Genomic DNA, 72,089 nt, shown 5'->3' with positions numbered 1-72,089 from the left:
CCTCCACTGGTTTGGGAGGCGGCCCGGAGGCCTTCTTTTTGGGTGACATTGTGAAATATAGCTTCCAACTATTATTACTATTATTATATTATATTAGTATATATTGCTCTTATTATATTATATTAGTATATATTATTAGCATATTGTTATTGGAGCCTGGTCCTGCCCCGTCCGTGGTTGTCCTTGCCACGGTCGATAGAAATGTTTGCGGGTGAGGGCCGACATCAGATGTCTCTTTCTCAAAATTACACTTCTGGAGATGTGTCGGCACTATGAAAAAAAACCAATTGAATTGGAAGTGTATATATCTTGTGGCATTACGTCACGCAGAGCATGACAGCCCATATATGGACTTAATGAGGAGACTGCATGGTGGAGGCGTGGTGAGCACTGCCTGACACCATCCATTCAAATATTTAAAGTTGTAGGGATAACGGAAATGGTGGACATTTTATTTTGAAGTTTCAGCCTGAAACGCCGGTTCTGAAGTTTCTGAACCAATCGGTGTCGCATCCCTCCAGGCTATGGGGTCTCATGAAGTCTGTGACTTCCTGCCTAAGCTTCCGGCACGTGAATTTCATTTGTAAACAAAGTGACAGGGAGACATAGGGGAAAAGCCAGCGGATTATTTCTAACCTATACACAACCTATATACATATTTTAGCGTAATGATTAAGTTTAAAACAAGTAATACACTGAATTCTTCATTTTCATTGGCTTTTATCGATGTGTATCTCTACACGTCATCACGCAGCACATTTTCGTTTTCAGGAAGTAATTTAACCCATTCTGAACGGGCACCCATTTTGGTGTCAGCATCATGTTATGCTTTAGCTATTTAAAAATAGCAGATCTACAAGCTCATATCGAGTGGCGCGATACGAGCTTGTAGGTCTGCTATTTTTGAAAAATCGAAGAGCGACTGACATTTCTAGAATCTGATCTCAGGTCAGAATGGGTTCATCAGACCAGTGTGTGTCAGCATCTCTCAGCATTGTCACATCGATGCGTGTCATTCCTACCCGTGTCCAGGGAAAGGCGCTGCTGAGCAGGTGGTGTTGAGCGGTATCCTGCCCGTCCTGGCTCTCCCTCTGCGGCGGAGAGGACCTCTCACCCTGCTGTCCGCCAGGCTGCTGGCGGAACTGGCCAGGGAGCGTGAGTCAATTCACACATGTTATCTATTCTAGACAGACAGGCTGGTGGCTGAACTGGCCAGGGAGCGTGAGTCAATTCACACATGTTATCTATTCTAGACAGACAGGATGGTGGCTGAACTGGCCAGGGAGCGTGAGTCAATTCACACATGTTATCTATTCTAGACAGACAGGATGGTGGCTGAACTGGCCAGGGAGCGTGAGTCAATTCACACATGTTATCTATTCTAGACAGACAGGATGGTGGCTGAACTGGCCAGGGAGCGTGAGTCAATTCACACATGTTATCTAGACCAGTGGTTCCCAAAGTGGGGTCCCCCAGGGGTACCTGAGGGAGTTCCAGGGGGTCCCCAGCTAAATGATAGTTTGGAACCAAATGGACCATTGTGGGTCTGTAACTCTGAGAGTGTACAAATGGAACGAACACTCTCAGAGTTAAATTAACATTGATTTTACAATATAAATTGTGGGTCCCAGACCCAGAGTTAGAAATACCATTAAATGGGGGGTCCGTAGACTAATGCATGTCAAACTGGGGGGTCCTTGAAATTAAACGGGTTGATAATCTCTGCTAGAGCCGTAAAAAATATTCTCTTATGGGGGTTCCCTGGCATACCTTTTCTAATGGGGGGTCCGCGGGCTGATTAGTGTCAATTTGGGGGTCCTTGGCATGAAAAAGTGTCTGAACTGGCCAGGGAGCACGAGTAAAGTGACACACAGTTAATGACCGGCGGTGGTTCTCCGCCCTTTTCAGGTTTGCGACGCCCCAACGTTCTGTACACTGCATGTCACTGCATATCTTCACCTTGTGTGTGTGTGTGTGTGTGTGTGTGTGTGTGTGTGTGTGTGTGTGTGTGTGTGTGTGTGTGTGTGTGTGTGTGTGTGTGCGTGTGCAGCGGTGGTGTGTAAGGGTTTCGGGGACGCGGGGCTGGTTCCAGCTCTCATCTCCGTGCTGAGCAGCACAGACCAGGAGCTGTTGCTCTACGCAGCCACGGCCGTCTCACGCATGTCCTACGAGAGCTGTGAGTATAAATACAGCCTTACAAATACAGGATGTACCACTGTCGCTTTTGGCAGCATAGTTTTCATTTAGTTTTAGTCACATTTTTAGTCACCTGGAATGTCTTGATGTTAGTCTAGTTTTAGTCAAGTAAATATCATAGGATTTTAGTCGACTAAATCTACAGTTGATTTAGTCGACTGAAATGTGTTTTGGCGGGCCTTGATGCCGTCGCAGCGCGTCGCGTTGTGAGCTTGTATAGACCGATTCACAGAGGGGTGCCCTGGGCGCGGCCATTACTGAGGGGTAATCCATGGAGCAGGTGCTCCGTAGGCCAGGTGTAGCTAATCAGTGCTGCAGTACTCAATGGTACACCCTCAGTAATGGCCGCACCCAGGAAACCCTCTGTGAATCGGTCTATAGATCGGTTATTTTCAGCATGTGAAATGACGTATACTGGATCTCTTGTCCACTAGTCCCTTCCTAACATTTTAGTCTATAGTTTTTTATTTGTCGACGAAATTGTCAGTATACTTAGTTTTAGTCATCGTGGCTTAGTTTCCATTTAGTTTTCGTCAGTGGAAAAAGGTCGACGGACATCTTTCGTCTCAGTTTTAGTCGACGGAAACAACACTGGCATATTTATGTTCTGCTCCTTTACGAGAGCTGTGAGTGTTGATACAACCTTACAAAGTAATTATGTATTTCTCCTACGAGAGCTGTGAGTACAGATACTACCTTACAAAGTAATTATGTATTTCTCCTACGAGAGCTGTGAGTACAGATACTACCTTACAAAGTAATTATGTATTTCTCCTACGAGAGCTGTGAGTGTTGATACAACCTTACAAAGTAATTATGTATTTCTCCTACGAGAGCTGTGAGTGTTGATACAACCTTACAAAGTAATTATGTATTTCTCCTACGAGAGCTGTGAGTACAGATACTACCTTACAAAGTAATTATGTATTTCTCCTACGAGAGCTGTGAGTATTGATACAACCTTACAAAGTAAAAGTAATTATGTATTTCTCCTACGAGAGCTGTGAGTGTTGATACAACCTTACAAAGTAATTATGTATTTCTCCTACGAGAGCTGTGAGTACAGATACTACCTTACAAAGTAATTATGTATTTCTCCTACGAGAGCTGTGAGTATTGATACAACCTTACAAAGTAAAAGTAATTATGTATTTCTCCTACGAGAGCTGTGAGTGTAGATACAACCTTACAAAGTAATTATGTATTTCTCCTACGAGAGCTGTGAGTGTAGATACAACCTTACAAAGTAATTATGTATTTCTCCTACGAGAGCTGTGAGTACAGATACTACCTTACAAAGTAATTATGTATTTCTCCTACGAGAGCTGTGAGTACAGATACTACCTTACAAAGTAATTATGTATTTCTCCTACGAGAGCTGTGAGTACAGATACTACCTTACAAAGTAATTATGTATTTCTCCCACGAGAGCTGTGAGTATTGATACAACCTTACAAAGTAAAAGTAATTATGTATTTCTCCTACGAGAGCTGTGAGTGTAGATACAACCTTACAAACGTCTCTTTAGCCATATATATACTGCTGATATGTACCCATTAGGGAAATGAACAATTAATCGAAAATCGATTATCTCCGTATTCTAACTTTTCTTTTTTTTGGGGAAATGAATTACCTACTTAATCATACTACATGCGTCACACAAAAGAGACACTGTAGTATTTCCAACGTAACAAATTACAGTACTATTATGACGATATAAATTAATAGTACAGTTTTTCCTCTGTTCCTCTATCTGTCTATTTTCACCACACTTCTGTTTCTCTCTCTGTCTCTCGACCCCCTCACTCCATCTCTATCCGTCTCTCTTTCTCTCTCTCTCTCCCCCCCTCTCTCCCCCCCCTCTCTCCCCTCCCCCCCTCTCTCTCAGCCATCCAACAGGAGCAGCTCCTACGTCGGGGGGCGGTGCCTCGCCTCATCGGCGTGCTGCTCCGTTTCCCCGACAACGGCGCGCTGGAGGGGGAGTGTCTGACGGCGCTGTGCAACCTGGGCGACATGGGCGAGGACGAGGGGGCGGGGCTGCTGTGGCAGAGAGGCGTGTCCCCGCGGCCCCAGGAGCTGGTGTTCCGCGGGGTGTCGCCTCCGGGGCGCGCGTCGCACGGCTTCGGATCGTCTGTGAGTGAAATCATTTACATAGACTGTATATCCATGTTTTGAGGGGCACCTCCTATATACAGGTTTAATGTTTGTTTTTAGTTCAATGGTTGTTTTAACCCATTTAGGCCTGCCCCTCCTATATACAGGTTTAATGTTTGTTTTTAGTTCAATGGTTGTTTTAACCCATTTAGGCTTGACCTAAAAAAAAACAAAAAAAAAATCAAAATCCTCCAGTTTTCTGAAATAAATATTTTCACGGTTTTTCAAAAATAGCAGACCTACAAGCTTGTAGATCTGCTGTTTTTCAATAGCTAAATTATAACATAATGTTTAAAACAACAAAAGGGATTCCCGCCCAGAATGGGTTAAAAACGCCATTGACAATGAAGGGAAAATTTACGTCATCTTGTCCCCAACACAAACATTAAATGCCACCATTAAACGATAAAGATAATTTAATTTGAATTTAGAATTTAGTTTGTTTTGTCACCATTTGTTTTACATCACCATTACATCACCTAATCAACATGAGTTAGACTTTAATATATTAGCGCCCCTCATTTCCTATACACAGGTTTAATGTTTGTCTTTAGTTCAAAGTTTGTTTAGTTTAGTTTGTTTAGTTTTCTTTCTAAAGTAAAAGTACTAATAGCCTACTGCAATGTAGGCTATTCGTCCCTGCGACATACTAGCGTCATGTCCAGGGGGTGTACTTTTACATCAAGCTGCCTCACGCTACAGAAACAGGAGATAGGCTCCTGCCCCTATGGACCTCATGGCTACAGAAACAGGAGATAGGCTCCTGCCCTTATGGGCCTCATGGCTACAGAAACAGCCTCAGGAGATAGGCTCCTGCCCCTATGGGCCTCATGGCTACAGAAACAGGAGATAGGCTCCTGCCCCTATGGGCCTCATGGCTACAGAAACAGGAGATAGGCTCCTGCCCCTATGGGCCTCATGGCTACAGAAACAGGAGATAGGCTCCTGCCCCTATGGGCCTCATGGCTACAGAAACAGGAGATAGGCTCCTGCTTCTATGGGCCTCATGGCTACAGAAACAGGAGATGGGCTCCTGCCCCTATGGGCCTCATGGCTACAGAAACAGGAGATAGGCTCCTGCCCCTATGGGCCTCATGGCTACAGAAACAGGAGATAGGCTCCTGCCCATATGGGCCTCATGGCTACAGAAACAGGAGATAGGCTCCTGCCCCTATGGGCCTCATGGCTACAGAAACAGGAGATAGGCTCCTGCTTCTATGGGCCTCACCATGGTGCGTCTCCCCCCAGAGGGCAGTACGCCTAACCCTCTGTCCCCTGTGGCAGGTCACCATGGTGCGTCTTCCCCCAGTGGGCAGTACGCCTAACCCTCTGTCCCCTGTGGCAGGTCACCATGGTGCGTCTTCCCCCAGTGGGCACCGGGGCAGTACGCCTAACCCTCTGTCCCCTGTGGCAGGTCACCATGGTGCGTCTCCCCCCAGTGGGCACCGGGGCAGTACGCCTAACCCTCTGTCCCCTGTGGCAGGTCACCATGGTACGTCTTCCCCCAGTGGGCACCGGGGGCAGTACGCCTAACCCTCTGTCCCCTGTGGCAGGTCACCATGGTGCGTCTCCCCCCAGAGGGCACCAGGGCAGTACGCCTAACCCTCTGTCCCCTGTGGCAGGTCACCATGGTGCGTCTCCCCCCAGAGGGCAGTACGCCTAACCCTCTGTCCCCTGTGGCAGGTCACCATGGTGCGTCTCTCCCAGTGGGCACCGGGGCAGTACGCGGCCAGCATGGAGGCGTTCCAGCGGTGCCCCTCCTCCCTGTGGAAGCTGCACGCCAACAGGCGGCCGCCCTTCGTCCCCTTCCTGACCCCCGGGGGTCCGGGGGGGTCCGGGGGGTGGGGCAGCCTGGTCAAGGTCATGGGCTTCTCCACCTGCCGCAGCAAGGCGCCCCGTCACTCCCAGAGCTTCAGGACGCGCGTGTTCCACACGCTGATCTGAACTACAGATCCACTGATCTAACTGTGTGTGTGTGTGTGTGTGTGTGTGTGTGTGTGTGTGTGTGTGTGTGTGTGTGTGTGTGTGTGTGTGTGTGTGTGTGTGTGTGTGTGTGTGTGTGTGTGTGTGTGTGTGTGTGTGTGTGTGTGTGTGTGTGTGCGCGAACGAACAAACATTATTGCGTAAACACAAACATTGAAGACGAAGGTGTGGACGCCAATCCTGATTGGCCCGGAATGAGATTTTGTATACGATGATAAGAGTGGCCCTCACCTCACACGGGTGTGAAGGGGTTCCCGCCCAAAAGGGTTAAATAATGATGTTGATAGACAGGTGGGTATCCATTCCTGTCCATTTGGTGCTTCTACTCAAGTAATGGACATGGAACAGCCAAACCTTATCAAATTGTCTCTCTTTGTTTTGTTTTTTAAAGAAAGCTGGCTAAAGCTTATTCTCTCAAGAATACTTTGTGTGTTTTTTTTCTTTTCTGTAATCAGACCATACGAAAGAAGTGGTCTGTGTGATGGCGAGGGCCACTATGTCCACACTGAAAAGTAACCCTTTCACATCATCTCAAATGCATTTAGTCATAGTTAAAAACAAAATAGGCCTACTGAAGGAATAAACTAATAAAGCTTTGTGTGTCTTTAATTACTCACCAGACATGCCACATCTGAAAAACTAAATAAAGGTTAATCTGAGGTCAATATGAAGACAAAATATATGCGTGGATTCTTCAGCCCGTCTATTTGATCATTTCACTGTGGTTTATGAATGTGAAGACAAAATCTACCTTCAACTTCTCAGTATAGAAATAACCAGGGTTTTTTAATTGACCACACATATCATGTTTCTCTGTTTTGTAATTATTCTCTATTGTTTGTAATTTGTATTGTTTGTATTTGTAATACTTCTCTATTTCACTCAAGTACATTTTTAATACCGGACTTTTACTTGTAACAGATTATTTCTATATTGCACTATTGATGACTTTTACTTCCCACCACGGCTTAGAGGGAATAAAAGCATTTTATTTCTTTTTTGGTTCTGGCAATAGAACAAGCTACTAATGTTTGCTTTATTTATTTAACTACCGGTATATGAAAACGTTAGAGTACCACTAGTTACTTTGACTAACACATACATTAGCGAAGCGTTACTTGAGATTGTAGATCGGCTGTTTTCAAAATATATGTTTTATACATATTGAACTTATTGGACATTCTGCATATTGAGTACTTTAACTTTTTGTTAGAGTTATTTTGCTTCCACAGATAAATAATTATGAAAATGGCAGATCTACAAATGCAAGGCGTTGTGAGCTTCACAATTTAGGTAACATTTGCGGGGTTTGCAAGCCCTATTAGGCAAACATAAATAAATAAATGCATTTTAAATATTTGAATGAATTCCACTTATGGCTCTGGTTCCCATTTGATTTGGTTTCAAGCTCCCCCTGGTGGACCAAAGGTGTACAGGCAGGGTAAGGACTGGACTTTATATTCGTCTACCAGACTGACTTCAATCAATCAATCTGCAAGCTCAATAAAACGCCCTGTGATTGGTCAGTGGGTTAAATCATTATTGTTGTCGGTACTCGGCAGTTTCCCCGTTTCAGCTGGATCCTCTCGAGCGCTTGTTTGTTTGTTTGTTTGAAACTACTAACGATTCACGAACCAAACAGAAATTGAACCCTGGCCTGAATATTACATCCTATAATTAAGTTTTCATCGGAATACTGCAGGTTCTACCTAACAAGGTAACGTGTTTTAATTCACTCCACACTTAACACAGCGTGGCTATACTGTCACGCAAGACTACCACTAATGCACTTAATTATTAGAGTCTAACTTTCGTATCATGCAAATGTGAAAATTAATCAATGGATAAAATACACCTTTGATAGTCTTTATTAATCAAATTAATCAATGGATAAAATACACCTGTGATAGTCTGGAAAAGGTGTACAGTATGTACCGCACATTATTTATTTTTTACTTTAACTAAAAGTATCAATACTGCAATGTAGAAATATACTCTTGTTACAATAAGTCCGGTTTTCAAAATGTACTTGAGTAAAGGTACAAAAGTGCCCTAGCCTAGTAGGGTTGTAATTATTTTAGTATTAGGGTTATTATTGTTGACTGAGGAGGAGAGCACTTAGCAGCAGGTCCGTCAGCAAGATGGCACACTCTAGCTCACCTCCCTGGCCGCCACAAAGGAGCATTAAGGACATTGGGTCCATTTACAGTATACACTCAGAGTTTAGGGTCCATTTGAAGTTTTGAACCAAGTCCCCCTCGCCCCTTCCCCAAAGGAACCCTGAGGGTTGAGCATTTTGTATTTGTATTTTTGAGGGGCTATGTCCAGAGGTTGTGTAAACACAAACATTGAAGACGAAGGTGAGGATGCAAATTCTGATTGGCCTGAATGAGATGATGTATGATGATGTACGTGTACGATGATAAGATATTTTTTCATTCCACTGGTATTGGATCAGTACTCTGTATCGACCGATACTCAAGTTGTGGTCGTCATCGGGAAGAAAATGACTGATCTCTGTAACGTCCCTAATTGTAATGTTTCAGACTGCAGCCACCATGACCTTCCTGAAGGACATGAGGTCCATCTCATCCATGGTGGGCAGGGAGCTACAAGAGTTTACCTCCGAGGTGGACAACATGGGCTTGAGGTGGCTGGATGAAATCGAACAGGAGGCATCGCGCATGTTTTCCGGGTAGGTCACAAACCGACTGTCTGTCTTCCCAGTGTTTTCGCGCTCCCCCTTCCTATTCGATGAATCCCCTTTGTGACTTCAAACTCCATTTTTTTACCATGTTGGACTGATTGAAAACACATTATGTCCATGGTTCTTTCTGTCTGATATTGTCCTTCATGTACATGTGTTTTAATGCAGGGAGGTCAGCACAGAGCCGGAACTCATGCCCAAGACGCCGTCACAAAAGAGGCGCGCTCGCCGGAAGAGGGTTTCCATAGCGCAACAGGAGGAGCAGCCCAGGAGGACTCGTCGGTGAGTTGCTTATATGTCAGACGGGTCAACCCAAAGCCTATGTACCAGTGGGGTCTGGGGTCCTTGAGGGAGTTCCAGGGGGTCCCCAGTATGTACCAGTGGGGTCTGGGGTCCTTGAGGGAGTTCCAGGGGGTCCCCAGTATGTATCAGTGGGGTCTGGGGTCCTTGAGGGAGTTCCAGGGGGTCCCCAGTATGTACCAGTGGGGTCTGGGGTCCTTGAGGGAGTTCCAGGGGGTCCCCAGTATGTATCAGTGGGGTCTGGGGTCCTTGAGGGAGTTCCAGGGGGTCCCCAGTATGTACCAGTGGGGTCTGGGGTCCTTGAGGGAGTTCCAGTGGGTCCCCAGCTAAATGATCGTTTGGAAGCAAATGGACCCTTATGGGTCTGTAACTCTGAGAGTGTACAAATGTACCTGTTACATGCATGTCAAACTGGGGGGGGGGGGGGTCCTTGAAATTAAATATGTTGAGAATCACTCCTAGATCTTTAAACCTATTCTCTTATGTGGGTTCCTGGCATCTCTTTAAATGGGGGTCCGCGGGGCAATTGGTGTAAATGTGGTGGTCCTTGACATGAAAAGGTTTGGGAACCACTGCTATATGCCACTTGTGCAAGGACAAGATGTGACAGTTCGGGCAAATGCTCTACTCAAAACATGATTTACGATGGATGTAACTCGAACTGGGCTGAGTCAGCTCAAGCAAATTTCGACACGGCAACACTTTATTTTTATTTTTTATTCTATGTACGGTATTCAGTTTGTTTTATTCCATTTTGCAGAGTAATCAGTCCAAACCGTTCAATGTTTGCATTTGTTTTTTTAAACGCATCTAATTCTCTCTAACTTTAACATGGACAGGCCTTCCTGAATCCACTGGGCCGCAGAAGGAGGTTTTTCTGCCTTCCAGTTCTTTAATATAATATTGGTAAAACACCCACGATTTAAAATCCGGGAAAGATTTGTGTCATTTTAGATCTCTATAGCAACAGACCTTTTTTGGTTATCAGAAATGGCAGATATACAAGCTCACAGCGCATCACACAAAACGATCCAGAAATGCTTGAGAACCACCGCAAAAAGAAATGTACTGTTGTTGAACCTGTAAATGATTGATCTTCTTCCTAGAGGGAAACGGAGCAGTGCGATACTAGAGCTCGACTTCGAGGAGGAAGGCCAGCCTCGGGCGTCGACCTCTTCTTCGGACGCCGCTCTACAGACCGCTCTACTCGACGACAACGCAGCCAACCAGAGCCAGCCTGGGACGGCGACGACGGTGGTGGAAAAAGTACTCGCACTTACTTGAGTACAATTATACTGCAATAATATAGAAATACTGTTCCTAGTAAAAGTCTGGACCTCAAAATGTACTTGATGAAGTGCAACAGTATGTGTAAAAATGTACCAAGTCCAAGAGTAAAGTACTCATTATGTATAAAGCCCTTTTGAAAATGGCAGATCGCCAAGCTCTCAATGTGTCGGGGTGCATTGTGAGCTTGTAGATAGTCTAATTTTCAAATGGCCTGAAATTAAGCGGTTAATGTGTCTTTATAATGATGATCAAAGTTTTCAGATAAATGTAGTGGAGTAAAAGTACAATATTTGTAGATGGCGACGGAGCAGCCCAACCAGACCCGGCCTGAGCCCTTCATCACCACCACCAGGTAGGTTGCTGGCACAATTATCACATGATCGCCTAATCGCAATTAGTCTTGCATAATTGTTTCCATGTTTTTCCACTTTTTTTTTTAAATATATTTTCAAATATCGGAAAAACATATCAGAAATGGCAGATCTACAATCGTGTGTGTGTGAGAAACATGTCGGTAATTTGTTTGTATATTGAAGTTATTTGTCATATCTGCCCCGAAGGCAAACTTTACGTTCCAATCGGGGTCTCCACGGTCAGGGAAAAGGTTTGGAATTCATCAAGGGTCCTGGAAAAAATATTTGTCTATGAATTGTTTTTGGCTATTGATTTGGTTAACAAAGAAAACATGTATAACATTACACAATATGTAACGACTAGTTGCAAAGCCAAAAACGCAATCAAATCATTAATCGAACGACAATTAATAGTCAACTTAAATGTTTTGTAATGGTGACACAGCCCCACCAGTAGGAGGCCTCCTGAAGTGTATGTGAGGCTCTCTGCCAGCGACCGCCGCTCTGCAGAGGTCGCTATGATGCGCCACAGGTAATAATATTTATTTGTATAGCACCTTTCATGACATGAAATGCTGTTCTGTACTGCTGCACAGGTATTGCTCAGGTATTGCTAACATGAATTTTGTTTTCCTCAATTGAGACAATTCTCTTTTTTTTCCCTTTTTTTTCATGAACATTTTTGTTTTTAGTCTGTACTGTAGTTGCTGAACATTACATTCAAAATGTGGCACCTGGAGCCAACTACAGTACTGTGGCTTTAAACCAACATCATCAATGTGCTTGACTTGAAACTCTCTCTCGTAGCAAATTATATAGACTAAAATTAATTGGACAGCCAACTAGTGCTGCATGATTCTTGCGTGTGTGCGTGCGTGTGTGTGTGTGTGTGTGTGTGTGTACATATAAATCGTGCAGCACTACAGTTCAGTGCTTTACACAGAGCAAGAAAGAAAGGAAAGCATTAAAATAATAGCAAAACAGGCAGTGAACCAGGACAAATATGTACTAAAGGCAGGAGTGAAGAAATGGTTCTTGAGCTGTACTTTAAAGCGGTCTACAGAGGCTGCCTGTCTAAGGTGTAATGGGAGTTTATTCCAAGCTGCCGTAGAAGCAGAATGCTGCTTCACCCTGTTATTTCTATTACCGGTATACTGTATGTGCTATTGTAGGCACTTGGAACAGGTCAGCACTAGAAGACCTTTGGGACTTAATGTTGATGGCACACTGACTAAAGAAAATAAAAATGTTGCACTTCCTGTCAAAAAGGTTGCTGAGCACCGTTCCAGAGCCTGCTGCCGTCGCACCACCAAAGCCTGCAGCCGTCAATCCAGTAAGCCTGTCACAATTATTACATAATCGTCTAATTGCAATTATTTGAGATAATCGCAAATTATTTTGTCATCGTTTCCATGTAAAACAAAATCATGCATTCATGCAAAAAGCTGAAATGGCAGATCTATATGCTTACAACAATGTATGTAATTTCTTTGTATATTTCAGTTGTCATATCTGCGCTGTGCAATTGTTACAAAACCTTAAAGGTGCGCAATCTGAAATGGATTCGTATCAAATGTTCAATCGAAAAATGCAATAAATTAATTAATCGCAATTATCTGGGTGAAAATTAATCTGAACTTAAAATGTGTAATCGTGACAGCCCTTCACACCACCAGCGCCTGCGGCTGTGGGATTGCCCAAAGCGGTGGTGGAAATCTCCACTACAGACCGCCGCTCGGCTGAGATGGCCAGGCGAGCGCCGTCCCATGGCCACGCGGCCACGGAGACTGAGGTCACTGCTGAAACGGGTCTGAGGCGTGGCGTCTTCCTGAAGCTCCGTGACTCGCTGACTGGCCTGAAGGGCTGCAGAGCCTCCAGGCTAAGCCTGCTGAAGCAGAACAACAAGAGGAGCGTCACTCGGGCGACTCTCCAAAGGTCCATCTGCAGTGGTACGTGTTCAGATGGAATATGATGTCTGGTAGAAGATTCTAACTTTATCACAGTGGTTTTCAACCTTTTTTCATATTTTTATTTTCGGCATTTGAGTCATGGACCACCATTTGATGAGATTTAGCTTCTCAGATCCAAAACATAGAATATTTATTATTAGTATTATCGTTTGATAAGATTTTGTCCACAATTCCATGCTGTATCGATGTGGTAGGCATTTGGCAGACACTCTTAATCCAGAGTGATTTACAGTAAGCAGGAACAGGTAAACGTTGCTCAAAATAACAATTCCATTTTCTACATTCTCTTAATTGTGTAGACTTCTTGTAAATTAAGTAATGCAGATATTTAACAATGTAACTCTTGCCAGCGTAAAATTAAACCAAATCGATCCTTTCATTGTCTCCACCAGGCCGAAGGCATGTGGGGAGAGTATGTTTTGCACTCCGTCCGTCCGTTTGTGTGTCCGTCCGTCCGTCCGTCCGTCCGTGTGTCCGTGACCAGCTAATCTCGGCCACCGTTAACCCGGTCGATGCCAAATTTTGCACACACACTCCCTGGATGCCAACCATGAACCTCTGCCCCAAACTTTCCAGAACGGCCTGTTATAGCGCCACCAGGAGGCCGCTTTGTGCAAAACAAGTTTTTGCACAGTACACCTACAGATTTTGTCCAAACATCACGCAAATTGGTACACAGTCTCTCTAGAGCCATTCAACGAAACGGGTCTTTCAGATTTATCAGACTCCATCCTGATTGGTTAAGATTGGCTTCCAAAGTTCACAGGAGTGCTCAGTTTCAAACAAAATGCTGCAAATCATGAACACATCGCGTGATTTCCGTGAAATTGTGCACCCACATTCCCACTAGGCCGAGGACGAAATGCCACATGAACAATTTCAACTAAGCCTCAAGGTGGCGCTATAAGTGGCCGAAAAGTGTTTTTACCTCTAACTGCACGGATCTGTGGATAACCTGGTGGAGACCTGTGCCCGGAAGGGCACTTTTTCTAGTTTTACACTCATTTCATTTTACAAAAGATCTATAAGGTGTCCATTTGGTTACCAAGTCCATCATTTAGCTGGGGACCACCTGGTAGTCTGGTACCCCCTGAAGGAATAAGGACTACTGATAGTCCCAGGTTAATGTTGTCTTTCTATTGCAGAGGACATCTGTCCAGAGACAGACGATGAAGAAGAGGACAAACAAGACGAGTGAGTCTTTAACACAAAGATGTAATGTTGGGTACATGGTCTAACTCTACTGCTGTGGGCGACTGATCACTTGTTTTGATTCAGTTTGATTTTCATCCAGAATCTTGATCATAAATGATGTCCAGTAGTGTAACTTATCCTGATATTTAAAGCGTAATACTAATAATTAATAACGTTTTCATTTCAAAGACCCCTCCCCCCCCCCCCCCCCCCCCCCCACCTAAAACAAATTTGTTACAGTGACCTCCATAAGCAAAGATTTGCAAAGATTCGCTTTAAAATGTATATACTCAAAGATTTGCACAAGTTTTCAAGATCTTTCTAAATTTTCAGATCTACAACTAATAGAAAAATCTGACGCTTGTAGCTGCACCAAATGCACTGTGCAGCTTTGTGTCTGCCAGTGTGAACGCAGCATAAGATCTCATATTGACCGTGTAAATCAGTGGATCTCTATTCCTGAAGCTAGTTGTCTTTCCAGGATGGAATCGGAGCCCTCTGCAGAGGCGACCGGGCCGACGGAAGAGCCACAGGTCTGTCTTTCCACATTACATTTGATTTGACTGGAAGAGAGAGGGTCGTGATTTTTATAATACGAATGGTTTACTAGCTTGTTTTTTTCTTCTTTTTAACCAGGAGGCAGTAGAGGGCAGGAACCTGGTTACTAGAGCCAGTACTAGGTATAGTACACGCTCTGCTGCTGCCACCTCTACACCACAGAAAACCGGTAAGTTTAAATTAAGTACTACCTAAATTCTTTGTCGAACGGCATAAGGTGAAAATAGTCGATCTACTCTATCAGAAGTCGTTGCGCTGTGTATTGATTGTACTTGTGTTGGGCTACATTTCCGAAAAGATCAGTGGATCCCAAACTTTGCCGGTCAAGACCCAAAAGAGATTACCCTAGATGTTTGCCTTGGACCCAAACTAGTGAAAATTCATATCTACAAGTGGACCACGTGTCTCTTTGCTTTGTGAGCTTGTAGATTGACTATTTTCACTTTTTCTTTTTAATTTATTTATGGAATTTCTTAGATTTTCTTTTTCTTTTTTTTTTTTTTATATATATAAATAAAAATAGGTCCTGACTCACAACCCACTGTTGGGGAAACACTGAATTTAGGCAGAATTTGTGCAGGCAGCACAGCAGTTAGTAAGTGTTGATGACCAGAAGGAGATGCCCAGGTGCCTCCGCTTTTGATATAGAAAATGTGGTCTGATTAAACCATGTGTGACGTCGTACAGCCCAAGGTGTGACGAGCACCATGATTCATTTATATTTCTGTTTGTAGATCTGACCGCTGCTCTGTCTCCTGTGAGGTAAGGACTGCTTACTTGGTCTTTGGATGATGTTGTCGTCCGTATAATGGTTCTACTCTAGGCCTTCTACAGAAGAGAGAACTAAATGATAAATATACAACCCCACCATTCTTCTGCTCATTTACTCTAGGAGATCCAAGAGTTCAAAACGCAAGGCGGAGGAACCAGCAGAGAACACGCTCCCCCAAAAGAAGTCTGTGGTGAGATGACCTGAAATACTGCTGCCGGACATCTAAAGACGTGTTCATCTAAGGGGTTTTGTATCGTATTACAGGACATGGATGGATGGTGCTGCAGAAGTGTTTTTTTTTCTTCATTTATTTTTAACCAATAAGACCTGAGGCCGATTCTACAAATAAAGGAAATCAGTAGTTTTCAAACTTACAAGATCTTTCGAAAATGTTCCAAAATAGCAGCTGCATGAGCTTTCTTGTCACTTCGTGCAAATCTGCGGAACATGACCAAAGCATTTTGTAGTAATAAAAGTAACTAAAGTTTTCACCTAATTGTAGTGGTGTAAAAGTGATATAGCGGACTAGAGGTAAATGTAAAAAATTGGAACTACTCCAGTAAAGCAAAAAAAAACCTATTGTATTTCAGTACAGTACTTAAGTAGTTTCTTTCCACTAAGTGTATACAAATGGTAACCTTTGTTTCCTAGATGAAGCCAAGGGTGAACGCTGCCAAGAAGAACCGGACGGTGATGACGCCACTGGGTCGCACGCCGGGCTCTGTGGGTCGCACAGCTGTGATGAAGAGCTTCATTAAGCACGGCACTCCGCTGAAGATCGACTTCATGGTCAGTGTTGGTTTAAGCCAGCGGTCCCCAAACCTTTTCGGCCGTGCACCCCCCGTTACCTCCTGACTTAGTTGACGCACCCCCAATGCTTGGTCTCGTTGTATTTGGCCCGAAAATTATATATATTGTTTTATATGATAATGACAAGTAATCGCAGAATGTCACTGCACTGAGAGACATACAGCTACTGTATACTCTACAAGCTAACAACGTGTACATGTGCTAATTTGGTGTAGACGGTTTGTGTAGATGGAAAAGAAGCTCGGGTACAGAGCAACTCTGGTCCGTTTTTACTATTTATTAAACTGATAATATTTGGAATTAATAAATATCACTTCAGAGTATTCTGAGCCACTTGGAGGAGCCCTGGTCTAGATGAGACTGTTTTAAGTACGCAGTTCTGGATCTTTGGTAAAATCAGAGGTGAGACTGCTTGGTAAAGTGTGTGTGTGTGTGTGTGTGTGTGTGTGTGTGTGTGTGTGTGTGTGTGTGTCCAACAGACTGAGGGTGCTGTGGTAAGTGTGAGGTCAATCTCATTCCTATGACCTTGGAGTTGGGTCTGGGTGATCAAACGTCACAATATGTTTGACAATGGGCTCTCTAGTCTGCACACGGAATAACTCTTCCTCCTCCCGGGCCCCTTCCCTATACTTCCTGCACAGGTGTCTCTGTTCCATTTGTTAATCTCAAGGACACTCGTAACACAACCAAATGGACCATTACGGTAGCCTGGCTTTTTGGCCAGATTCGCGTCTGGCCACTGCGAGGCTACCATTAGGGGCCCATTTGGTTATTCTCTGTTAATGGAGCCCATACACGCAGAACAATTCCAAATGACTTGTCACACAGTGTCTTCAGTCACACGGTCTTCAGTCACACAGTGTCTTCAGTCACACTGTCTTCAGTCACACAGTGTCTTCAGTCACACGGTCTTCAGTCACACGGTGTCTTCAGTCACACAGTGTCTTCAGTCACACGGTCTTCAGTCACACGGTGTCTTCAGTCACACGGTGTCTTCAGTCACACGGTGTCTTCAGTCACACGGTGTCTTCAGTCACAGTGTCTTCAGTCACACGGGGTCTTCAGTCACACGGTGTCTTCAGTCACACGGTGTCTTCAGTCACACGGTGTCTTCAGTCAGTGTCTTCAGTCAGTGTCTTCAGTCACACAGTGTCTTCAGTCACACTGTGTCTTCAGTCACACGGTGTCTTCACTCACACGGTGTCTTCAGTCACACGGTGTCTTCAGTCACACGGTGTCTTCAGTCACACGGTGTCTTCAGTCACACGGTGTCTTCAGTCACACGTTGTCTTCAGTCACACGGTGTCTTCAGTCACACGGTGTCTTCAGTCACACGGTGTCTTCACTCACACGGTGTCTTCAGTCACACAGTGTCTTCAGTCACACAGTGTCTTCAGTCACACGGTGTCTTCAGTCACACGGTGTCTTCAGTCACACGGTGTCTTCTGTCACACGGTGTCTTCTGTCACACGGTGTCTTCTGTCACACGGTGTCTTCTGTCACACGGTGTCTTCTGTCACACGGTGTCTTCTGTCACACGGTGTCTTCAGTCACACGGTGTCTTCAGTCACACGGTGTCTTCAGTCACACGGTGTCTTCAGTCACACGGTGTCTTCAGTCACACGGTGTCTTCAGTCACACGGTGTCTTCAGTCACGGTGTCTTCAGTCACGGTGTCTTCAGTCACGGTGTCTTCAGTCACGGTGTCTTCAGTCACGGTGTCTTCTGTCACACGGTGTCTTCTGTCACACGGTGTCTTCAGTCACAGTGTCTTCAGTCACACGGTGTCTTCAGTCACACGGTGTCTTCAGTCACACGGTGTCTTCAGTCACGTCGGGGTGAAAGTAATGGTTCTTTTCCACCCGGGGTAGCTGGGACCTTAGAGTATATATGAATAGAGAAGACACCCGAGTTCTCCTCCCATCCACTTGCATTAAGTTGCTCAAAAGCGCATGAGGCGATTTCACTCCTCCTTCCGTGTAGGAACAGAGTGCATTCTGGGATGGATTGGCCCCAAACACATGAACGCGCTGCCGTTGACTATCTTTGAGGGCGTTCACGTATGAAACATTCGTTCACGTGTCATGGCCCCAAACACATGACCGTGCGCAATGATAGTCAACGGACCAGCGGCTGGCTCGAGCTGCAATACCAAATTCGGCCACTATGTCCATTTCGCCTCAGGGTTTCCTCCGGGTCCCGTCTCTATTCATATATACTCTAAGGCTGGGACTTACTAGAGCGTGTGATCTCAATGCACTGGTGGGGGTCTACTGATGTATGTATTAAACATTCTTTCAGGCCAAAGAACTCCAGAAACACGAAGCGCTGCAGAGGAAACTACAGCAAGAGGAGGAACATGCAAAGAAACTGGACGAAGAGAAGAAGCAGTTGCAGGAGGAACGTAAAAGGTAGAGCGTCTTCAAGTGGTTTCATATGGTTGGTTTAGCTTTAACCCATTCGACTGAGGTCGATTAAAAAAAGGCTTCTAAATCCTAACATTTTTCTGAAAAAAACATGTTTCTATGTCAGTGGTGCTCCACATTTTTCATGTCAAGGACCCCCAGAATTATATCTATTTGGCCACAGACCCCCCATCTCAAAATATGTAGTTCCAGGCAGGGACCCCCCAGAAGCAAATATTTTAGTTAAAAATGTTCGCTCTGAAATATATATTCAAAGATTTGCACCACATTTTCACGTCTGCTTTGATGTGATCCCCAGACAGTTTAAATTGCTTCATTTATTCATTCTAATTATTTAAGAAACGCGGTATTAATGCGGATGACTCCTTTCACTATTCCATTCATTGAATCAGCCTTTAAGTCATGAGATAATCTGTTTAGCTTTTAATCTGTCAACTTGATTCTTTGTGTATTCAGGAAGCTGCAGGAGAGGCAGAGGAGAGCGGCTGAAGTGAGGGCAGAGAAAGAGGAAGAGAGAAGGAGGAAGATTGAGCAGAAAAAGGCTCAGATTGATGAGAAGGTGAGAAACCTCAACCTGCTGATGTCCTTTGCTATCGTAAAAAAGAGGGCGACGTCACTCTGACCTAAACATTGTTCCGCATTTAATTAATCAACTTGGCAACTTTCGTGTGTTTGCAGCTGCGGGCGCAGCACCTGGCAGAGGAGAATCTGAAACGCGTGCGCCTGGCAGAGGAGAATCTGAAACGGGAGGAGGAGATGAGACTGAAGATTATTCAACAGGATGTAAGTTGGACTGTTAACGTTACAAAGTTCCACCTCTTATTTAGAGTTAACTGCGTTGTGAGCTTTTAGATCTGCTAATTGGATGTAAAGGCTCACACTGCGTTCAGTGCGTTGTAGGTGTTTCAATCTGCTAAATCTAAAGTTGGATCTGCCATGTTGTGAGCTTCTAGATCTGCTAATGTTTGCCAAAGGTGGCCAAAGGTTGCCATGGAATACACTCTTAACTATACATGGGGGGGGGGGGGGGGGGGGGGGGCCATGAGGAATACAGTCGACTATGTACAGGGTTTAAGTGGTTTTGAATGTCCTCCTGGTGCTCCAGGAGGAGGAGGAGAGACGTCTGCAGGCGCTGGAGGCCGAGAGGAGGGCTGAGGAGCAGGAGAGGAGGGCTGAGGAGGAGGAAGACGAGAGAGCTCGCCAGCTGGAGGCCGAGAGGAGGGCTGAGGAGAGAGCTCGCCAGCTGGAGGCCGAGAGGAGGGCTGAGGAGAGAGCTCACAAGCTGGAGGAGATGCACAGAGCTATGGAGCTGCGGGCTGCTGCCCTACGGTACACACTGACTACACAGAAAAGGCCCTATCTTCCTCATTGCGCCACCCGTTGATGCTGTCTCCCCCAGCGGTATCTTATGGGCGGGCTATACGTTATGCCATGTCACCTCGGTTATTTACGCCTGGAGGTGTGGCCATGGGTGGGTTGCACCATCCCTGAAATTACCATCTTGCCCACATGTGTACGGGAAAGCATATAGCGCATTCTAAAACCACCTGCTATGGCAAAATCTGTTTGGTAGAGTGCGCCTGCAATGGGAATGTCATGAGTCGGGCCGGGCGCACAACATTCAGAGGTTTCCCTCGCTCCTAATTCTCAACGAATCTCTGTGATTCTAATTGTCCTTTAATAGGCGGAAGTGAGAGTCAAATCCTTGTGTTTTAAGATGGTCTATTCAAAGACTATCTGTGCTGTGCAAAGCCATTCGCTTCAAAATGCACAGTGTTGTTGTATTAATCTCTTTCACAGAAAGTAACGGGTAGCAAAGGTGTTTTGGGGATAAGGCTGGTGTAACAACTTGGCCGCAAATAGTGGGTATAGCGACTTGGTTCGTATGCAGTATGACTATGTAGCAGTAATCTTAAGATGTGTACAATTATTATAGTGGCATAAAAAAGCAGCAGGAATGTACTGTACATGCAAGGAGCTCACAATGCAACACGTTGCCAGCTTTTAGATGTGCTGCTTTTTGTGGATGACACCGTGGTTCAGTGCCCAACCAAGTCTCTATTTGTCTTTACTCTGGAGTTTAGTAATGAATGTTTTGTTGTTCTCAGGGAGGAAGTGGAGGCAGAAAAGGCTCTGGCTCTTCAACAGGAGAGAGAGAATAGACTCTGGAGTTTAGTAATGAATGTTTTGTTGTTCTCAGGGAGGAAGTGGAGGCAGAAAAGGCTCTGGCTCTTCAACAGGAGAGAGAGAAGAGACTGGAGTTTAGTAATGAATGTTTTGTTGTTCTCAGGGAGGAAGTGGAGGCAGAAAAGGCTCTGGCTCTTCAACAGGAGAGAGAGAAGAGACTCTGGAGTTTAGTAATGAATGTTTTGTTGTTCTCAGGGAGGAAGTGGAGGCAGAAAAGGCTCTGGCTCTTCAACAGGAGAGAGAGAAGAGAAAGGTGCTTGAGGAGCAGAGAAGGAAGGTAAACTCTTCACATTTATTTATTTACTCATGTAAATTAATACAAAAGTCAATGTCATAGAGGTTTTAATAACCAATAGCCGCCCGGCCTTCTTGAATGTTTACAGCAACAGCGGTGTGTCTTTTTTTTTTTTTTTACGTCGTACTAGAATTATTTCCACCCACAGCATGCACGTGCATGGTCACCGAATAAAATGACCACACATCACATGATGTGTGAGCATGCAGTAAGACTGGGTACAATTCCAATATGCTTTCTACTGTTTCGATTTCTAATTTCGATCACCCTGTAACTCAACCACTTTACTGCTGACTCTTGCATTGAAAATGAGACCATGACTCCAGCTCCAGCCTCCAGTCTAGACGAACGTTACCTTGAATTTTATAGCCTAGTTGTAGATGTACAGTTTGAATAGCCTGCTAATTAAATAGTGTGCCTGGCGCACATTGGCACGTCTATTGTTAAATTACTGTGTGAATTGCCTCGAAACTATGGCTCGCAGCTCCATCCCTTATCACCTGAAGAAAGACGATAGCCACGCATTCCTTCACATCAGACGCCACGCAACATTACCACAAATTACGAACAAAGTCCACTTTCTTGCTGTTAGCCCCTGTTCCTGCGTATCGGATACGCCCCTTTGAAGGTTTCTCGACGGCATAGGCTAATTCTCCTTTTGTTTAACGCCGTATGATGAGTTCACGGTAGAACACACCACTGACGACTCGAGAAACATCTTGTCATGAGGTTGATTCTCGGGCAAAGTATATTGTGATTTGCGTTTTACTCAAAACAGAGGCACTGGCTTTTGGGGATGCACAATATATCGATCACATCGGTACAATATATCGATCATATCTGTAACAGTTGTTTTACAGACAAAGACGGGTGACTATGATTGTAAGGTTAGACAGACATGTGAATGTCATTAATGCTTCTCTACGTCTGTAGGAAGAGCAGCAGAGACTGGCTGAAGCGGCATCTAAGATGCAGGTTGGTAACTATGTGCACAGTATATAGAGGTTTAACACTGTTACTGAACACTATAGTAGCACTTATGTGACACTTTTTAAATATTTGGTCTTGCTGATCATAAGACCCTGAACTCGCAGTAACTGCTGATCTATAAGAGCTAACGTTATTCCCTGCTGTCTCTTGTAGAGTTCTGTGATGGAGACTGAAGGGACTGCTCTCAATGTGACTATGGATGTTGAGGTAAACCCCCTGCATGATGAATACATAAATAAATGCTATAGAGCCATCCACACTTAGTTTGGGGTGGGAACCCCTTTTGGTGTTTTGAGCATTGTTATAGGTGCCGCGCTACGAGCTTGTAGGTCTGCTATTTTTGAAAAGTCGGGAAAATGTAGTGCAAATATTTGAATATATATATATATATATATATATATATATATATACACATACTTTCAGATTGAACTTTTTTAACTAAAATCTTTGCTTCTGGGGGGGTCCCTGGAACTTCATATTCTCAGATGGGGGTCGTCGGCCAATTACATATAATCTTGGGGGTCCTTGACGTGAAAAGGTTTATGAACGACTGACATAGAAACATGGGTTTTTTGCGGAAAACTGTCAGAATTTAGAAGACATTTGTAGCATCGATATTCTTTGTGATCATGATCGTTGTTTTCTTTCTGTTAAGACTGACCTCTCATTAACTATGCTGATCTGTAAGAGCTAACGTTAATCAATTTTTTGGTGTTAGCATTATGTTATGCTTTAGCTATTGAAAAATAGCAGATCTACAAGCTCATAGCGCGCCACCGAGTGGCGCACTACGAGCTTGTAGGTCTGCTATTTTTTTTTTTAATCGAAGAACGACTGACATAGAAACATAGCTTTTTCAGAATCTGATCTCAGGTCAAAATGGGTTAATCCCTGCTGTCTACTTGTAGAATTCTGTGAAGACTCCAGCAGGGAAGGGGATGTTGTTGGCTGCTGCTGCTGGTCTCAATGTGACTGTGGGTGTTGCGGTGAACCCCTTTCGGGAGCAGTCCCCCTCTCCAGAGTCCTACTCCATCACTCCTAAGGGTGGAAACCCCTCTCCAGAGTCCTACTCCATCACTCAGAGTCCTCAGGGTGGAAACTCCTCTCAAGAGTCCTACTCCATCACTCCTCAGAGTCCTCAGGGTGGAAACCCCTCTCCACAGTCCTACTCCATCACTCCTAAGGGTGGAAACAAGCCGGTGAGGTTGAGCTCAAACCAGGACGACTACGGGATGGACCAGAACAGCGGCGACTCCACGGACGACGAGTCGGCACCACGGAAACCCATCCCGTCCTGGGCCGAAGGTATAAGTATAAGCCTTTGAAGTAAATATTCCTACTTCAAGTACACTATCTAACTTGACTAAAATAGACAAATAAGGACGAAGAGTCTGCATCAAAGTCTCAGACGATCGGAGGGAAAATCACGCATGCAGAGAGATCAGCTGAAGTGTAGATGGATTGTATTTATTGCAATTAGTCAGACAAACAGCAGAGCTTCCCCGTGGCCATGCATGCTCTGTGCCACGGGAGCACAACAGCCTAACCACCTCTCGATGGCTAGGCCGCTGTAAGACCCCTTTAACATCGCAAACACAGACATTATATGTGGTCTACAACAGAGGTGTTCCTGGGAGGACAGACGGTATTTTTTACATACGAATGTCATTGAGATGCAGATAGAAATGCTGTCTTGAGACTTAATCAAGTGACCTGTTGGTTTAAACAATAGAGCATGCTAATTCCTGTCACACCCAGTCGAGCCAGGCTATTTCATATGCACAATGGGCTAGACTTTACAGATTGCCACATTGCCTCTACAGATTGAATTCCCACAATAACTTTAGCCCAGAAATGTAGTTGATAATAGCATGCTATAGTACAGAATTATCGAGTCCAGATACGACATTCCCCCCTTGACCATCACCATGATGATGGTCACATAAAAATATGGAACAATAATTCTATTACACCCCCCTTGACCCAATCACATGTCATACTAAACATAAGAAAAAAACAACAGAAAGTTACACTTTAAAAGTTCCCAAAACTAATTCCAGGCATCATATATGAAAATTGACAATTGCACTTTACATTTTAGGATATACAGCTTGTCATAAATGATTTCTCTTTAGCCTCATTTAGCCCTGATAGTTGAATATTACCTCCAATTTAAACCACTTTTCTGACAACTAGGTAATCCTCAAACAATGCAAAAATGGAACATGATTTAGCACAATTAACTGACATTTAAACACACCACAACTTTGTCTTACCCTGTGTTTCAGTTTGAAACACACAAGTTTTTGCAGACACGCTTAATAATCCCGTATATATTTTGAAATTGGTCCCGTTGACGAAAGCCTCGATTTTGATAACAGCACGCTGCGATCTCATTATTCCAGTCTGTTTTAGCAGCCGGAGTAAATGTAGCATCTACGCTACTACTGTTAACTTATCTCACCTTTACAGGCTAAATTATCTCGATATTAACAGCAAAACCTCGCACGTCGCGGCACCTAACTGCCTTTTCAGTTGACTATTATTCGCACACTAAATTTCATACGAGAAAACAATAATTAGCTCTATTAATACCAAGACGAATTACGTACTGACGCGTATTGATAGGGCCACTATCGTCCGACTGACTACAGCCACATACAATTGTTTCAATCGAGCTAAACATTATTTAATCATTTCCAAGACCCCATAGGCTCTTTAATCAACTTTTTTAACTAATTTAAACTTCGACAAAACACATATCAACACATGCCTACATATATGTTGAATAAACTTACATTACACAAACGTTTTGAATACAGATAGATTGTTGAATCTCTTCCATCTGTTATAAATGAACTCTTTCAATGTCCTCTTCCATTGTCTCTTAACTTGTTTAATATCTATTATTCATTTGAGAAAAAATCAATCTACATTAAAAAAACCGTCACTGCTCCAAAAATGAAGCGATAACCCAATATCATGCTACTTTTTCACCAAAGTTACTTTTAGTCCCACACGTATTACTACAGTGAAGTAATAGACTAACCTATTTTGACCACTATTTTCACTGGTTAATTTAGCCCACAATTCGACACAGAACTTATTCATACTGTATTTTAAATCCTTCTCAAATATAATTTCTCCCCTCTAAACATGTGACTTGTGACGTACCTTTTGTGGTCAAACTGAGGACTGCATCAATGAAGAAAACCTTGTTGCAATGTTTTTTCCGCGCACTGCCACTCACGTGTGTGTCCATTGTCCTTCGTCCCATCCAACACACAGTCACACTCCCCCCTTCCAGACACTATGTGAAAATGAAATATCACACAATGACTGGAAAGAAAAATATGAACTCTGTGTAGCTACAGGTCGATCAAAACGCAACACGTGAGCTTGCAGACCTGCTCTGTTTGAAGAATGAAGAATGAATTGAAAACGTGGTCGCCGCTCTCGACCGCTGATGAGATGAATCGCGCCGTGCCGTCCTGTCGCCGCACGCCGTGATGAAAGCTCTCGGTCGCCGCATTGTCGGACTCGGAGACCCCCCTTGGTGAAGACTCACTCGTTGAAGGCCTTGTAGAACGCCTCCCTCCTGGCCGCTGCTTGCTTGCCGTGAAGAGATGCATCCGCTTGCCGTGAAGAGATGCATCCGCTCGCCGCTTGTAGTGTCGCCTTCCCCGCATGGGAACTCCGCCGCTCCCCGCCGAGATGTGGAGATCCGCAGGTCGCCCGTCGTTGCGCTGTAGAGGCGCTTCCTCCCGCTGCTGCATGGCGTGTCTGGAGGGCCGCTCCCTTCGCTTCGTCGCCGATCCCTTGTCGGAGAGCACCGCACGTGCTGTTGGTCCAACTCCCGTCGCCGAATCCCTTTGTTCCGCCGACCGCCGTTCGCCGAAAAAATAAAATTCAACTCAACGCCAATTTGTCAAAAATTGTCCACTGGTCCATTGTTCGTTTTACCTGGAATGGAAAACCATCCCAAAAGCAGTCCCTGTTCAGGCTCCAACTGAAGTAAATATTCCTACTTCAAGTACACTATCTAACTTGACTAAAATAGACAAATAAGGACGAAGAGTCTGCATCAAAGTCTCAGACGATCGGAGGGAAAATCACGCATGCAGAGAGATCAGCTGAAGTGTAGATGGATTGTATTTATTGCAATTAGTCAGACAAACAGCAGAGCTTCCCCGTGGCCATGCATGCTCTGTGCCACGGGAGCACAACAGCCTAACCACCTCTCGATGGCTAGGCCGCTGTAAGACCCCTTTAACATCGCAAACACAGACATTATATGTGGTCTACAACAGAGGTGTTCCTGGGAGGACAGACGGTATTTTTTACATACGAATGTCATTGAGATGCAGATAGAAATGCTGTCTTGAGACTTAATCAAGTGACCTGTTGGTTTAAACAATAGAGCATGCTAATTCCTGTCACACCCAGTCGAGCCAGGCTATTTCATATGCACAATGGGCTAGACTTTACAGATTGCCACATTGCCTCTACAGATTGAATTCCCACAATAACTTTAGCCCAGAAATGTAGTTGATAATAGCATGCTATAGTACAGAATTATCGAGTCCAGATACGACACCTTCCCCCAGTAGGCTACCTTCACATTCAGTAGATCCTGTGATCTTCTGTGGCCAGATGTAATTTCCTGGGGTTTATTAGGACTATAATAAATCGCCATCAAATTTGTAAAAAAGAATACATATTTAGCCCCATGCTCGAATGCCCCCGCCCCCCTGTCAAAAAGAGCTAAAATCCCTAAAACGAAAGAAAGCAGCAAATGAAAGAAAATGAACACTCACCTTTTAGTTTCTCTAATAACAACCTAAAACATGAACCGTGGTTGAAAAAAACAAAAGTTGTCCCTTAATGCTGTTGTAATGACTGATTTTTCAAAAAGAACGCAGGTGGAGACCTGTGCCCTGAGGGGAACATTTTCTAGTTTCCTATATTCTCAGCTTATCAGACTTATTTACATTCCAAAATAATTTCTGCTCAAGTCATTGTGGAATGTAATAAGCATTCTGATAGGTTAAGGACATGGACAGTAAGGTGCAGTGTTAGGAGAGTAGAGTTATGCAGAAATGTCAATTTGACCAAAAAGGACTTCGGCAATTATGCTGTGAGGCCAACGCCTTGTAGACTCTGCAGGTCTTAATCCATTGACTGCCAAGGATGACTTTTGATGACCTTTTCCAAAGGCCCACACTGCCAAGAATGACTATTACATATTTGTTTTTTGTTTTTTTTGTTCAATCACTGAATGCAAAATGTTTTTCCCTTCCAGGTCCAGAGCTCCAGAAACGACTCGTCAAAGAATACTTCAACCCACCTGACCTGCATGCACTGTTTGGACCCATAGAGCCGCCCAACCTAGAAGAGATATTTCGCACCAAAAAACCTCGCTACGTCAATAGGACCAGCTCTGCTGTCTGGCACTCTCCGCCAATGAGAAAATAAGCAAGACCCCTTTAAACAGTCTGGTACACTCCTCCTCATTTTACAGTTGGCTCTTTGTTACAACACCACACTTTCACTCCCAAACCAGACTGTTTTGTTTAGTTTCTTGGGACAAAATGTGACCAAACGTTCTGCTCATGCAAGCACTCTTAGAGATAAGATCTTTATTTGTCACTGTGTTGTACTCTCTTCTCCTTGGGTATTTCTCATATTCTTATTGTTCTTTTAATATTTTACTTCATCTTAATATTTTACTTTAATAAAGATTTATTCAGATAACATTTATCTTTGTGGTGTAAAGTGTTGCTTCAGTGAATACACGAAGAGTGAATCCATAAAGAGTGTCTAACATTATGTATAGTATTTATTTTAGGACAATAAAATACAATAAAATATGACCACCGCGCTCTGACTATAGGTGCGCCACCCGTTCAAAACATGTCAAAATAAAGGTTGTGGGTCGCAACATTAACTAAATCACAAGCTGTTTAATACTGACATAAGTTTGGGAACCACGATTGATTGAAATGTGTATTAACAGTTTGCAGAATTACAGTATATTTCAAGCACAAACTCGATACAAATACTGTTAACTGTGAGTGGACGACCCAATTAAGCATTACACTTGTTTACAACAGGGTCCACCTTGTTCAATTCATCAAAACATTCAGAGACGTACAAATAGACACTTCTATATAGTTAAAGAACAGAACAGGAATTCATCGCTCTACACCGCTCTACAATACAGCACTATTGTTTTAATAATTATGTTTACCACAATTAAATTCCAGTGTGTGTAATATAGATATATTTTAGTATTTCTACTGCATTATTTGAAATGTACGATGATTCTACAATACTGTGAAATACAAATCTCAATGATCAAAGAATTTATTCTTCAGTAGTTCAAAGAAGCGCCACTAGGTGTCAGTGTCAGCTTTGTGATATGTGACGGTAGGTTCTAATGCGACCACATTTTGGCGGAAGTAGACTGTTCTTCCGGGGGGCGCGGCTATCGCGCCAGTTCAGTCCTTAGAGTATATATTATTATTATTAGTTATATAGATATATAACTCTATGGTTCGCCCACAGGACTGTTGACACCATAGAGTTGTTGACACTAATACTAAAACTAAAAGGGGGACGTTTGTTTGTCAGCAGCTCAACCACTGAAAGAAACACAGCTACAGGTAAAAAGTTGAACCGATTCACCAATCTCACGTTGTTGTTTTTCATCTATGCAGCAGGCCATCTTTTATATTATTGACTCGTCTTTTAAGATTGAACTAGAGTCGTAGGCTATTTCTCTCACACTCTGCTTGTTTGTCATCAATGTATCCTAAACAAAACAAGCGGTAGTTGGTTACTAGCAGTAGGCCTAAGCCTAATAATATAGCTCTCTTCGTGTGGCGTGTTGCCTGCTCTAGGCCTACTGAGGTGGGGGGGATCGATTCCAGCTCAGAGTGTACGTTACGCCTTGATCTCGCGCTATAGTTCCAAACATTGCTCCTATGGCTGGAAGTTGGAACTATCCCATTGAGATAGAATGAGCACTTCCGCATTCCATTGTTACAACGGGAGTCAACGCTAGTTGTCCTCTATCTTACTAGATCACTCTGGTTGCATCATTCATCACTATTATAAACCATAACGTTACATATCCGTGTGTGGTACTATTTACAAGAGAGAGAGAGTTTTGATTGAATGGTCGAATGAGTACATTTCAAACAATGGGGCATAGGGAGGGGTTTTACTAAGAACGAGTTATTCTGGTTGCCATTTTTCTGCCTACCATGTAGGCTAGTAGGCTATAGAGTAGTCTGCTAGGCTTTCCAGCCTCACTGTGGAGACCTATAGGCCTACCATTGTATACAATTAAATAAACACTGTATGGTTTAGGTGTCAGATGACAAAATAACATAACGTTGATCCAACAACAGTAATGGGTCTGCCCTGTCCGTTTTTATACTCTAACTTGTCCATTCCACCGCAGGCCGTCAGAATTATGCTTCCATTTTAGTCTTGCAGTGCGTTGACAGTCTGTCGGAAATATCAAATAATTAAATACACGGCACGCTGTATGGTTTCTTTGATTTGGGTGTCAGCTGACAAAATAACATGACCTTCAGCAACATTCCCAAACACATGTATGCTCTGCTCCCTACCTGTCCTCAAACGAGCATGATATAATGGTCAAAATAATAATGGTCAGATCGCAATCGCATACAGACAGATTATTTATTACTCCAGAGAGAACACATGTTTGACTGACCTCTCCCTGGTTCAGTAAGGACATGTCTCATATGCTCCTCTCTATTTTGTATAGGGGGGAGCATAGTTAAGTAACCTCACCTCAGCCATGAGTTAAACCACATGTAACAGTAATGTAGTTTGTTCTCTCTCCACCACCTCACCTCAGCCATGAGTTAAACCACATGTAACAGTAATGTAGTTTGTTCTCTCTCCACCTCACCTCAGCCATGAGTTAAACCACATGTAACAGTAATGTAGTGTGTTCTCTCTCCACCTCACCTCAGCCATGAGTTAAACCACATGTAACAGTAATGTAGTTTGTTCTCTCTCCTCCTCACCTCACCTCAGCCATGAGTTAAACCACATGTAACAGTAATGTAGTTTGTTCTCTCTCCTCCTCACCTCACCTCAGCCATGAGTTAAACCACATGTAACAGTAATGTAGTTTGTTCTCTCTCCACCACCTCACCTCAGCCATGAGTTAAACCACATGTAACAGTAATGTAGTTTGTTCTCTCTCCACCACCTCACCTCAGCCATGAGTTAAACCACATGTAACAGTAATGTAGTGTGTTCTCTCTCCACCTCACCTCAGCCATGGCTGACAACATCCTGGATGCTGCCAGCCAGAGAGAATCACCACAGGCTGCCAAGAGGATGCGACTGGACACTGACCATGTGAGTGACCGTTTCCAAGCATCATTTCACAGTAAGACCCATTTAGATCTGACGTCGAGAAAATACATTCTTCTGAATCATGAAACATTTCTGAAAAACCTCATGTTTCTCTATATCAGTGGTTCTCAATATTTCATGTCAAGGACCCCAAAAATGTTATCGTTAGCCTCATAGGATAAATGCCTAAGTCATTTTTTATGATTTTCGGATAATAAGAAAAAACACATTTTCTCGCAAGTATGTAAGAGTTTTTAATGCAGATTTTTACAATGGCTTCCTGAGGGGTTAACAAAATGTTTTTTACAAAAAGATAAACATGAGTCATTCCATAACAAAAAAAAAGTGACTTAGGCCATTTTCAAGAAAATAATCTGTGACTTAGGCATATTTTAATACATGTCTACTAAACACCTGGGGGTCTATTAGAGTGATGTTAACTCCATACTAAACACCTGGGGGGTCTATTAGAGTGATGTTAACTCCATACTAAACACCTGGGGGTCTATTAGAGTGATGTTAACTCCATACTAAACACCTGGGGGTCTGTTAGAGTAATGTTAGCCTGACCTAAGCAGAGACATTTCTGGTCTAGAGGGGCGGGTCGCGCCTCAGAAATGCGCGCACCCTGATTGGATCTCATCGATCTGTCCGTCACCCCCGGCCCCTCCTCTCCCCCCTAGTGCAGCGCTACGTCACATCATTTAGAGCGACGCCCACCCGGAAGGGTTGACTCCCACTTTTAGACTGGTTCAGCCCACGGCTTTTTCCAGGCTTTCATCTTTCGCGCAGACGAAATGAAAGCCTGGGTATCGAGGCTAGAGTAATGGTAACTCCATACTAAACACCTGGGGGTCTATTAGAGTAATGTTAACTCCATACTAAACACCTGGGGGTCTATTAGAGTAATGTTAACTCCATACTAAACACCTGGGGGTCTATTAGAGTGATGTTAACTCCATACTAAACACCTGGGGGTCTATTAGAGTGATGTTAACTCCATACTAAACACCTGGGGGTCTATTAGAGTAATGTTAACTCCATACTAAACACATGGGGGTCTATTAGAGTGATGTTAACTCTATACTAAACACCTGGGGGTCTATTAGAGTAATGTTAACTCCATACTAAACACCTGGGGGTCTATTAGAGTAATGTTAACTCCATACTAAACACCTGGGGGGCCTATTAGAGTGATGTTAACTCCATACTAAACACCTGGGGGTATATTAGAGTAATGTTAACTCTATACTAAACACCTGGGGGTCTATTAGAGTAATGTTAACTCCATACTAAACACCTGGGGGTATATTAGAGTAATGTTAACTCCATACTAAACACCTGGGGGTCTATTAGAGTAATGTTAACTCCATACTAAACACCTGGGGGTATATTAGAGTAATGTTAACTCCATACTAAACACCTGGGGGTCTATTAGAGTAATGTTAACTCCATACTAAACACCTGGGGGTCTATTAGAGTAATGTTAACTCCATACTAAACACCTGGGGGTATATTAGAGTAATGTTAACTCCATACTAAACACCTGGGGGTCTATTAGAGTAATGTTAACTCCATACTAAACACCTGGGAGTCTATTAGAGTAATGTTAACTCCATACTAAACACCTGGGGGTCTATTAGAGTGATGTTAACTCCATACTAAACACCTGGGGGTCTATTAGAGTGATGTTAACTCCATACTAAACACCTGGAGGTCTATTAGAGTGATGTTAACTCCATACTAAACACCTGGGGGTCTATTAGAGTAATGTTAACTCCATACTAAACACCTGGGGGTCTATTAGAGTAATGTTAACTCCATACAGAACACCTGGGGGTCTATTAGAGTGATGTTAACTCCATACTAAACACCTGGGGGTCTATTAGAGTAATGTTAACTCCATACTAAACACCTGGGGGTCTGTTAGAGTAATGTTAACTCCATACAGAACACCTGGGGGTCTATTAGAGTGATGTTAACTCCATACTAAACACCTGGGGGTCTATTAGAGTAATGCTAACTCCATACTAAACACCTGGGGGTCTATTAGAGTAATGCTAACTCCATACTAAACACCTGGGGGTCTATTAGAGTGATGTTAACTCCATACTAAACACCTGGGGGTCTATTAGAGTAATGTTAACTCCATACTAAACACCTGGGGGTCTATTAGAGTGATGCTAACTCCATACTAAACACCTGGGGGTCTATTAGAGTGATGCTAACTCCATACTAAACACCTGGGGGTCTATTAGAGTGATGTTAACTCCATACTAAACACCTGGGGGTCTATTAGAGTAATGTTAACTCCATACTAAACACCTGGGGGTCCGTTAGAGTAATGCTAACTCCATACAGAACACCTGGGGGTCTATTAGAGTGATGTTAACTCCATACTAAACACCTGGGGGTCTATTAGAGTAATGCTAACTCCATACTAAACACCTGGGGGTCTATTAGAGTAATGCTAACTCCATACTAAACACCTGGGGGTCTATTAGAGTGATGTTAACTCCATACTAAACACCTGGGGGTCTATTAGAGTAATGTTAACTCCATACTAAACACCTGGGGGTCTATTAGAGTGATGCTAACTCCATACTAAACACCTGGGGGTCTATTAGAGTAATGTTAACTCCATACTAAACACCTGGGGGTCTGTTAGAGTAATGTTAACTCCATACAGAACACCTGGGGGTCTATTAGAGTGATGTTAACTCCATACTAAACACCTGGGGGTCTATTAGAGTAATGCTAACTCCATACTAAACACCTGGGGGTCTATTAGAGTAATGTTAACTCCATACTAAACACCTGGGGGTCTATTAGAGTAATGTTAACTCCATACTAAACACCTGGGGGTCTATTAGAGTAATGTTAACTCCATACTAAACACCTGGGGGTCTATTAGAGTAATGCTAACTCCATACTAAACACCTGGGGGTCTATTAGAGTAATGTTAACTCCATACTAAACACCTGGGGGTCTATTAGAGTAATGTTAACTCCATACTAAACACCTGGGGGTCTATTAGAGTAATGCTAACTCCATACTAAACACCTGGGGGTATATTAGAGTGATGTTAACTCCATACTAAACACCTGGGGGTCTATTAGAGTAATGTTAACTCCATACTAAACACCTGGGGGTCTATTAGAGTAATGTTAACTCCATACTAAACACCTAGGGGTCTATTAGAGTAATGTTAACTCCATACTAAACACCTAGGGGTCTATTAGAGTAACTGTTGTTTGCTGTGTATGCAATGTAAAAATGCCCAAGTCACACAAAGTGAGTTAGGCGGCAACGTAAAAATGCTCAAATCACACAAGTGACTTAGGCAGATCATCATTTTTGAAGCTTTGTGATTGGCTGAGGACATAGGCGCTGATCCAGGACGATGCAGCAGCCCCAGGAGAGCACCTGTAGGCAGAAATCTCAATTTCGCCAAAAAATGACTTAGGCATTTATCCTATGAGGCTAACGTTATGTAATTTGCCGCCGACCCCCTTCTGAAAATATGTTGTTCCAGGGACCTCCCAGAAGCAAAGATTTGAGTTAAAAACTCTCTGAAAGAATATATATTCAAACATTTGCGCCACATTTTCACGACTTTTCAATAGCTAAAGTAGAACATAATCCTTAAAACACCCCCACTCCCGCCCCAAAATGGGGTAATATAGGCGACCGAAGGGCTAACACACTACGGAATAATGTCACTTCATTATGTCAGCGAGCTGTCATAGAGGTTTCATTTTAAATTGTCTCATATAAGCAAGGGTGCACATTAAAATGTATTTGTGGTCGTTGCCAGATCAGCAACATGACTCACAGATGAATAGTAGTTTATTTGTCTGATTTATAAATGTCCCTCTGGATGTTGTTGTTGTTCTTTGCACTTCAGGAGGACGGCACCAGTGTACCTCCAACCTCCCTGAAGGCTGAGGTGTTTGTGGACTTCCAAAATCCCAACAAGCTGTTAAAGGGCCTCAACTGGCTGCGTCTCAACAGTGTCTTGTGTGATGTGATTCTGTGCTGTGAGGGTCAGGAGGTCCCCTGCCATCGTGCTGTACTGGCCTCCTTCAGCCCTTACTTTGAGGTAAATACACACACCTATTGACCTGCTGGTGTTAATGATAAATAATAAACCTTTATTTGTATAGCACCATTCATGACATGAAATGCAGCTCAAAGTGCTTAACAGAGCAATGGAGGAGAAAAAAAGAAAAGAAATGCAAGGCACCAAACATTAAAATAATACAGTGAGGACATGAATAACAAGGAGTGTAGAAGTGGGTCTTGAGCTGCACTTTAACAATGTCTACAGAGGCTGCCTGTCGAAGGTACAGTGGAAGTTTGTTCCACGCCGTCCGCCCCTAGAAGCAGAGAGCTGCTTCACCGTGTGTGTGTGTTTATTTTGTTGCAATTTAAGGCAATGACATTTCAAGTCTGCCTTCGCTTTCACATGACTCAATGTATCATCTGCACCAAATTAATTAATCAATTAACAATGTAAATGAGAGAGAAACTACGGATACAACCATTCATCTTTTCAATGTGAACAGGCCACGTTTATATCTGGTATGAGGGAGTCCACACAGGACAGAGTGACCATCAGTGGAGTGGAACCTCAGATGATTGGTTTGCTGGTGAACTACGCCTACACGTCTAAGGTGTCCATCTCTGCTGATAATGTACAGGTAATGTATAAATCATAAACCTCATTCGTTGTTCCCTATTTCGGTTCCAAAATGCTCAATGTCAATTTAACTGACTGGGCCTCTAGACCATAGAGCTATAGGTGACCCTACGCCGTGAACACACACACACACACACACACACACACACACGCGCGCGCGCAAGGTGGGTTGATGTTGATTCAATGCTGTGCAGCGCACAAAATGCATGATCATGCAGTGAGGCAACTCAGGCAGCAGGGGGCGCAAGACTCCTGTCCCCTCTCTTAAAAGTTTCCTCCCATAAACTTCACTTGAAAATTATGTTTAAGAAACTTTAATAATTATGTTTCTTCAATGCGTCTCTCTGTCTCTACACTCCTCGACAACTCCATGCAGAGATAGCTCCGCCTCTGCAAGCCACAAGCCCACAACGCGTCGCTGATGCAACGCGGTGTAGGCTTGTAGATCAGCTCTGTTCCCTGCGCTTAGATCAGATTAAAAAAAAATCTTCTACATTCTGACAGTTTTCTGAAAAAGCTATGTTTCTATGTCAGTCGTTCTTCGATTTTTCAAAAATAGCAGACCTACAAGCTCATAGCGCGCCACTTGGTGGCGCGCTATGAGCTTGTAGATCTGCTATTTTTCAATAGCTATAACATGATGATGACACCAAAAGGGGTTCCCGCCCCAAAATGGGTTAAAAGGGTAGAAAATAAATAGAGTGTGACAGCGTATCTGTGGGAACCGATGGAGAGAACCGAAATGTAATCATTGTAACGGGTACCCGGTACCCAAGCACGTTTGGTTCGGTACATACCTCGGGACCAACCCCTATGTAATATAATATCGGTGCTTAAAGGACAACTTTAGTTTTTTTCAACTAAGGTTCATGTTTTAGGTTGTTATTAGAGAAACTAAAAGGTGAGTGTTGATTTTCATTCATTTGCTGCTTTCTTTTGTTTTTGGGATTTTAGCAGTTTTTGACAGGGGGGCGGGGGCATTCGAGCATGGGGCTAAATATAAATATTTTTTTACAAAATATTATGGTGATTTTTTTATTTATTAATTACTATAGTCCTAATAAACCCCAAGAAATTACATCTGGCCACCAAAGATCACAGGATCTATTGAATGTGATAAACTGACATATTGAGCCTACACACACATATATGCCTTCCCCCAGTAGATCCTGTGATCTTCTGTGGCCAGATGTAATTTCATGGGGTTTATTAGGACTATAGTAAATAATACAAAGATAAATCACCATAAGATTTTGTAAAAAAAATACATATTTAGCCCCATGCTCGAATGCCCCCGCCCCCCCTGTCAAAAAGATCTAAAATCCCTAAAACGAAAGAAAGCAGCAAATGAAAAGAAATTAACACTCACCTTGTAGTTTCTCTAATAACAACCTAAAACATGAACCTTGGTTGAAAAAAAAAACTAAAGTTGTCCTTTAATGAATAGAGACATTCTGTTAATTTGTTCCAGGCCCTGCTGGCAGCATCAGACCTGCTGGAAGTCACGTCTGTTCGAGAGGCCTGCTGTGAATACATGAAGCGTCACTTGGACACCTCCAACTGTGTGGAGTTTTACTGCAGTGCCGACGACCACTCCTGTGGAAGGTTGAAGAAACACAGCTTGGATCACATTCTGGAACACTTCGCTGTCCTCTACCAGCAGGTCAGTGGTTGAGGATCATACACTTATCACAGTGGTTGTTTAATGTTTATTACTATTACTCACCATCACAACTGACCCACACACCACCTGCATAGGAACATTCAATCTGTCACAGTGATTACACATACGCATATTAACACCCTGAGCGGCAAGGACGGAGGTCTCCGTTCAATCAATTAGTAATGCCCGACGCTCGGGACGGAGATTGATAGTGTGATGTCACTATATTACTGTTCATTTCTTTGGCCTGTTTGACTGTCAAGGGTTCACTCTTCAGGAAGAAACCCTAAATACAAAGTTAATACACCATTGCACATAAAAACGACTCCAGGGTGTCTAATGAAGTACTGTCACCTCATAGACACATGCAAAACTGAAAATAAAAAAGATTGTGGCACTCCATCTTTAATACGCTACAGTCACACTTCACTAAAGAAACCATCTGTCACCAGTGTGATAGTATGGGAACTTTGGAACAGTGTCTTCATGTATCAGTTAATCACATTTTCTTTTCTTTCCTTCTACCAATAGGAAGCGTTCCTCTCTCTCTCTGTGGAAAGACTGACAGAGGTTCTCTCCAGTGACCGTCTGAATGTTCCTGAGGAGGACATGGTGTTTGAGGCTGCCATGCTGTGGTTAGACAAGAGTCCTACCCACAAGCAGAGCTTTGGACAGGTCAGTCATTTAAACAAGAGTCCTACCCACAAGCAGAGCTTTGGACAGGTCAGTCATTTAAACAAGAGTCCTACCCACAAGCAGAGCTTTGGACAGGTCCGTCATTTCTTATTCTCTCGCCTTGTAAGACAATCGGAGGTCTCTATCATGTTGATCACCCAATATCCAGTTGGACTAGTACTAATACTTGGTGTTCTGTGTGTTCTTGAAGGTGTTGGAGCACATCCGTCTGCCTCTCATCAGTCCCTCCTACCTCCACACTGTGGTTGAGAGTCTGGAGGTGGTGAAAGAACAGCAGGGCTGTCAGAGGTTCATCTCTGAGGCCAAGGGGGAGCAGCCATACTCTGACACAGCACGCCCACGCAGGATCACAGGTACCCTGCTGGACACATGCATGCCATGCATGATTGCGGTAAATTACCGTAATCAATAAATATTCAAATAGGCGTCAAAAGGTAATCACGGCAGGGAGGGTGTTTTAGACTAGGAGGCGTCGAAAGGCCATCTCTGCAGTAAATGAGTTAACCATGACGTTTTAACCAGCGATCGATACCGATACGGTATTTGTATGGTCGATATGGCTGATTCCAATACGCTACCGTTTATATTGTGCATCTCTAAACTACCCATTTTACATACTGAATAACATTGAATAATTAATGACATTTTCAATCAATCAATCATGACATTGAAAATGATTCTCCTGTCTTGTGAAAAGAAATCCCTTTCTGGCCAAAAAGTACCGTTTACACGTGTGGTGGGGGGCTCAGAGTGCGTCCACTAAGGAAAGTAGTCTCAATTGACACAACCCATCTTTGTATTGGTGAGTAGGTCAAACGTTCGTGAGAGTTCCACAAAAGAGGAGAGGCTGGTCTGATTTCGGTTTGAGATTTAAAACTGATAGTCCCATAGCCTTACTGCAGGGCAGAATCGAAGCAGTAGAAGGCTATGGACCAGAGCTACCCCTACTGTATCTCCTATTCCTTGTCCCAGACAGGGGGGCAGTCAGCCAGATATTTCGTGAAGCCTCATTTGAAATCGGTAGTTCATATAATGGCCTGTTGTGGCGCTGGACTGGACCCAAAAAGCCCCATAGCTCCATAGAGGCCCATGTATTTTGGCCCAACTTCACCTAGACTGTATTACCTTAATAAACATGGTCATGAATACTTTCTTCTTCCAGTCACTAGTTTAAAGTCTCATTTCTAATGTCATAATATTCTTTTTGGAAAATTATGGTCCCATTAATTAAAAAAATGACCATAAAGTCGCGTATGTTCTGAGGGGCGTGGCTACCGTTACAGTCTATGATCGGGATTCCCCTCCCACTCAAGAGTCTTCTCCTCCCACTCGAGTCAAAATAAAAACCAACGGAGAAGAAGGGGGGAAGTCCCGCCTCGTTGTCTGGGCAGCCAATGACCAGCTGGTACAAAACGGAGCCAGCCAATGGCCAGCTGGTACCAAAAGATGGCGACTTACATCAGGAATTAGCATATCATTACAGGCTTCATTTTACGTTCATGTTAGACCCGGGGAACGCTTTGTCCATATTTTTTACAGTCTATGGTCCCAGATGGCATTTTTGGTCAAAACAAGGTTTATTCCACGGCCTAGAGCCGACGATGCGATCTTTCTGCAACCGCGGCAATCATGGAACGATGCAGCATCGTCACACACCCCAACATAAGTTCACAACATCCGGTCTAGATCTTTGGCTCTTCAAAATAAGAGCCGAACAGGGGCGGGGGGGAATGCTGGCATGAATTATATCATAATTTGTCAATAAATGCTAGCGCTAAAAGTGTTAAGGAGAAGTCCGTAACGTTATGGACCAGAGCTATAAGTACCATCGCGTTAAGGAGAAGTCCAGTCCTTGCATCCCTTGAGTAGATGACCGAGGCCAGATGGTCGATGAGAACGTAACAGGGCCATCGTTGTCAGAGCACAGAGTTTCAACCTGGCATGATATTCAGGATGACATGTCAAAACTTGTGGGATAGTTGGGCTAACACTGCTAGGTCTCCAGTTATTAAAGTCCTTCCTTATTCACTTGCTTTCAGACCAGTGTGTGGAATCCAGACAGCAGGTGAAGATGATCTCTCCAGACTCAGCCAGGGACGCTTCTATTAAAAAGGAGGAACCTGAAGACATTTCTATTAAAAAGGAGGAACCTGAAGACATTTCTATTAAACAGGAAGCTGAAGACCACCCACACCTCAGTAAGTTCCATGTGCTCTTCCTTACTGCAATATTTTCTCTTCTGTAGGGCTGCCACAATGTCTTCACTGCACAAAAACACAAAATACCACGACACTCATAATATAGTCCAGTTGCTAGTGTAATTTCAAACCTTATTTGATTCTGTGCAAATGGAATCATGGATTTTCTGATTTGTCATACTCTAAAGTTTCAAACAAGTATTTGAAAGCTTAGCGTCTGCACTTTCTTACTCTTTACAAAACTGAAACGGTACCATTATGTGCGACACAATTTCTATCAGGTGTGAAAAATACTTGCTCGGCTGACTGACTGTTTCATGATGTCATGCACTGAGTGGCATGACTAATTTCCTCCCAAATGTCAGAGCTCAGGTGCTCATGTTTTTGAATAGTTTCAGAATTTCATGATTCAAATCAAACAAAAATGCTGTAACACCATTATTCCTTTTGGGGCAAGTGTTACTAGTAAATATATTACTTCAAATTATTGTTTTAGTATTTTGCTAAAATTACAGTAATAACCTGTAGTTAGTAACGGTTTAGTCAATCTTATCTTCTTTTTTTATAATATTTATCCCACGATTTTGTAACCCATTTTTCACCCCTGTGTCAATTATCTAATGTGATCCTGGGCTCTACACACCCTCCACCAACCTGGGGAGAGCAACGGACTTGAACTCAGGCTTACTTCATGCCTGAGTGTCCAAGTTGCTCCTTTACACCTGCCAGGGGGGAGTTTCCCTGGTTGGACGTAGCACGTGGAAGGAACACATTATTCCAACCAGTTCCTTTCCCCTCCATCAGGTACCCCGGCTGGCCAGGGGGAGGCTGTTTAGAGACCAGGATTACTGCATGTTTTTTGTGAGGGTACCTACCCTAGTCAATATTATCTTGGTAGTTAACAGCTCATTTTGTACATGGAAGAAGAATTGATTTACATTTTAGGAATCCAGTGTTGACCATCATGTTATGTTTCTGCTTCTAGACATCCTGCACATGGTTGTGGGTAAAGAGGAGGTTTCTCGTGAACAGGAGAGGAGCCCCAGTCTGCTCCAGGAGGAACCAGAGCCTCGTGAACAGGAGAGGAGCCCCAGTCTGCTCCAGGAGGAACCAGAGCCTCCACACTTTAATGAACAGGAGAGGAGCCCCAGTCTGCTCCAGGAGGAACCAGGACAGCAGGAACTACTTCAAAGACCAGAGGAACCTGTTTGGTCAACGTTGACATTACTAGCAGTGAAAGGTGAAGAAGAAAACGATGATGATGGAGAAGACCTATCTTCCCACTGCTCTGAAGTTGAAGTTAAATCTGCCACTCAAGTCACTGAAGACCGTGACGATCGCCGGGAGACCGGTGATGACGGTGACTCGGGTTCCCCGAAGAAGCAGCAGGGCGTCCATACTGGAGAAAAACCTTTCCAATGTAAACATTGTAACAAGAGTTTCAGTAAGCCATCTGAACTGAAGAGACACCAGCATGTCCACACTGGAGTAAAAGCTTTCAAATGTAAACAGTGTAACAAGACATTCGGTCAGTCATGTGACTTGAAAACACACCAGCATGTCCACACTGAAAAAAGACCTTTCCAATGTAAACATTGTAACAAGAGTTTCAGTAAGCTATCTCACCTGAAGATACACCAGCGTGTCCACTCTGGAGAAAGACCTTTCCAATGTAAACATTGTGACATGGCTTTCAGTCAGGCATGTGACTTGAACAGACACCAGCGTGTCCACACTGGAGAAAAACCTTTCCAATGTAAACAGTGTAACATGAGATTTACTGCATCATCTTCCCTGAAAGCACACCAGCTCATTCACACTGGAGAAAAACCCTTCCAATGTAAACATTGTAACAAGAGTTTCAATAGGTCATCTCGCCTGAAGGAACACCTTTATGTCCACACAGGAGAAAATCCTCTCCAATGTAAACAGTGTAACAAGATATTTACTGCATCATCTTCCCTGAAAATACACCAGCTCAACCACACTAGAGTAACACGTTTCCAATGTAAACATTGTAACAAGAGTTACAGGCAGTCATGTGACTTGAACAGACACCAGCGTCTCCACACTGGAGAAAAACTTTTCCAATGTAAACAGTGTAACAAGATATTTACCTCATCATATTCCCTGAAAATACACCAGCGCATTCACACTGGAGAAAAACCCTTCCAATGTAAACAGTGTAACAAGAGTTTCAGTGTGCTATCTCACCTGACGAGACACCAGCGTGTCCACACTGTAGTAAAAGTAAAACCTTTCAAATGTAAACATTGTAACAAGAGTTTCAGTCAGTCATGTGACTTGAACAGACACCAGCGTGTCCACACTGGAGAGAAACCTTTCCAATGTAAACATTGTAACAAGAGTTTCAGAAAGTCATCTCACCTGAAGACACACCAGTCTGTCCACACTGGAGAAAATACATTTTGTATGCAATTAGTGTTGCATAGAGTACAAATGGATTCTGCCCGGCCGGCCGACATATCAAACGACCGGCCGACGGTGCACACGGGCCGGCCCGCAGGTCGGTACAAATGGATTCTGCCCTTGCTGTGATCTAGTCATCTGAAGAGACACCTTTGTGTCCACACTCCACACAGGAGAAAAACCTTTCCATTGTATCGCCCGTCACTTGCTAAGAAACCATTACATTCACACCATTGGGTAAAACAAAAGTTTCTACTAGAAATGAGCTCAATAGGGCATGCAAGGCTGACGTCACGGTAGGCTGTCACGCCTACCGGCGCCATCTTGGATTTGATCCTTCTCCCTTAACCCATTCTGACCTGAGATCAGATTCATACGAGGTTTCCAATGGACACACACTGGTCTGATTAACCCATTCTGACCTGAGATCAGATTATAAAAATGTCAGTCGTTCTTCGATTTTTCATATAGCAGACCTACAAGCTTGTATCGCGCCACTCGGTGGCGCGATACGAGCTTGTAGATCTGCTATTTTTCAATAGCTAAAGCATAACATGATGCTAACACCAAAATGGGTGCCCGGTCAGAATGGGTTAAACAGGTGATCACACCCCCCCCCCCCCCTCCTTTTCCCCACTCTTTTTTTTTGTCCTGTAATTACATTGTTTTGTTGTTGATGATATTGACTTTTTGTTGTTTTACATTAGGTCGAAATGGAAACAAGACCGCAAGGACTTTTTTTGTGCTATCCCTTTTGAAATAAGTGTTTGACCGTATGAACTCTGTTTTTAAATGTATGTCTAATAAACGATTCAATCAATCCTGTCAATAGACGCCTCCATTCGCCTGCTCTTTTGTTAACAAACCATTTAGGTTGACTTTATTATTATTATTGCTAGAGGATGCCATTACGGTCATGTATTGCTAATTATTTAGATGTTTTTTTTTTTATAGAATGTTACTGTTCTGATGTTTGATTTGAATGTAGTCTTGTGTTTTATTACATGCCAAATGGTAGGCACTACGACATTTATTTTTAACTGATTTTTATATCATTTAAGGAAAGAAATTATGCATGCATTTTTAAAGCTTTCATGCCTTTCATTGTTTTTTTTGTTTGTTTTTCTTTTAGGTTTGATGACCTCAATTACACCCAAACAACCTGAACTTTGAACATTATGGGCTGTATTTTGCGTGTCTTAAGTACCAGGTCTTATTCCCTAACTTGAGTAAACTAAAGACCTGGACCTTGGCTATTCTGAGTGTCCAAAGAGCATTGATCACGCCTCCAGGTCTTTAGTTTACTCAAGTTAGGTAATAAGACCTGGTACTTAAGACACGCAAAATACAGCCCAAAGTGTTCTTAAGCCTTTGGAGCAACAGTGAAAAAAACAACAATTTGCCAGCAGATGTCACTGTTGAGGTTATTTTGCCTGTCAATCATCGTCTCCACAGGCAAATCGGAGCACTTTTTGAGGCTAGTTATTCAGAAAACCCCAGACCAAAAGAAAATCCACTGAATGTTCAAAGTTCAAGTTTTTTGGGTGCAATTGAGGTAAGGTTTCTGTGCCGTGTTGTGGTAGCAGAAGTGTAGTTAAGCTGTACCAGTGCCTGTGTTCACTTGAAGAAAGAGACAGATAGATATAGGTGTGATGAAGGAAGAGACAGGTAGATAGATAGGTGATAGATAGGATAGATATAGGTGTGATGAAGGAAGAGACAGGTAGATAGATAGGTGATAGATAGGATAGATATAGGTGTGATGAAGGAAGAGACAGGTAGATAGGTGATAGGTAGGAATCCTACCTATCACCTATCTACCTGTCTCTTTCTGTCTATCCCGGATAGATATAGGTGTGATGAAGGAAGAGACAGCAGGACAGAAGGCACACTAAATAGACAATCAAAGGCCAACACTATGGGGGAGGGTGGTCGGCTGAGGACTGGTGAAACAAGGTCTCATGGCCAACACTCTAGGATAAACTGGGCTGAATGGAATAGGCCTATGTTACGTAAATACACAGAATATGAAAAATGTAGGCTAGAATTATAGGTTCCGTAGATACTTAAAATGCTATACTATACCAACACTATTAGGCTATTACTACAGATGAAACGAATGACATAGCCTACAGCTTGCTCTACTTGAAAACCATGACAAAAGAGGATCATGCACATCCCCACCCCAACCTTTGTGGCAGCGGTGGCCGAGTGGATTGCGGAGCGGGCTAGATATCGGAAGGTCGCCAGTTCGAATCAGCGGTCCGACACGTTAAAATTACCACCGTTGAAGTGCCCTTGGACAAGGCATTGAACCACTACCATGAAATGCTCCATGTGGGCCTGGCTGTAAACAAGTATCTGATGCTTAGTCCAGTTACCCTTGGTAAACTTGATTTACCAGAACGCATTTCTTCTTTCTTCACCTGGGGCAGGTGCTGAGCGACAAACGCTAAGCAGAGAAGATTAAATAAATTAATAAATAAGCATCTGTCTCTGTGTGCCAGTGTTTATTCTTCTCTGATATACTTGAAAATCAATCAACCAATGACACGGCAAGACTGAAAGTGCTCAACTCTTCTGTCTGTCTGTCTGTCAACAGAGTATAATATAGGCTTTATATCTCCCTTATTTTATGGTTCTTTAATCAATAAAATGTTTATAATTTATTCATGATAATTTAATTGAATATATTATACGTTTTTGAGTGCATGCAGGCTCCCTACCCTATACTTCCAAGTTCCACCACTTGCCTCTGTGTGTTATACTTGTAACAGTCAGTATGCAGTGCCGGTTGGTGCCACAGGGTGGTGCACTGCTCCTTTTTGTTTTGCTGTAGTACAAGATCTGACGTCAAGTCGTCATGTCGTGTACTGTGTTGGCTCTTCTGTCTGTCTACTCTAGACTGTCTGTCTGTCTGGTAGTCTGTCTGTCTGTCTGGTAGTCTGTCTGTCTGGTAGTCTGTCTGTCTGTCTGTCTATTTATGTAGGCCTATTACTTCCTACTTTACAACAGAGTAGGCAGCAGGCTATGTTTATAAATCTCTTCTTTCAGGGTTATTTAATCAATAAACCGTTTATAATTCATTTACGATATTAATTTAATATAAAAAGTTTTTGAGTGCATGCAGCAGGCTGCCTACTTCCACTCGCCTGTGTGTGTGTGTGTGTGTGTGTGTGTGTGCGTGCGCGTGCGTGGATGTGCGTGCGTGTGCGTGCATGCGTGTGTCCACACACACAGCTGCAGCGGATGAGATTCACTCTGACAACCAATAACCGACGGACTTTCCAATGACGTGGATCAACAGAGCCGGATACAGTGGGCGGGACTTTAGGTTTAAAATGGAGCAGCATGCGGTGCGGCGGCAGAGTGTTTGGGGCGTGCTGCTGCAAGGTGAGGCTTTTGATCCACCATTAACGCTGTTATTGTTTAAACATTAGAGTTGTTAGAAGGACTGTTTGGTTGTTTATTGTGACACAAAATGGACTATATATATATATGAGCAATGTGTCCTTTTTGAGAAGCAAACACACAAGCTAAACTAAACGGGTGGGAAGTAAATCACTACATTTACTGAAGTACTGTGGAAAATATATTGTACTTTTATGCTACACTATCATTTTGAAATGTTTAATTACTAGTTACTTTGTAGATTTAGATTATTATTAAAATAAACAGCCTGGCTACATTGCAATTATTTACCACTAGGCTACAACCACATTTTGGCCATTTGAAAGTAGATGCTCTACAAGCTCACAATGCATTGCGATGCAACGCATTGTGAGCTTGTAGATCTGCTATTTTCAGATTAGTTTTTTTTTAAACATTTGAAACGGGACATTCTGCACAATGAGTACAAATTTTGGTAATTGTTAAGTACATTTTGATGCCAGTTAAACTTTTACTTGAATACATAATGTTAAATTGTAACTGTGGCAGTTACATTCATAAGATAAAACATCATAAACTAAATGTTTATCTCTGCTGGGTGGAAAACTCCAATCTTACTTCTCAGAATTTGAAAGTTCAATGCTTGATGTGTTTCTTTGTGTTTTGATTAAAGTCTGGAGACCACACATTAAAACTAAATGAATCCACAGCACTATATAGTCATTTGTATTGACCCATTTCTACCATACAGAGCAACTTGATTTAATTTGACTTTAAAGGGCCACTTCACCCCTTTTGCAACCAGATCTTATTGTAATTATGTTTGGGAGACTCACTTTCCTGTGGTTTTGTTTTTAGTATTTCAAAGTGTCCATGGACACTGGGCTCGCTTCCTTCCTGGACTACAATTCCCATAATGCTTTGGTGCACTGCTCCTCCTTGTGGATAGGGGGCAGGGCTGTCTTACTGAGACAACATGTAGTCCAGGAAGGAAGTGAGCCCAGTGCCCATGACATCATGGACACTTTGAAATACTGAAATATCTAAACGCAACATTATTACCCCCATTAAAAACCCCAGGAAAGTGTTTCTTGTGTCCACAAAAGAGAAAAAATAGTCCAATGTCACTGACAGGTTAAAGGGCCCTTTAACCTCTTGTCAGTGACATGGGACTTTTTTTTTCCTCTTGTGGATTTTTTTTAATGAATTGCCCCCCCTTCCCACACACACACCCACCCCACCCCACACCACCATGACAAAATGACCGCAACAATGTTTTTTTTCTACAATGTATAAAATCTGGATAAAGAGTAATGTTGGTGTATGTTTGTGTCTTACAGGTTGATCATGTGACCTTGGTGTCATGCGGTGACCTTGGATGCAGTCATCAGGAGATGGCTGGTATTGGTAATAGAGTGTCTACTCGGCTGAGCTGAAACGAATAACGGTGTCAACGAACGCTCCCTGAGATTACGAGGCGTACGGTGCTCGGGACGTATTGTGCCATACAACCTACGCGGCTCTATTAATACCAGCTTATCTTCAACCGAGCGACGGAAGGCCCCCCACGGTACGTACCTGGATTACATGTGGCTGACTGTAGTAGAAACTAGGGCTGTGTCACCATTACAACATGTTAAATTGACTATTCATTGTCATACAAATGATTGCAATTATGATTGATGTTGAACATATTTGACTGAGGGACTGCCATTGGATTTGTTTTGAATTTTAGCAGGGAATCATGGCTTCAAATCGACATATTGGTTGTTCAGTTTGACCCACCGGTTTTGGAGATGTGGCTTGTAGAGTAATGTCTTGCAGAAGTTGAGGAAACAGACTTGACAGGTTCACTTCTGTGGTCTCTAACATATGTCGATTTCAGCTCTGACACTTATTTCAGACATGCTCTAGTATGTGAGACTTAATTTATCAAAACTTCCTTTCACCATCACAAACGTCATCAGGGAAACACAAGTTTGGGGCACAATTGGCAGGTGGTGTGATTAATTACCCAGCACCTGCTGATTGTGTGCTTCCTTGGTCAATTGGTGATGGGTGTGGTCAGGAAGATTTGGTTAATTAATCCAGCTGTCATTCTGTACCCCTTTGCCCGGAGTGAAAGGTGTCCGTGTGAATGCGGTGGAAACGTTGAGATATTTGACTAAATACACGTTTTGTGCCAGAACTTTCACATGGATGTGAACCTAGAGGACAATATCTCACTCCACGTCTTTGGAATTGGGTGAAGTGGCCCTTTAATGGGTTGACTCGTTAATCACAATTTGTGTGACTATATAGTGAAATAATGGTGACACAGCCCTGTCAGTGACTGTTATGACTTCCAAAATGTCATCCTGTAGGCCGACAACTAATTATTTTCTTCTCTTCTGCCCTGCCATTTCAGAACGTGAAGCTGACAGGAGTTACGAACTCTATGCTGTTGCCACTGCTGGGTGAACTCTATGCTGTTGCCACTGCTGGGTGCTGTTAGCAGTGCAGTGAAGGTTAGTTAACCTTTTGATTCCTGCTGCTTGTTTAAGTGGGCTACATGCTACCATACCGTAGGTTGTCTTTCATGTCGTGTATCGTTTCACTTAATTTGTGTGTATAATGCCAGTCCACATCACATGCCGTTATGTGATGCTTGTGGAGGCATGTGATTTATTTATCGTTTCAGAGCATACTTATTTACACGCACCTCGACAGTGGGTGCAGGGCCAATAAGGCAATTTTGGAAGGGGGTAGGGCCTGCACACCATTTTGATAAAGAATTACTGGTGTGCGGGCCCTACCTCCTTCCATTTTATGGTATAACATAATTTACGGGTAAAGTCTGTCCACATCACATATGTATGTTTTCTTGTGTCTCTTCTCTATTCTTTGGTTTTAATAAAGTTATTCATTTTTTGTTGTCTCAGAGTTTTTAATCGCATTTTGCTTTATTTTTTATAAGTGATTTATATTATTTATTTCCTCTTGCCTATCTATTGCCCTAGTTTTTCACTAGTGGTTTTTGTGCATACAAATGTGATGTGGAGGTATGTGATTTATGTCGTGTCATTATGGTAGCATGTAGCCCCTTAACACTGTGTTTACAGCCTATGCTGTAGGTCTAACGGAGGAAGCAAATGATGGCCGCTGTGTCATTTCCTTCCTTGGTTAGTGTGCGTTTTGTTTAGTGCTGATATTGAAGGTAAGTGGTCGTAGTTTATTATTTTTGGCTGCCGGGCAGAAACCTTGTATCTCCATAGTTCAACCTTCTTTTGTAAATTAATGTCCTTACTTGGTCATGCTACAGTGTCCCACACTAAAGTAGCAAAAACAATAGCCGATCTACAAGCTCACGAGGCAAAGATCATCGATTATTTTATTTAATATAACATGCATTTTTTATATATATATCAAGCCAGTGAAGTATCAACAAGAGCTTGTGACTAATATTGGAACACAGATTATTATATAAATAATATCATTGGATCAGTTTTTTTTTTTTGGTCCAGAAAAGTAACTGTTTTGGACGTTCAAGGTTTCTACCCGACCATCTTTTCTCCTATTTTCTCTTCTCTATTCTTTGCTTTAATAAAGTAGTTTGTTTTTTTGTGGTCAGAGTTTTTTATCGCATTTTGCTTTATTTTTTTATAAGTATTTTCTTATCTATTTCTTATCTATGACACTAGTTCTTCATTAGTGTATGGTGTGTGTGATTCGGGTTGTGTCTCGTGTACAGTTTCTCATTTGGAGCTGTATCGTTTCACGTAATTTGCCAGTAGAGCGTCATCACGTCAGTTCACATCAGATATGAACAGGCCCTGTATGTGATGTGCATTCATGTGATTTTTTTACAAGTGATTATTTCACAGCAATTGCGGCTATCTCGTCGGTCGGCATCGTTCACGCCATTTTGTTTGTTGTGTTCTAATGTCATCCATAGTGTTTGTGTACGAATGTGTTGCTGTATTGCTGACGAATGCTGCTGCCATTGCATGATTTGCACCTCATATAATTTATGTCAATTGTCCACAAATGGCATAAATTGTCTTCTCTTTTTAATGTATGCAATTATTTTAAACATTTTTAACTCGCGCCACAAACCTAAGGCCAACTGCTTGGGCAGAGACCAAGAAAATCTATTTTATTTTGTTCATGTTCATAAAGCGCTCTAAGTGCTTAAAGTGAAAAGTGCAGCAGCAAACCTCTAGGTCATAAGACTATTGTTGGTGCTATATTATCAGGTCTAATTTGTGAGTAAAGCGTAATCCCACATCACCTATGAACACAGGCCCGGTATGTGATGTGTGTTTATGTCTCGTATCATTTCACATTTGTGAGTAAGGCTTCATCATGTCATCCTACATCACATAATGAACTTAGGGTTAGGGTAGGGTAGGGCTAGGTATGTGATGTTGGTTGATGTGATGCATGTCTTTTATAATGTGCGAGTGAAGCTTCATCGCGTCAGTTCAGATCACATTATGTGGTTTGTAATGATGTGATTTATTTATGCTGCCATTTGCAGCTAAAACGTCTTCATTCATGCCGGTCAGTAGGCGAGGCATTGACGATGGGCCTATGACCCAAAAGTTTTCTGCTGCACTTTTCACTTGGCACTTTGCAGCACTTTATGAGCACGGAAAAATACAAATATTTTCTTAGTTTATGTCTGTAGTTTTCCTTAAGGTATTTGTGGAGTGAGTCTTCCGTTTTTCAATTGTATAAAGACATAATCATGGCTATCATATTTTTTTATCATCAAATTATCTTGCTTTAGGAGGTCGGCAAGAGTAAGTTTTAAAAATATTTTGCAAATTTGAAACTAATGACTGATTTTGGACCTGTAAATTATAAAACTAAGGCACTGGTGTGGTACTCCTGGTTTACCAGAACGGGGTTCAACTCCCTGCGGTGCTCTGCTCAATTTGTTGTATTTACATGGTTCATTTTCTGCTCATTGTGTTGCCTTTTCATAGATGATAACCCCCAGGTTCTTTACTGTGTTTGTACTCCCTACGGTTGGGTTACAAGTCTATTTGGTTTTTTTTGGCTCCCAATCCGATTCCAATCATTTGAAAATGACATTTGGCCCTGATTTCTTAACCCCCAGGTGTTAACTGGGGACAGAGGAACTCTTGTATGGTCAGCACACTCTATAGTAGTAACAAAAATATATACATTTGAATTGTGAAATCACTGAATATACCTTAAACAGACATGGCTCATGAACCGTTTGACTGGGAGAAAACTGATACACGTGTCTCCTCATGCCTCACGTTCGAGTTCTGACCTTTTAGACCTGCCATTTTGACTTGTATCTCTCTCCTCTCAGGATTTTTGATCAAAATGCCCAAACATGTCTACATGAACTAATTGGACCTATACCAATTATAATAATCTGAAGTACATATGTACAAGTCTAAAAAAAAAATGACAGTAATATTTGTTTACTATATTACAAACTGTATTCATGTCAGAGCCTGGAAGGACCACAGACAAGGGGTTTAAATGTATAACAGAGCAATCTTTATTAAAGTAAATACTCGGGTTATAGAATGAGGCATAACAGTGAAACTATGACAAGACATTTCATATATGCGAAGCACTTAAACACAATTATACTCTTCACAAAACTTTCTCTTTAAAATACTAGCCTATATTACGTGTACAGTTCACCATAGACTATGACATTTGGTTGTGTACTGACCATGCAGAGTGGTTGGGTGGAAGGTTGCCCCTTACTCAGTTCTCAGTTCTCACTTTTTTTTGATGAATTGAACAATGTGGACCCTGTTGTAAACAAGTGTAATGCTTAATTGGGTCGTCCACTCACAGTTAACAGTCTCTGTATTGAGTTTGTGCTTGACATGTACTGTAATTCTACAAACTGTTAATAAATATTTCAATCAAACCCTTTTTACTTTGTCGGGTGACCGAAGACTGGTGTAACCCAGGTGGAAAACCCAGTTTACAAGCTAGAAGAGTTAACTAGGTTAACCAAGCTATTTTATTTGTATTGAAATTAATTATAAGGTATTGTTTTATTTAAAAACATGTACAAAAATAACCTACCTCAAACTAATGATACTCAATGGTTTAGTTGTTCATGAGGTATACTTGAAAGCAACACTAGAGGGCAGCACTGCTTTTTACGAGCACAAACTTTAAAGCATATCACAACAGCGCAGCTGAAAGTGACGTCACCACGTCTACACTTCACTTCCTCTTTGACGTTAAGCGAATGCATAGAAGCAGCAGTGAATAAACAGACAGATTACGTTCATAAAAACGATATAAATAACAGAACAGAGACACCAGCTGTGGCTACAGTATGTTAGCTTTGCCAGGGGAGAATCCTGCAGCCGTTTGGTTTGGTGTGTGTGTGAACCAAACGGTGAGATAAACAAACCAACACATTGACATGTTTTGCTAAATGCTAACGTCTTTAATCATACATGATGCTAACAGCTAGCACCCCCTTTATACAGGCAAAACCTCTGTTGTGAGACTTGGTTCCTGACGACGCTCAGTACTGCATGGAACATTGGATGTGATTCGGTGAGATCTGTGGCTGTTCAAATGTTGTTTTTGTAACTTACTAGTGTGGTGGGAAATATATTATTTTACTGTTATTGTACTAACTTAGGCCTACCATACGTCCTCTTTTGCCCGGACAAGTCCTCTTTTGGGGGGCAGTCCGGGCAGAAAAAGTAGGCTACTGTTTTCTTAGCTTTGTGACTGACCAATGAGAAGCAGATTGTATTGTCTGCAAATTAAGGAACTATGTGTCTGTCACAAATAAAAGTTCTGTCCTGCTAGCCCATGTCATGTCAACAACACAGACAAGGGCAAGGCGAATTAAATTGACCCAATATTATTTTGTACAACCTAGCAAAGCATAAGATATGGTGGTTTGGAGAATAGGCTGGTCTCTCTTTTTTACAAGAGATAAGCCATTGCATGCAGGTTCTCAAACTTTTTAATTTCTAGGACCCCCATAACTCTGAGAGTAAAACCAAATGGACCCATAAGAGTCCCATTTGATTCCATTTGTACAGTATCAGAGTTAAAAGTTATAAAAGGGTCCATTTGGTTCCATTTGTACTAGTACTCTCAGAGTTACAGACCTGTAAGGGTCCATTTGGTTCCATTTGTAGTTTGTACACTCTCAGTTACAGACCTATAATGGGTCCATTTGGTACCCCCTCAAGGAACCATGAGGGTCCCTGGATCACACCTTTTAGAGCCACTGCTTTAAATAAATATATAACTAATATAGAGCATATTTAATCAAATTTAGTAGCATAACTTTTTTGTTATAGCTTATTTTGACATCTGAATTTAATTCAAACGGAACCGTGCATGCATGACACATGCACGACGTGCACGCACATATGCACGCGCGCATGTGTCCTCAGAATATGGTATGTTATGGCACAAATGCATTTTAAAGGTGCATTCCACATGTTTTGGTCATAAATGCTAAATGACAGGAGGTATTCTATTTATATTATCAGTATGTGTTAAACACAGTGAGAGTTAAGTAGTGCCTTTGTGTGCTGTATTATGACAGAAAAGCACTATTTTATTTTGCACTAAAATTTAATTTTGAGTTCATGATTAATATTTTTGTATGTTGATATAATGGTTAAACTGAAGCAGTTTAATACTTTTATTTTGTATTCAACCAGTTATTATTGGTTAAAAATATGCCAAGCATATGTGACTGTATGTGAAGATATAATTCAAAAAATTCATTTCATATGGTATTTGGGTTTAGAGTTAAAAAAACTGAGTTCATAGAGTATTTGCATTCCGCAATACTCAGTTGATATTGAGATAAAAAAAGGTTGTACAACAAGAAAAGAACATGATAGAGATACTTGAAGGTATTTAATTCATATAGTTAGATCAGGGGTGGGCAACTGGCGGCCCGGGGGCCACATGCGGCCCCCACCTTCACTTAATGTGGCCCTCAGGTTAATGTCAGAATACTGATATAATATTGGTTTCAGCTGTTTACAATTCCACAACATGCAAACATGACCTGCTTTATTTACTTCAGTCTAAATTAGTAGCTCAATGCTCAACACGTATTTGAAATTACATAAAAATGTAAATTTTCAGGATTCCAATTCGAATATAGCAAAAATAGCCGATCTACAAGCTCAAAACGTGTCTCAGCGTGACGCGTTTTGAGCTTGTAGATCGACTATTTTTGCTACGACAGTAATATATGGCCCTAGGGAGTGAGTGTGGAAATATAGTACTATAGAACTAAAAGACCTGTTTCAAATACAGGTCAAGATCCCCGGAGACCAGTGTTCCTGGAAACCAGTATCCCTGGAGACCCAGTAACCCTGGAGACCTAGTTGATGGCGAGCTATACCCAGTTTGATGATTCCAGGACCCAGATCCGCATCAACCACGTCCTCAGACAGCAGACGGCCGGTCTGTTGATGGTAGGATTGTGCCCGTCACCCGACTGGTGCTGACCCGAACGCGTGATAATTAACCCATTCTGACCTGAGATCAGATTCATACGAGGTTTCCGCCGGACACACACTGGTCTGATGAACCCATTCTGACCTGAGATCAGATTCTAAAAATGTCAGTCGCTCTTCGATTTTTCAAAAATAGCAGACCTACAAGCTCGTATCGCGCCACTCGGTGGCGCGATATGAGCTTGTAGATCTGCTATTTTTAAATAGCTAAAGCATAACATGATGCTGACACCAAAATGGGTGCCCGGTCAGAATGGGTTAAGAGTGCACTCCAACGAACATTGATCACATAGCCCCGGTCTGTGTGGAACTCAGGATCATAGTCAGACCTGATCAGTCTCATCCCAACCAGTGTTGTTTTTGGCAGCAAATTTCTATTTTTAGTTTAGTCATAGTCTTTGGACTGAAACTACATTTAGTTTTTGTCATATTTTAGTCACCTGGAATGTGTTAGTGTTAGTCTAGTTTTAGTCGACTAAACGTCATAAGATTTTATGAAAACAATACTCTGAATCAGGGCTCGACAGTGTGACTAGGTAGTCGCATATGCTACTAAAAATAGCACCGTGCGAGTTGTAGAATTCAATTTGTAGCACTAGTGCGACTACAGAATTTGACCGTTCAATCGTGATAAAGACAATTAAGGCTCTGATCCCGCAATACACATTCTATTAGTTTCAGTTCAATACCTACATTTATATTTGTAGTACGGCGGTGTCGTTCGCCAAAAAGAGCAGATCTACAAGCTAACAACGTGTCGAGGCTCGATGCATCCTTAGCTTGAAGATCTGTTCCCCTTGCTTCCAACGCACCACCCTCGGCCCTCCCCCTTTTAGCACTCTGTGCATTCGGTTGTTCCCTCGCAGGCAGCACAGAGCGTCACAGCGAACGCAGCATGATAGCGTCCCCGACACTTTTTTTTTTTTTTTTTTTTTTTTTTAAGATATTTTTTGCGGCTTACGCCTTTATTGATTTTTTTAAGGGATAGAAAGTAGGCTGACAGGAAACGGGAGAGAGATGGGGGGATGACATGCGGTAAAGGCCGTGTCGGGTCCGGGAGTCGAACCCGCGGCACACCGCGACTGGATCACCAGTCCGGTGCCCAGACCGTTACGCTACGGCCTGGGCCGTCCCCGACACTTTTAATACTAAACTTATTTGTAAAGTTCGAACGCCAACTTTTAACCAAACGCGGGAGAAACACTGTGCACGGCTGCACGCACAAATAAAGAGTGCACGCGCGCACGCACATGACGGATTATTATCGATCAAAACAATCCTTAGCGTCGCTTACAAAAGCATGTGTTGCACAGCATGAATGATATTAGTAATCACCGACCTGGCTGGATAAATATCAGTGGTCCATCCATTGTGTGACGGTAGGCAGCCGAGTAAGTTACCAGCTTAGTAAATGAATAGTCTACTGTAGCTGTGTGCAGTGATGGGCAAGCTACTTGGAAAGTTGTAGTAAGCTACTGCTACACTACCAGTTACTCTCTATTAAATATAGCTCAACTACAACGAAGCTATCCCCAGAGAATTGTACACAAAAGTAGCAAGCTACATGGACACCACTTTTATTTTATTTTTATTCATGTTTTTATTAGAGCTGGGACTCGATTAAAATGTTTTATCTAATTAATTAGAGGCTTTGTAATTAATTAATCTTGTTTAATCACATTTTAATCGCATATCAATATTCGACCTGAGAACAGTGAGAAACCTTTTTTTTATGTTTTGTCTTGTATCCCAGTGAATCAACGAATAGTGACTATGTACCACTCATTTTCAACATTTTACTGTCATTAATATACCTTTGAGTTGTTGTGTGGAAATAATAAAAAGTCCCACCATTCTTTGTTGCCTAGAACTGGAGGTCTGAAAAAACGGTAACATTATGAAGTACATCTGTGACATCACAAAGATGTAGGCTACTTCATAATATTACTGTTTTTCCCCCAGACCTCCACTTCTAGGCAACACAGAATGATGAATAAAGTGCCTATATGAATAGTCAAATGTGCTTTGCGTGGTGGGGCATGAGAAATCAAATAAAAACAACTTTATTGGGGGGAAACACTTAGACAAAGGAATACAATAAAAAACTGGAATGAACTGCTGAGGAGTGTGTATTTCACATGGGGTTGGGGTTGGGGCAGGCCATTGTCTGACCACAGCACGGACTTCCACGCTTACTGCTTCATGCAGTAAGCTTCAAGCTTGACAGCTTCGTGCTGTGGTGAAATCCCCATGCGAGACATGTTTAAGCTAAAGCAGAGCTTGGAAGCTAACGTTGGGCGTATGGATTATGGAACCTTTCCCTCTGATATTGCACACAACCATGCCGTTATCCACGCGTCCATCCGATAGCTTTTAAATGTAAATGTCCCATCCACTGAGCAAAAGCGATATAAGCGGCTTCTTCATTCATTCGATTCATTTGGGTTTGGGCTTTCTGACGGAGCTGTACTGCTGCTGCTCGCCTCCCTCTATGGAGCAGAGTGTAGAGTAGGCTCTATGGAGCAGAGTGTAGAGTAGGCTCTATGGAGCAGAGTGTAGAGTAGGCTCTATGGAGCAGAGTGTAGAGTAGGCTCTATGGAGCAGAGTGTAGAGTAGGCTCTATGGAGCAGAGTGTAGAGTAGGCTCTATGGAGCAGAGTGTAGAGTAGGCTCTATGGAGCAGAGTGTAGAGTAGGCTCTATGGAGCAGAGTGTAGAGTAGGCTCTATGGAGCAGAGTGTAGAGTAGGCTCTATGGAGCAGAGTGTAGAGTAGGCGTGCTGCAGCCAGTTCAGTACTAGGGGCACGTTCGGAAATAGCGCACTGAGCGCACTGTGCAATGCAAACTAATAGGCCAGTGTGCTCCGGTGCGGTATTTCCGAACGCGCCCCTAGAAATGCGCCCAGTGAGAAACGTTCCGCGGGGATTTTTCTTTTTGCAAATCTTTATTTAACAGTCAATTTGTAACGTATAGCGTTTGGTGGACGCTACGTCACTACTTGGGTCTAAAAATAGCTACACTACAGAAAGCGAAAAAGGAGCGACGCTACCGCTACTGATAAATGTAGTTAGGCTATGTAGCGTCGCTACTTGTAGCTAGCTACTGCCCAACACTGGCTGTGTGTCAGATGTTCTGTCTGAAGCAGTCAAAGCCAAGGAGAATGTTACAATTTAATTCACAATCGAGCATCTTGCCCTGCATCGAATATCACATGATAGAACAGCAGGATAAAAACGGATAGTCTGTCTATCCATCCATTCATCCATGAGCAACATACTGTAGATAGATAGCTATATAGATAATGATTTAATTGAATTCATCTATCTATCTGCATAAGAAATAAATAGTCTTATCAGCATAAAAACAAATTGGTCATATAGATTATATAAAAAATATATCCTGATGAATATCAATATTTTGATAATTGCTCAAAAGATATTGTGATATATTTTTCCATATTGCCCGTCCCTACCTCATATCACTTTAATAAAGAAATATCACACCTGGGTGAAGTGAGGGACACTCTTATCATCATACATCATCATGAATCATCTCGTACATCAGAATACCTAGCTGTGATTGGTTTAATAGCTGATTTGCTCGTTTGCATATGACATACATTTTACTTTCAATGGCATTTAATGTTTAATTTACGTCATATTTAGTGGAATTTTGACCAAATTTCTCCGTTCATTGCCAATGGCAAATATTGAGACGTGTGGGGACAAGATTTATTGGACATTTGACCTGAATTCCCCTTTCATTGTCAATGGCAAATCATGAGATGTGTGGGGACTAAAGCTATGTATACCGGTATACAGTACATAGGAGGGGCTAGCGCCCCTCAAAAACACATTATTTGATAACTTTTCATCGTGCTCATAAAATAATAATAATAATAATAAGCGTCAAGCCCTGCTCTGAATATAAATAAGTCCTAAAAAAACTAGAGGAATCCATAAAGCACAGTCAGATAAATGGAATAAGAAACATTTAAAAACTGAACATAGAGTTAATGTCATCAGTTCATGTCCTATCTGCCAGGGATACTAGAGTTCAAAAGTCTGCTCGCCTGGGGAAAGAAACTGCTCCTCAGTGTTACTACAGAGGACTTCCACATTTTGGACATGCTACAGTCCATGGTCTTGGACGGTATATAGTATGCCGATTTGTAAGTGGTGCAGCCACTTCATTACGGCGCTTTGTGTGTCTCTGGCTGCCTGCCTGGCTGTCTGAGTCTGTCCGAGCAAGAAAATGGCATTTGGTTTGATTTTCAAAACAAAGTGTCACTGTTGTGTATCTGAGTGTTTGGAAGTCCCCCCCCCCCCCCACACACACACACACGAAAAAAGGGCATACTATAGTCCATGGTTTTGTACCGCATGCCATTTTGCAGGATTTGAGAAAAGGTGAAATGAATGGACCTGTAAATTACAACAAAACAACATAAGGCACTGGTGTGGTACTTCTGGTTTTCCAGAACGGGGTTCGGGTCCCTGGAGTGCTCTGCTCAATTTGTTGTATTTACATGGTTTATTTATTTAAACTTTCTGCTCATTGTGTTGCCTTTTCATAGACGATAACCCCCAGGTTCTCTACTGTTTGTACTCCCTAGCCTAGAGTTAGGTTCCCAAGTCTATTTATTACATGTGATTATGAGAACGTGGGTCTTTTTGTTTGAGAAAGTTCTCACACGTATACTTATTCTGCAAAGATTAGTGATGAAGAGACGCATCACTTTCGCTTTTCTGCGAAAACTATAACTATAAAACTATAAAATCTCCACAGTAAGCCGAATAATAAAAAGTGTGAATGGAGTTTCTAGGTGAAAGTGATTTTTGACGTGCCAATATCTGCCATTGAGCCCCATTGTAAATTTGAAAGCACTATATTTCTAAAACTATGAAACATTTCAAAGATTCCTTTTCAGGCAAACATGTCCACCGTAAGATGAACCTAAGTAGGTGCTAAGTTGCTAGGTGTAAGTATGTAGGACTAGTAGCATGCCAAAGTTTGTGCTATTGCCATAGAGAATGCATTGGGCGTTTAAGTTAAATAACTCATAAACTACAAAACATTTCAAAGTAAAAAAGTTCCAGCATGTGTCTCCACAGTAAGCTGATTAATAAAAAGTGTGAATGGAGTTTCTAGGTGAAAGTGATTTTTGACATGCCAATGTCTGCCATTGAGCCCCATTGTAAATTTGAAAGCACTATATTTCTAAAACTATGAAACATTTCAAATATTCTTTTTCAGGCAAAGAAAAGGGAAAAAAAGGCCCCTACCGTACGGCATACTATAACACGCCGTTTTTCATCATTTTTGAGGATTTAAAAAAAATTCAAAATAAAAAAAAACATGGGTTATAGCCCATCGTTTTTTTGAAATTTTGAAAATTTTTTAAACCTCGTTTTTCATCATTTTTAAACATGGGCTATAGCCCCTACCGTACGGCATACTATAACACGCCGTTTTTCATAATTTTTGAGGATTTGAAAAAAATTCAAAATTTCTAAAAACATGGGTTATAGCCCATCGTTTTTTTGAAATTTTGAAATGTTTTTAAACCTCGTTTTTCATCATTTTTAAACATGGGCTATAGCCCCTACCGTATGGCATACTATAACACGCCGTTTTTCATCATTTTTGAGGATTTGAAAAAAAATCTAAATTTCAAAAAACATGGGTTATAGCCCATCGTTTTTTTGAAATGTTGAATTTTTTTTAAACCTCGTTTTTCATCATTTTTAAACATGGGCTATAGCCCCTACCGTACGGCATACTATAACACGCCGTTTTTCATCATTTTTGAGGATTTAAAAAAAAATCTAAATTTCAAAAAACATGGGTTATAGCCCATCGTTTTTTTGAAAATTTGAATTTTTTTTAAACCTCGTTTTTCATCATTTTTAAACATGGGCTATAGCCCCTACCGTACGGCATACTATAACACGCCGTTTTTCATCATTTTTGAGGATTTGAAAAAAATTCAAAATTTCAAAAAACATGGGTTATAGCCCATCGTTTTTTTGAAATTTTGAAATTTTTTTAAACCTCGTTTTTCATCATTTTTAAACATGGGCTATAGCCCCTACCGTACGGCATACTATAACACGCAGTTTTTCATCATTTTTGAGGATTTAAAAAAAAATCAAAATTTAAAAAAACATAGGTTATAGCCCATCGTTTTTTTTTTAATTTTGAAAAAAATTTAAACCTCGTTTTTCATCATTTTTAAACATGGGCTATAGCCCCTACCGTACGGCATACTATAACACGCCGTTTTTCATCATTTTTGAGGATTTGAAAAAAATTCAAAATTTCAAAAAACATGGGTTATACCCCATCGTTTTTTTGAAATTTTGAAAAAATTTTAAACCTCGTTTTTCATCATTTTTAAACATACCCCTACCGTACGGCATACTATAACACGCCGTTTTTCATCATTTTTGAGGATTTGAAAAAATTCAAAATAAAAAAAAACATGGGTTATAGCCCATCGTTTTTTTGAAAATTTGAATTTTTTTTAAACCTCGTTTTTCATCATTTTTAAACATGGGCTATAGCCCCTACCGTATGGCATACTATAACACGCCGTTTTCATCATTTTTGAGGATTTTAAAAAAATTCAAAATTTCAAAAAACATGGGTTATAGCCCATCGTTTTTTTGAAATTTTTAATTTTTTTTAAACCTTGTTTTTCATCATTTTTAAACATGGGCTATAGCCCCTACCGTACGGCATACTATAACACGCAGTTTTTCATCATTTTTGAGGATTTGAAAAAATTTCAACATTTCAAAAAACATGGGTTATAGCCCATCGTTTTTTTGAAATTTTGAATTTTTTTTAAACCTCGTTTTTCATCATTTTTAAACATGGGCTATAGCCCCTACCGTACGGCATACTATAACACGCCGTTTTTCATAATTTTTGAGGATTTTTAAAAAATGCAAAATTTAAAAAACATGGGTTATAGCCCATCGTTTTTTTGAAATTTTGAAAAAAATGTAAACCTCGTTTTTCATCATTTTTAAACATGGGCTATAGCCCCTACCGTATTGCATACTATAACACGCCGTTTTTCATCATTTTTGAGGATTTGAAAAAAAATCTAAATTTCAAAAAACATGGGTTATAACCCATCGTTTTTTTGAAATTTAGATTTTTTTTTAAACCTCGTTTTTCATCCTTTTTAAACATGGGCTATAGCCCCTACCGTACGGCATACTATAACACGCCGTTTTTCATCATTTTTGAGGTTTTAATTTTTTTTTTAATTTAAAAAACATGGGTTATAGCCCATCGTTTTTTTTAAATTTTGAATTTTTTTTAAACCTCGTTTTTCATCATTTTTAAACATGGGCTATAGCCCCTACCGTACGGCATACTATAACACGCCGTTTTTCATCATTTTTGAGGATTTAAAAAAAATTCAAAATTTCAAAAAACATGGGTTATAGCCCATCGTTTTTTTGAAATTTAGAATTTTTTTTAAACCTCGTTTTTCATCATTTTTAAACATGGGCTATAGCCCCTACCGTACGGCATACTATAACACGCCGTTTTTCATCATTTTTGAGGATTTAAAAAAAAATCAAAATTTAAAAAAACATAGGTTATAGCCCATCGTTTTTTTGAAATTTTGAAAAAAATTTAAACCTCGTTTTTCATCATTTTTAAACATGGGCTATAGCCCCTACCGTACGGCATACTATAACACGCCGTTTTTCATCATTTTTGAGGATTTGAAAAAAATTCAAAATTTCAAAAAACATGGGTTATACCCCATCGTTTTTTTGAAATTTTGAAATTTTTTTAAACCTCGTTTTTCATCATTTTTAAACATACCCCTACCGTACGGCATACTATAACACGCCGTTTTTCATCATTTTTGAGGATTTGAAAAAATTCAAAATTAAAAAAAACATGGGTTATAGCCCATCGTTTTTTTGAAAATTTGAATTTTTTTTAAACCTCGTTTTTCATCATTTTTAAACATGGGCTATAGCCCCTACCGTATGGCATACTATAACACGCCGTTTTCATCATTTTTGAGGATTTTAAAAAAATTCAAAATTTAAAAAAACATGGGTTATAGCCCATCGTTTTTTTGAAATTTCGATTTTTTTTTAAACCTTGTTTTTCATCATTTTTAAACATGGGCTATAGCCCCTACCGTACGGCATACTATAACACGCAGTTTTTCATCATTTTTGAGGATTTGAAAAAATTTCAACATTTCAAAAAACATGTGTTATAGCCCATCGTTTTTTTGAAATTTTGAAATTTTTTTAAACCTCGTTTTTCATCATTTTTAAACATGGGCTATAGCCCCTACCGTACGGCATACTATAACACGCCGTTTTTCATCATTTTTGAGGATTTTTAAAAAATGCAAAATTTAAAAAAACATGGGTTATAGCCCATCGTTTTTTTGAAATTTTGAAAAAAATGTAAACCTCGTTTTTCATCATTTTTAAACATGGGCTATAGCCCCTACCGTATTGCATACTATAACACGCCGTTTTTCATCATTTTTGAGGATTTGAAAAAAAAATCTAAATTTCAAAAAACGTTTTTTTGAAATTTAGATTTTTTTTTAAACCTCGTTTTTCATCCTTTTTAAACATGGGCTATAGCCCCTACCGTACGGCATACTATAACACGCCGTTTTTCATCATTTTTGAGGTTTTAAATTTTTTTTTTAATTTCAAAAACATGGGTTATAGCCCATCGTTTTTTTTAAATTTTGAATTTTTTTTAAACCTCGTTTTTCATCATTTTTAAACATGGGCTATAGCCCCTACCGTACGGCATACTATAACACGCAGTTTTTCATCATTTTTGAGGATTTAAAAAAAAATCAAAATTTAAAAAAACATAGGTTATAGCCCATCGTTTTTTTGAAAATTTGAAAAAAATTTAAACCTCGTTTTTCATCATTTTTAAACATGGGCTATAGCCCCTACCGTACGGCATACTATAACACGCCGTTTTTCATCATTTTTGAGGATTTGAAAAAAATTCAAAATTTCAAAAAACATGGGTTATACCCCATCGTTTTTTTGAAATTTTGAATTTGTTTTTAAACCTCGTTTTTCATCATTTTTAAACATACCCCTACCGTACGGCATACTATAACACGCCGTTTTTCATCATTTTTGAGGATTTGAAAAAATTCAAAATAAAAAAAAACATGGGTTATAGCCCATCGTTTTTTTTTAATTTTGAATTTTTTTTAAACCTCGTTTTTCATCATTTTTAAACATGGGCTATAGCCCCTACCGTACTGCATACTATAACACGCCGTTTTTCATCATTTTTGAGGATTTGAAAAAAATTCAAAATTTCAAAAAACATGGGTTATAGCCCATCGTTTTTTTGAATTTAAAAAAAAAATTTAAACCTTGTTTTTCATCATTTTTAAACATGGGCTATAGCCCCTACCGTACGGCATACTATAACACGCCGTTTTTCATCATTTTTGAGGATTTGAAAAAAATTCAAAATTTCAAAAAACATGGGTTATAGCCCATCGTTTTTTTGAAATTTTGAATTTTTTTTAAACCTCGTTTTTCATCATTTTTAAACATGGGCTATAGCCCCTACCGTACGGCATACTATAACACGCCGTTTTTCATCATTTTTGAGGTTTTAAAAAAATTTCAAAAATTCAAAAAACATGGGTTATAGCCCATCGTTTTTTTGAAATTTTGAAAAAATTTTAAACCTCGTTTTTCATCATTTTTAAACATGGGCTATAGCCCCTACCGTACGGCATACTATAACACGCCGTTTTTCATCATTTTTGAGGATTTGAAAAAAATTCAAAATTTCAAAAAACATGGGTTATAGCCCATCGTTTTTTTTAAATTTTGAAAAAAATTTAAACCTCGTTTTTCATCATTTTTAAACATGGGCTATAGCCCCTACCGTACGGCATACTATAACACACCGTTTTTCATCATTTTTGAGGATTTGAAAAAATTTCAAATTTTCAAAAAACATGGGTTATAGCCCATCGTTTTTTTGAAATTTTGAAATTTTTTTAAACCTCGTTTTTCATCATTTTTAAACATGGGCTATAGCCCCTACCGTACGGCATACTATAACACGCCGTTTTTCATCATTTTTGAGGATTTTTAAAAAATGCAAAATTTAAAAAAACATGGGTTATAGCCCATCGTTTTTTTGAAATTTTGAAAAAAATGTAAACCTCGTTTTTCATCATTTTTAAACATGGGCTATAGCCCCTACCGTACGGCATACTATAACACGCCGTTTTTCATCATTTTTGAGGTTTTAATTTTTTTATTTTATTTCAAAAACATGGGTTATAGCCCATCGTTTTTTTTAAATTTTGAATTTTTTTTAAACCTCGTTTTTCATCATTTTTAAACATGGGCTATAGCCCCTACCGTACGGCATACTATAACACGCCGTTTTCATCATTTTTGAGGATTTAAAAAAAATTCAAATTTTCAAAAAACATGGGTTATAGCCCATCGTTTTTTTTAAATTTTGAATTTTTTTTAAACCTTGTTTTTCATCATTTTTAAACATGGGCTATAGCCCCTACCGTACGGCATACTATAACACACCGTTTTTCATCATTTTTGAGGATTTGAAAAAATTTCAAATTTTCAAAAAACATGGGTTATAGCCCATCGTTTTTTTGAAATTTTGAATTTTTTTTAAACCTCGTTTTTCATCATTTTTAAACATGGGCTATAGCCCCTACCGTACGGCATACTATAACACGCCGTTTTTCATCATTTTTGAGGATTTTTAAAAAATGCAAAATTTAAAAAAACATGGGTTATAGCCCATCGTTTTTTGAAATTTTGAAAAAAATGTAAACCTCGTTTTTCATCATTTTTAAACATGGGCTATAGCCCCTACCGTATGGCATACTATAACACGCCGTTTTTCATCATTTTTGAGGATTTGAAAAAAAATCTAAATTTCAAAAAACATGGGTTATAACCCATCGTTTTTTTGAAATTTAGATTTTTTTTTAAACCTCGTTTTTCATCATTTTTAAACATGGGCTATAGCCCCTACCGTACGGCATACTATAACACGCCGTTTTTCATCATTTTTGAGGTTTTAATTTTTTTTTTTAATTTCAAAAACATGGGTTATAGCCCATCGTTTTTTTAAAATTTTGAATTTTTTTTAAACCTCGTTTTTCATCATTTTTAAACATGGGCTATAGCCCCTACCGTACTGCATACTATAACACGCCGTTTTTCATCATTTTTGAGGATTTGAAAAAAATTCAAAATTTCAAAAAACATGGGTTATAGCCCATCGTTTTTTTGAAATTTTGAAATTTTTTTAAACCTTGTTTTTCATCATTTTTAAACATGGGCTATAGCCCCTACCGTACGGCATACTATAACACGCCGTTTTTCATCATTTTTGAGGATTTGAAAAATATTCAAAATTTCAAAAAACATGGGTTATAGCCCATCGTTTTTTTGAAATTTTGAATTTTTTTTAAACCTCGTTTTTCATCATTTTTAAACATGGGCTATAGCCCCTACCGTACGGCATACTATAACACGCCGTTTTTCATCATTTTTGAGGTTTTAAAAAAATTTCAAAAATTCAAAAAACATGGGTTATAGCCCATCGTTTTTTTGAAATTTTGAAATTTTTTTAAACCTCGTTTTTCATCATTTTTAAACATGGGCTATAGCCCCTACCGTACGGCATACTATAACACGCCGTTTTTCATCATTTTTGAGGATTTGAAAAAAATTCAAAATTTCAAAAAACATGGGTTGTAGCCCATCGTTTTTTTTAAATTTTGAAAAAAATTTAAACCTCGTTTTTCATCATTTTTAAACATGGGCTATAGCCCCTACCGTACGGCATACTATAACACACCGTTTTTCATCATTTTTGAGGATTTGAAAAAATTTCAAATTTTCAAAAAACATGGGTTATAGCCCATCGTTTTTTGAAATTTTGAATTTTTTTAAACCTCGTTTTTCATCATTTTTAAACATGGGCTATAGCCCCTACCGTATGGCATACTATAACACGCCGTTTCTCATCATTTTTGAGGATTTAAAAAAAATTCAAAATTTCAAAAAACATGGGTTATAGCCCATCGTTTTTTTGAAATTTTGAATTTTTTTTTAAACCTCGTTTTTCATCATTTTTAAACATGGGCTATAGCCCCTACCGTACGGCATACTATAACACGCCGTTTTTCATCATTTTTGAGGATTTGAAAAAAATTCAAAATTTCAAAAAACATGGGTTATAGCCCATCGTTTTTTTTAAATTTTGAAAAAAATTTAAACCTCGTTTTTCATCATTTTTAAACATGGGCTATAGCCCCTACCGTACGGCATACTATAACACACCGTTTTTCATAATTTTTGAGGATTTGAAAAAAATTGAATTTTTTTAAACCTCGTTTTTCATCATTTTTAAACATGGGCTATAGCCCCTACCGTACGGCATACTATAACACGCCGTTTTTCATCATTTTTGAGGATTTTTAAAAAATGCAAAATTTCAAAAAACATGGGTTATAGCCCATCGTTTTTTTGAAAATTTGAAAAAAATGTAAACCTCGTTTTTCATCATTTTAAACATGGGCTATAGCCCCTACCGTACGGCATACTATAACACGCCGTTTTTCATCATTTTTGAGGTTTTAAAAACATTTCAAAATTTCAAAAAACATGGGTTATAGCCCATCGTTTTTTTGAAATTTTGAAAATTTTTTAAACCTCGTTTTTCATCATTTTTAAACATGGGCTATAGCCCCTACCGTATGGCATACTATAACACGCCGTTTTTCATCATTTTTGAGGATTTTTAAAAAATTCAAAATTTCAAAAAACATGGGTTATAGCCCATCGTTTTTTTGAAATTTTGAAAAAAATGTAAACCTCGTTTTTCATCATTTTTAAACATGGGCTATAGCCCCTACCGTACGGCATACTATAACACGCCGTTTTTCATCATTTTTGAGGTTTTAAAAACATTTCAAAATTTCAAAAAACATGGGTTATAGCCCATCGTTTTTTTGAAATTTTGATTTTTTTTTAAACCTCGTTTTTCATCATTTTTAAACATGGGCTATAGCCCCTACCGTACGGCATACTATAACACGCCGTTTTTCATCATTTTTGAGGATTTTAAAAAAATGCAAAATTTCAAAAAACATGGGTTATAGCCCATCGTTTTTTTTGAAATTTTGAAAAAAATGTAAACCTCGTTTTTCATCATTTTTAAACATGGGCTATAGCCCCTACCGTATGGCATACTATAACACGCCGTTTTTCATCATTTTTGAGGATTTGAAAAAAAATCTAAATTTAAAAAAACATGGGTTATAACCCATCGTTTTTTTGAAATTTTGAAATTTTTTTAAACCTCGTTTTTCATAATTTTTAAACATGGGCTATAGCCCCTACCGTACGGCATACTATAACACGCCGTTTTTCATCATTTTTGAGGTTTTAAATTTTTTTAAAAATTTCAAAAAACATGGGTTATAGCCCATTGTTGTTTTGAAATTTTGACATTTTTTTAAACCTTGTTTTTCATCATTTTTAAACATGGGCTATAGCCCCTACCGTACGGCATACTATAACACGCCGTTTTTCATCATTTTTGAGGATTTGAAAAAAATTCAAAATTTCAAAAAACATGGGTTATAGCCCATCGTTTTTTTGAAATTTTGAAAAAAATTTAAACCTCGTTTTTCATCATTTTTAAACATGGGCTATAGCCCCTACCGTACGGCATACTATAAAACGCCGTTTTTCATCATTTTTGAGGATTTAAAAAAAATGCAAAATTTAAAAAAACATGGGTTATAGCCCATCGTTTTTTTGAAATTTTGAAAAAAATGTAAACCTCGTTTTTCATCATTTTTAAACATGGGCTATAGCCCCTACCGTACGGCATACTATAACACGCCGTTTTTCATCATTTTTGAGGTTTTAAAAAAATTTCAAAATTTCAAAAAACATGGGTTATAGCCCATAGTTTTTTTGATATTTTTAATTTTTTTTAAACCTCGTTTTTCATCATTTTTAAACATGGGCTATAGCCCCTACCGTACGGCATACTATAACACGCCGTTTTTCATCATTTTTGAGGATTTTTAAAAAATGCAAAATTTCAAAAAACATGGGTTATAGCCCATCGTTTTTTTGAAAATTTGAAAAAAAATGTAAACCTCGTTTTTCATCATTTTTAAACATGGGCTATAGCCCCTACCGTACGGCATACTATAACACGCCGTTTTTCATCATTTTTGAGGATTTGAAAAAAATTCAAAATTTCAAAAAACATGGGTTATAGCCCATCGTTTTTTTTAAATTTTGAAAAAAATTTAAACCTCGTTTTTCATCATTTTTAAACATGGGCTATAGCCCCTACCGTACGGCATACTATAACACACCGTTTTTCATAATTTTTGAGGATTTGATAAAAATTGAATTTTTTTAAACCTCGTTTTTCATCATTTTTAAACATGGGCTATAGCCCCTACCGTACGGCATACTATAACACGCCGTTTTTCATCATTTTTGAGGATTTTTAAAAAATGCAAAATTTCAAAAAACATGGGTTATAGCCCATCGTTTTTTTGAAAATTTGAAAAAAATGTAAACCTCGTTTTTCATCATTTTAAACATGGGCTATAGCCCCTACCGTACGGCATACTATAACACGCCGTTTTTCATCATTTTTGAGGTTTTAAAAACATTTCAAAATTTCAAAAAACATGGGTTATAGCCCATCGTTTTTTTGAAATTTTGAAATTTTTTTAAACCTCGTTTTTCATCATTTTTAAACATGGGCTATAGCCCCTACCGTATGGCATACTATAACACGCCGTTTTTCATCATTTTTGAGGATTTTTAAAAAATTCAAAATTTCAAAAAACATGGGTTATAGCCCATCGTTTTTTTGAAATTTTGAAAAAAATGTAAACCTCGTTTTTCATCATTTTTAAACATGGGCTATAGCCCCTACCGTACGGCATACTATAACACGCCGTTTTTCATCATTTTTGAGGTTTTAAAAACATTTCAAAATTTCAAAAAACATGGGTTATAGCCCATCGTTTTTTTGAAATTTTGATTTTTTTTTAAACCTCGTTTTTCATCATTTTTAAACATGGGCTATAGCCCCTACCGTACGGCATACTATAACACGCCGTTTTTCATCATTTTTGAGGATTTAAAAAAAATGCAAAATTTCAAAAAACATGGGTTATAGCCCATCGTTTTTTTGAAATTTTGAAAAAAATGTAAACCTCGTTTTTCATCATTTTTAAACATGGGCTATAGCCCCTACCGTATGGCATACTATAACACGCCGTTTTTCATCATTTTTGAGGATTTGAAAAAAAATCTAAATTTAAAAAAACATGGGTTATAACCCATCGTTTTTTTGAAATTTTGAAATTTTTTTAAACCTCGTTTTTCATAATTTTTAAACATGGGCTATAGCCCCTACCGTACGGCATACTATAACACGCCGTTTTTCATCATTTTTGAGGTTTTAATTTTTTTAAAAAATTTCAAAAAACATGGGTTATAGCCCATTGTTGTTTTGAAATTTTGAAATTTTTTTAAACCTTGTTTTTCATCATTTTTAAACATGGGCTATAGCCCCTACCGTACGGCATACTATAACACGCCGTTTTTCATCATTTTTGAGGATTTGAAAAAAATTCAAAATTTCAAAAAACATGGGTTATAGCCCATCGTTTTTTTGAAATTTTGAAAAAATTTTAAACCTCGTTTTTCATCATTTTTAAACATGGGCTATAGCCCCTACCGTACGGCATACTATAAAACGCCGTTTTTCATCATTTTGAGGATTTAAAAAAAATGCAAAATTTAAAAAAACATGGGTTATAGCCCATCGTTTTTTTGAAATTTTGAAAAAAATGTAAACCTCGTTTTTCATCATTTTTAAACATGGGCTATAGCCCCTACCGTACGGCATACTATAACACGCCGTTTTTCATCATTTTTGAGGTTTTAAAAAAAATTCAAAATTTCAAAAAACATGGGTTATAGCCCATAGTTTTTTTGATATTTTTAATTTTTTTTAAACCTCGTTTTCATCATTTTTAAACATGGGCTATAGCCCCTACCGTACGGCATACTATAACACGCCGTTTTTCATCATTTTTGAGGATTTTTAAAAAATGCAAAATTTCAAAAAACATGGGTTATAGCCCATCGTTTTTTTGAAAATTTGAAAAAAAATGTAAACCTCGTTTTTCATCATTTTTAAACATGGGCTATAGCCCCTACCGTACGGCATACTATAACACGCCGTTTTTCATCATTTTTGAGGTTTTAAAAAAAATTAAAAATTTCAAAAAACATGGGTTATAGCCCATCGTTTTTTTGAAAATTTGATTTTTTTTTAAACCTCGTTTTTCATCATTTTTAAACATGGGCTATAGCCCCTACCGTATGGCATAATATAACACGCCGTTTTTCATCATTTTTGAGGATTTGAAAAAAAATCTAAATTTCAAAAAACATGGGTTATAGCCCATCGTTTTTTTGACATTTTGAATTTTTTTTAAACCTTGTTTTTCATCATTTTTAAACATGGGCTATAGCCCCTACCGTACGGCATACTATAACACGCAGTTTTTCATCATTTTTGAGGATTTGAAAAAATTTCAAAATTTCAAAAAACATGGGTTATAGCCCATCGTTTTTTTGAAATTTTGAATTTTTTTTAAACCTCGTTTTTCATCATTTTTAAACATGGGCTATAGCCCCTACCGTACGGCATACTATAACACGCCGTTTTTCATCATTTTTGAGGATTTTTTAAAAATGCAAAATTAAAAAAAACATGGGTTATAGCCCATCGTTTTTTTGAAATTTTGAAAAAAATGTAAACCTCGTTTTTCATCATTTTTAAACATGGGCTATAGCCCCTACCGTATGGCATACTATAACACGCCGTTTTTCATCATTTTTGAGGATTTGAAAAAAAATCTAAATTTCAAAAAACATGGGTTATAACCCATCGTTTTTTAGAAATTTTGAAAAAATTTTAAACCTCGTTTTTCATAATTTTTAAACATGGGCTATAGCCCCTACCGTACGGCATACTATAACACGCCGTTTTTCATCATTTTTGAGGTTTTAAATTTTTTTCAAAATTTCAAAAAACATGGGTTATAGCCCATCGTTTTTTTGAAATTTTGATTTTTTTTTAAACCTCGTTTTTCATCATTTTTAAACATGGGCTATAGCCCCTACTGTACGGCATACTATAACACGCCGTTTTTCATCATTTTTGAGGTTTTAATTATTATTTCTTTTTCAAAAACATGGGTTATAGCCCATCGTTTTTTTTTAATTTTGAATTTTTTTTAAACCTCGTTTTTCATCATTTTTAAACATGGGCTATAGCCCCTACCGTACTGCATACTATAACACGCCGTTTTTCATCATTTTTGAGGATTTGAAAAAAATTCAAAATTTCAAAAAACATGGGTTATAGCCCATCGTTTTTTTGAAATTTTGAAAATTTTTTAAACCTTGTTTTTCATCATTTTTAAACATGGGCTATAGCCCCTACCGTACGGCATACTATAACACGCCATTTTTCATCATTTTTGAGGATTTGAAAAAAATTCAAAATTTCAAAAAACATGGGTTATAGCCCATCGTTTTTTTGAAATTTTGAATTTTTTTTAAACCTCGTTTTTCATCATTTTTAAACATGGGCTATAGCCCCTACCGTACGGCATACTATAACACGCCGTTTTTCATCATTTTTGAGGTTTTAAAAAAATTTCAAAAATTCAAAAAACATGGGTTATAGCCCATCGTTTTTTTGAAATTTTGAAATTTTTTTAAACCTCGTTTTTCATCATTTTTAAACATGGGCTATAGCCCCTA

At 40.4% G+C, this 72,089-nt stretch overlaps 3 protein-coding genes across 3 annotated transcripts in view; 2 read left to right on the top strand and 1 right to left on the bottom strand.

Annotated features, from left to right (window-relative positions):
• LOC310874757 (dynein regulatory complex subunit 4-like) overlaps nucleotides 1-49 on the bottom strand; it is a gene marked incomplete at both ends in the record, with an annotated part of 1,104 nt that extends 1,055 nt beyond the window's left edge. Inside the window, one exon of the mRNA XM_083787620.1 lies at nucleotides 1-49. This exon is cut by the window's left edge and continues 1,055 nt beyond it. Coding sequence (XP_083643746.1) covers nucleotides 1-49 — 49 coding nt within the window.
• A 152-nt stretch (nucleotides 50-201) lies between these two features.
• On the top strand, nucleotides 202-6,294 carry LOC310874756 (rap1 GTPase-GDP dissociation stimulator 1-A; the record flags this gene model as incomplete). The annotated part of the gene is made up of 5 exons (XM_083787619.1): nucleotides 202-211; nucleotides 1,033-1,155; nucleotides 2,051-2,176; nucleotides 4,085-4,329; nucleotides 6,034-6,294. The coding sequence occupies 5 exons, from the start codon at nucleotides 202-204 to the stop codon at nucleotides 6,292-6,294; spliced, it is 765 nt and encodes a 254-aa protein (XP_083643745.1).
• Nucleotides 6,295-28,749: 22,455 nt separating this feature from the next.
• Nucleotides 28,750-49,656, top strand: LOC310874755 (kelch-like protein 20; the record flags this gene model as incomplete). Its single annotated transcript, XM_083787618.1, has 11 exons — nucleotides 28,750-28,849; nucleotides 30,508-30,590; nucleotides 34,495-34,689; nucleotides 35,156-35,290; nucleotides 36,761-36,952; nucleotides 37,484-37,627; nucleotides 37,839-38,001; nucleotides 39,688-39,846; nucleotides 40,832-40,996; nucleotides 41,078-41,206; nucleotides 49,601-49,656. The coding sequence occupies exons 2-11, from the start codon at nucleotides 30,510-30,512 to the stop codon at nucleotides 49,654-49,656; spliced, it is 1,419 nt and encodes a 472-aa protein (XP_083643744.1). The 5' UTR covers nucleotides 28,750-28,849; nucleotides 30,508-30,509.
• Between the last annotated feature and the right edge of the window lie 22,433 nt (nucleotides 49,657-72,089).

Source organism: Protomyctophum parallelum (assembly GCF_964188405.1).
Source record: "Protomyctophum parallelum genome assembly, chromosome: 17".
Lineage (NCBI taxonomy): Eukaryota > Metazoa > Chordata > Actinopteri > Myctophiformes > Myctophidae > Protomyctophum > Protomyctophum parallelum.
Note: the sequence above shows the minus strand (reverse complement) of the source record. Positions and strands in the feature narration are given on the sequence as shown.